Source organism: Schistocerca nitens, chromosome 6 (genome assembly GCF_023898315.1).
Source record: "Schistocerca nitens isolate TAMUIC-IGC-003100 chromosome 6, iqSchNite1.1, whole genome shotgun sequence".
Classification (NCBI taxonomy): domain Eukaryota; kingdom Metazoa; phylum Arthropoda; class Insecta; order Orthoptera; family Acrididae; genus Schistocerca; species Schistocerca nitens.
In genome coordinates, this window is record NC_064619.1 from 362,508,125 (window position 1) to 362,580,213 (window position 72,089).

Genomic DNA, 72,089 nt, shown 5'->3' on the forward strand with positions numbered 1-72,089 from the left:
ATTTGTGTTACTCTGCTAAGCCAGATTTATTTTTCTTGTTTGCTGCACATTGCCTTATATTAGTCGTAATATTGCAATTGCTTCGCTAATTTCTAAAATGCTGCTTCCTTTGCAAATCTGCACTTTTTTGTCATTGCTGTTTGCGTTAATTGTTTTATGTGCTGCTGCATTGCCTCGTCCCTTAGTTTAGCATCTGAGCATCTGAGCTCAGTAGAAGTTAGCTTAAGAGGGGGTAGACTATATAAGAAACTAGTTGTGATGAATGGAAAGAAATGCATTGAAGGTATATGAAAACGTTTTGGGCCAAAATGAGTATTGTACAATGAGCCATAATTATTTTGAAAGAAATATGGTTGGAATACAAAAAGGAGGTATAGATAGGACTTTTTGGGAATAATGATGAATGAAGGGAGATCTCCAAGAACAAAAAAGGTTTTGTTCGCAAAATACTGCAGTACCAAATGTTATATTGAAAACAAACCCTGTCCTTTCCCCCTGTGTTATTATGCTATGTGTTTGTGTACCCTTGTGTATTTCTTTTCTTCCTGTCTCTGTGTACTGTTTCATAGAAATTTTTTTCTGTTCTAGTACTAAGCTACATTCACTATGATGAGGAATACTGTTATCCTCAAATATAATTTGCATTAATAATATGTTATTTTCTTTGTAAAAATGTTTATAGACATTATTTATTCTGGTTTGTTGCTCACATGTGAAGGTGATGTTTCAAAAGTTCTTCTCATCTTTATGTGTTTACTTATGTCATAATTCCTGTAACACTGATGTATATGTTATTTTGATTCTTTTGTAAAGCCCATATTACTACAAATGTTATCTGTATTGTTATGTTCTTTAATGATGTATTTTGTACCTTTGTAATTGTATTCTTATGTTATAAAATTGTAATTGACACCAGTTCATCAAATTAAGTAACTTGTAAGTTACATTTCACTGCACACGTTTCTGTTGGTCATAGTATATGGACAATATGTGAGAAGTAGGGACTGTTAGTGTTTGCACGTGTGTTAATAATTCAGCAAGGGACTGGTTAACAGCATTGCTGGTTCTAAGGACAATTCCAAAAACTTTGTGAGTGCACAAGTGGTGGTTATGGACTTGCTATATTATCCGCAAGACTCTTCAATGGTGATTGTGCACCTGCACAGTCACAACAGATGGCTGCTGGCCATCTCTACAAGGACTGCAGTGGGTCTGCACCTCTGGTGGCCCACCAGTACCATTATCTCTACAAGGACTACAGTGGGTCTGCGTCTTTGCTGACTCACCAGTACCATTATCTCTACAAGGACTACAGTGGGTCTGCGTCTTTGCTGACTCACCAGTACCATTATTTCTACAAGGACTGCAGTGGGTCTGCACCTCTGGTGGCCCACCAATACCATAATCTCTACCAGGACTACAGTGGGTCTGCTCTGTGATGACCTACCCACCAATACTCTTCAAAACTTCGACTGACTCCGCTGTGGGTTTGCTATGTTGTGGCCCATTACCTGTCAGCATGTCAAGAGTCAGCACAGTCTTTCCGTTGGAAGGACAACACTACTTCTTCAAGACTGCATGGAAATCCACTACTTCCGTGTGCATTTTCTTTTACTGCTCAGACTTTGAGAAAAACACTGCAATGTGATGAATGATCAGGACTGTCTTTATGGACTGTGAGAAAATTTTAGCTTTTGACCAACATTGTATCAATAAGTGTGTGCATTTGATATCTTTGTTATTGTAATTATGAAAATTTTTTTCAAATCTGTATTGGCCACTGCCCAAACCAATTTGTAAAATTTTTTTGTGGGGAGCATGGGGGCTATGTAAGTAGGCTGTTTAGGTTTTTTTTTGGTAACGCCACCTCTGTATGAAAATCACTGGCTGTGCTGTGTGCAGTCTGTGGCTGCTTTGCATTGTTGTAATACTCGCCATTGTAGTGCTAGGCAGGTGGCTGTGAACAGCGCGTAGCGTTGCGCAGTTGGAGGTGAGCCGCCAGCAGTGGTGGATGTGGGGAGAGAGATGGCGGAGTTTTGTAATTTGTCATGAACTGATATATATATATATATATATATATATATATATATATATATATATATATATATATATATGACTATTAAGGTAAATACAGAGTTTGTTCTCTATTAATATCTTTCAATTGCTAACTATCCCTATCAGTAGTTAGTGCCTTCCGTAGTTTGAATCTTTTATTTAGCTGGCAGTAGTGGCGGTTGCTGTATTGCAGTAGTGGGAGTAACGAAGATTTTTGTGAGGTAAGTGATTTAGTGATTTGTGAAAGGTATAGTTTAATGTTAGTCAGGGCCATTCTTTTGAACGGATTTTTGAAAGTCAGATTGCGTTTCGCTAAAAAAATATTGTGTGTCAGTTTAAACACAGACGTGTATAAATTGTTTCAAGGGGACGTTACAACATCACGAACAGGGGGCTCAAGGATGCAACAGTTTTGTCTATATAAGTCATGGCTTTGTTAAGAAGGCGTCAGTCTTCGTGAATCCGCTCGAGCAACAGCATTGGACCGCTCACACAGAAGATGCCAGGGTGCAGGCGAGGCTTAGGTATTTGTGTCTTTCCGAAGTGGTGCGGTAATTGCGATAACGTGTACTATGGCTATGTTATTGTTAAGTGTGTCCAAATAGAACCAAAGTACTGATATTCTCTTTTTGGCTGCCAAAGGAGAGATATTTCTTGGCTGCCGAAGAAGGAATACCGGTAGATATCCGTCGGAGAGTGAAGAATGTGTATGAGGCAGCGTGTGTGTCGAAAAAACAATTCCGAGAAGGGGTGCAGCTGCTTCATTATAACGCACGTCTCCATAGCGCAAATTTCGTAACGCAGAAGTTGCGCCAAGTCAACTGGGAGACATTCGAGTATCTGCCTATATGCCTGATCTCTCCTCACGCGATTATCAAGCCTTCTGTCCTAAAAAAAAAGGCCTTCAGGAGTCGACTATTGCTGTCGGAGGAGGAGATGCAGCAGGCAGTTATCGTCTTCTGCATGCAGCAGATGATTAGGTGAATCCGTGCGAAAACTATATCACAGACACTGAATGCAGACTCGAATGATACTCCACTCTTAACTACTCTATCAACTTGTTCAGGTGACTTGCCGAAATGGTGCCAGAGAGTTTTGGAAAGTGTGTCTTTTCAAGACGTTACTTAGCTGCGACCCTTCGAAAAGCCGTGCGAACTCGGTAGTTGCTGTGGCAGCGCGATTCCTGTTGGCGCTGTCAGCGAGGGTGCCGCGACACCAGCACTAGCAAGAGACTGCGTGAGAGCCCGACTGCACACGTCGGGCAGAGCTGGGGGTGCGACGGAGAGTGTAAAATGGTTCTTTGACCCTAAGCACTATGGGACTTAATATCTGAGGTCATCAGTCACCTAGAACTTAGAACTACTTAAACCTAACTAACCTAAGGGCATCACACACATCCATGCCCGTGGTTCCGGACTAAAGCGCCTAGAACCGCTTGACCACCGCGGCCGGCACCGAGCGTGTACCATGAGAGGGAACTCTTGAGTACCACCGAGCAGCCGAGCAGGACGGATTTGACCGGACGCCTGGTCGGCTGGGGTCTAGTCAGCAATGGATAAGAAGAAAGTAGTCTGTTCCCGTTGCTTACTGTAAAACAAGAATTAGGTGAGCATCTTGAGTTGTGTAGGTGTGATCTCGAACAAAATTTTCTCCATTTTTTGTGGAAGATCTTGTCAGTTCGCACCGTTACATGACCAGTCTCGTACATATAGGAAAGAGTAGGAAACGTTAGTTATGTACACTGAGGTACTTAGTTTGCGTCAGAATAACTAAATATTACTGTGTGGCTGCTAAGAATTTTGGTGATAGGTTACTCTTGATTCCGAGTTCTTGGTTAGTATATTCCGAATTCTTGTTTAGTATATTTGGGGCCTGCTACCTGGTTTTGGATCTGAATTAATTCTAATGGTTCTTTCTTTTTTCCTTGATGGAGAGGCCTTAGCCTATTAATAAATACTTGTTGTTGTTGAACCGCTTGTTGCATGTTGAGGCATTGCTCTTTTAACTATTATTTTAAGACTGGTAGTAATATACCGGGTCGAAGTAATTAAACTTTCCCCATTTAACATGTTACAACAAGAAAAGTAATTACTGTACGGAATGGATGTGTGTGGTTTCCTTAGTTTAGTTAGGTTTCAGTAGTTCTACGTTCTAGGGGACTGATGACATCAGATGTTAAGTCCCATAGTGCTCAGAGCCATTTGAACCATTGAAGAAACAACGCAGAATCAATTCAACTAAAACACTTGTAATGTGCTGCTAAGGTACGTCATACGATTACATACCGGTAGCATTGCTGCTACAAAAGGGACTCGATACGGCGCCCATCTGTATCCAGAAGAGTCTAAGAGCACAGAATTGCATTCTGCACAGCAGAACGAATTATGCCAGTAGGTATGTTGGCTACCTGATATATCTTGTGCTTCAGATCAGCACATGTGTGAATGTTTCCCTCGTAAACCCTGTCCTTGATGTAACCCCACAAACAGAAATCACAGGGAGTGAGATCAGGAGATTGTGCCGGCCAATCATCTGGAAACGATCGGCTGATGAGTAGATCATTTACAAATGTGTTTAGGAGAAGCAGCTAAACTTCACGAGCGATGTGCGGTGGGGCCCCATCTTGTGTGGAAACTGTTGAGTTTAGTGCGTCTCCGTCCTGTACGGCGGGCATGACATACTGGCGAAGCATATCGCAATAACGCTGGCCAGTCACACTGCACGTCTTTGGTCTTTGAGCGTCAAACCGTTCAAAAACAATGGGCCAATGATGAACGTAGCTGTGAAGCCACACCATACGGTGACAAGTTCAACATACAGAGGCACTTCATGCGCAATGACTGGAAATGAAGATTCCCACACCGGCATTTCTGCGTGTTCACTTCACACGTTAGAGAAAAATGAGCTTTGTCTGTTAATAGGATGGTCCAGGGACATCCCTCGTCAATTCAATCCTTGAGATGCGTTGTCTGCCATAGCAACGGGGATTTAATCAAGTACCTGTAGTACAACCGGTAGTCGGCCTCTTCCTGGAGTGAAAACCAGTTCTCCAGTTCACTCGAACTTCTTCATCATGCTTCACACAGCAGGTGGAGAAAGATGACCCTTTCCAGCGGCGATACACTCAAAGTACAGCTGCAGCACTACTGTTGTTCTGATAACAGAGCTTCACCAATAACGCCCTGCTCCTTTTGTCCAAGCTCATGTTGACACGTCAACAAGTTCACTGCGACTGGTCAGGTGTGTGAGACTATAAAACACGATGACTGATCACGGCTAAGTACCGATAATATACCGTACTTACATCGACCACATCTTCACAATTATGCTGTACAGATGGAAGTGATATTTTAATTTTAACTACTGACGACGCGTTTGCCACGATTGTTTTATGTATCTCCATGCAGGATGTGATTATAGTGTATTTTTTGCTTCTGATGAAGTTATACTTAGATATACTGAAATCGTGGTCAAGGATTTCAATAAATCTTTATATTGCAATTGTTTGGCTGTTATCATTTACCGTGAAGGTACAGCTTATGTTGGAAAATCAAACTGAAATGTCAGCCAGATAAGTTGAAAGGAATAATGAAATGTCATATCAACATTAAGAAAGGCACAATAAAATGTCCAGTGAACACAAAGAAACGTCGTCCAAATATGGTGAAATGTCTAATGAAAAGTCAACTCAGTGAAATGAAATACACGCTAAATATAGTAAAATGTCTAGTAGATATACTGAAATGTTATTTAATCTGAATGGAATGTCGATTTGATACAATACATATAATCAGATGTCACCTAATATAAACCAAGTGTTAATTAAGCTAGATGACATGTTATCTAAACAAGAAACCGTGACCTCTAAGATGCCAGGTAGTCTTGATGAATAATTGGATTCAGAACTGACACATGTAGTGCGACAGTCTGATGTGTAAGTCTTAGCTCACAAAGACGTTTCGTGAGAAGTACTTAACACTGAGGCAAATGCTGCTGGAACGTTATTAGATAAAGATTTACTGGAGTGATGAGATAATGTTACATCACAAATTATTAGTGGTACAACATGAGCTGTCCCTTGTGTTGCAAACAGTAAATGACACACCACCCTTTGTTGTTAGTATCAGTAGTGAAAATATTAGCCATACACCACATAGTGAAATGTGTATAAAAACAATCGTGCACGTCTGTCACCTAAATACATGTGCAATATTGTGGCAGCACTTTACTTACTGGTAAGTTTTATTAGGTGAGTATGTTCATGGGAGCTAACAATTTCAGTTATTCACTAGCAGTAATAGCACTGGTGGCGCAACTCACTTTGCTCCACAGCACATGAAATTTAGAGTTGTGTCAGATGAAAAAAGTTTTAAATGAATCCTGTGACCGAGCTGACAACACCTCCAGACACAGTGCTTGGTATATCGAACACTGTCCTCCATATCTTGTTGAGAAAAGGACAGATAGTGAAACTTCATTATTTAAATGAGTGTATCCGTACTTAAATTGCAAAATGACTGGGAAGATGAAACTTCTACGGTATTTGATTCTGAAACAGCTGAGTAAAACTGAACGTACTGAGCCTACTTTCTATTTACTTTTGCTTATCATGTTAACACTGACCCAGAATATTCTAGCGCAACGCAATCTGACAGCTCAAAAACAATTACAACTTGATTTCAAATAATTAATTTAGAAGAATGGTCCTGACTAAAAAGAAATCTTAAGCACTTTCTCCACAAAAATCTTCATTACGCGAACTGCAGCAACACAGCAAGCGTCAATACTACCAGCTAAATAATAGGCATGTGGTTATCAAAGGAAAGGTTCTGCCAGTACAAAGGCATATAATCATGAATAATAGTCAATCTACAAGTCGAACACGTACAGGTCGTTAGCCTACGCTAACACTTCAGACCTCTATTATGCATCAGTGCTAACTTCTCACATCTAATGTCCATCAGTGCTGGCTGTTCACCTCCAACTGCCCAACAGTACTTCCATCACTGCTGACGACTAACTTCCAACTGACCAAGACTACTGGCTATTAGCTTCCAACAACGAGTCCAGCCAGCCACAGAGCCCCTTACAAAGAAAACTCCGTCAGAGATCCAAAGCAGCGTTGCCAACACAGAAGCAGCCCACGTACAATGGTAACACAAACCGGACTAGTTACTATTGTTTTAGAGTTGGACAGTACTAAGGACATGACAAATGCCGGAAATAAAACACATTTGCATAAAGATCAGGTAGGAAACTGTATGATGTAAACCAACTAGTAGACACAAATTTCTGCTATGAATGTTATGAGATGTCAGAAGAGTCTTGCCCCATAGCATTGAATAAAAAAATAAAAAATAAAAAAAGTCGACCTCAAACTGTTAATCATGGTGTGACATGGGGGCAATGTATGTGTCTCTACAAGTATATTACAATTCAACAATAACACAAATACTAGGGCAGTATTAACAACTGATTACTACAAATGCCGTAATCATAATCAAGAAACTGTTCAAGCTACTGTTCATGTTATTCTAGGGAAGGTGCAACAACAATAGTGCTGAAAATGGGTACTATGGTGAATGTTGTCAACCACTTTATTTAGTAAGATTCAAGAGGTCACAGAGTACCCACATTCCTGTACAAAAATATAAGTTTATTGGAGCTATCAGTGTTAGGTCTCCAAATGACTAAATGGAAACACAGCTGGAAGTTGTAATAGGAAATGCCCATTCCAAATGGCAAATGAGTTGACTAGAATACATTTTCGGCATTGATTTTCTAAGCGAGAAGGTTGCAGTGATTGACTTCTCCTTAGGCAAATGTTTTCCAAATATGGAGGGCCAAAATATTGTAACCGACTTAGGGAAACAAAGACGGAGCATAGTTAATACTGCTAAGGCTAAAATGTAAAGTTTTTTAAGATGAAGACAGCATGCACCTGTATTACACCTTAACAAAGTAGTCAAGTTGAAAATACTGAAATTAAAATAAATGATAAGGTTATAGATTCTACAACCATTGATTTCTTGAAGTAAACACAATCAAACAGTTTTAAAGTATTTACATTTATTTGAGGAAAAACCTGTTATTAACGAGTACCAATATTAAATGGATGTTAACCCTCATCAGGTATACTCCATCCACTAGACCAAGAAAGTTGCAATAAAAAATGAAATTCGGCAAATGTTTGACTACAGAATCGTACAGCCCCCGATGTCACCATACTCGTATTGCAGCCCTCTACTATCTGTGGCAAAGCCCTGTGGAAATATTCACCTGGTCTGCGATGCAAGAACCAGCAACAAAATTATCTGTCCTTCACAAACTAGTCCCAGAATTTGGGAAGAGCAGTTAGGTTTGTTTGAAAGAACATTACACAAGTTTTAGTTATAGTGAATGTACAGAAGTCCATATTTGTGCCAAACAAAATCAGTGCTACGAAGAAATTTTACTTACAACAAAAAAAAAGAAGAAAAGGTAAAGCAGCTTAACCCCAGAAACAACAACTTATTTTCGATAATGCATATTATCATGGGGCTACTTTAATGCCCACTCAAAAAATCAAAAAAACTTAATTTGTTAATTGTTGTTGAATTATATTTACAACACACTTTTAAAGAGGTCATGTGTCAGCAGGATCCAGAACCTGAAAATATCTTTCAACACACTCTGTGTAATGTTAACACACTTCCTAGATTTGAGTTGGAGGGACTTCCAAACCACCACAAAAAATTTAAAAATGCAAGTCTCTTTAATTGTTGTTGACTTTTACTCTCAACATACTTTTTAAACAGATACTGATGCATAAATAAGGCTCTGAATATTGACATATTGAATGAAACATTCAATGGGGAAACTGACAACTAATACTCAGCCTTAAATTTTTGAAAAATTTAAATATATATGGAATCTGTTAGAATTCATTACACAATGAATGTTTTTTTTATAATTTTAAAATACAAACTGACTTACTGTGTTACAACATGTTCAAAATGTGGGCATGAAATACCATCGACAAACCTTGTTGGTGTGAGGTTGAAGTCATTTTATGTATTATGCTTATTTTCAAGTATTTTGTGCCAAATAACTTTGAATAGGACAGTTTTATTGAAATTATAAATGAAAATGAGCTGTGGATATGGACAAGTGAGTGACAGTAAGATTTTGACTCACTAAAAGGAGCATTAGTTAACTCCAGTACCTTTACATCAAGATGTATTCAAAGATTTTTGTGTTGTGACTGATGCATCACTCGCTAGTTTGGAAGGATGTTTATTTCAAGTTAATGAAGAGGATGGAAGCAAATATTTTATATTATAAGTTTTACTAGCCACACTTTGTCAGAATGTGAGTGAGCCTATTCTGGTACCAGTTAGAAAACTTTGTCTGTAGTCGGGGCATTCAAGAAGTTCAATTACTGCACTTACGGAAACGACATCAAAGTCCTCTTTGACCATCAGTTATTAATACATATTAAATCATGTAAATGGCACAATGTACTTTGATGTGTTGATCACTATTATTACAGGAGTGCAGATTTGACATCACACACAATACAAGAGAATATAATGTAGTTGCAGACACTCTGTCTTGACTACCTCTAGATTTACATGAATACCCAAAAAATACAGAAAAAGACCACTGATTATCACATACTGTTAAGGAGGGACAGTAATTACACATAACTGTATTTAGATACACGTAAAAATATGATTGATTTACAAAATGATTCCCAGAGATGGGTTAAAGGTAAAAAACTACTTTCACAAAACCTAAAGAAAAGTTAGAACATTAAAAAAAGTACATAATGAATTTATATTCTGTATAAATGGTGTATGATTTGAGATACCAGTACATGCATGATGCATGGGGGCATCACAGATCAATTAAATCTGCATGAAAAATCAATTTGTATTGCTTTTTTCCTGACACTGGGAACCAAATACAACAGCTGCTTAAAACATGTCACACCTAAAAAACAAAACCAACAAACAAAACTCGTCATACAGAGTTACAGTCTATTGCACCAACAGAACATCAACAAATTGTTGAAGAAGTACAGCTAAAGATTTAATAGCTGTTTATAATATTTTCACAAATTACATGAAATTATGTGCTACAAAATCTACTGCAGCAGGTCTGCCCCATTGTCAGACAATGCTTCAAACTTCACTTGTCAAGCTTGGTAAATATCTCTACGTGAACAACAAATTAAACAAATAGTAATATCACGATTTCAGCCATAACAAAACCCCACAGTTAGAATTTTCTCAAAACTGAATAGGTTTCTACACACTTATGCACACAGACAGCAAACACAGTAGGTAGAATACACCATTTTTATAACAGATCGTAAACAGTTTGTCGCTGTACATAACACAGTTCATTACAACTGAACAAGTATGCAAGACAAAATATAAAAAAATTAATGGATAGAGATGCTTCCATATCTTCAGAGAAGAAAAAGTTCCAGAAAAAAAAAGGTAATCACAAATCTTAATCATACTCTCTGAACAAGCTTACGTGAGAAAAGTGTACTATGAAAAGTGACTAAGACAGGTGCATGATGTAAGTCTAAAGAAATTATTCTTCTGAAAACTCAGCTAAAATCTTCACTTCTACACAAAAGAAAATGTAAGTAGCAGCTATTATATGTGGTTCTTTATACAGCAGTATGGATTCCACATGAAGACAGCTATTTGGTGTTTATTCTAAAACCAAGAAAGTTAAGGGAGTGTTGCCCACCAAGGTCTTAAAAGGTATCTACATGAATAATTAATCTTATTTTTGTTATGAGTTGTGGGTACATAAATTAATTTATTGTGTTCTAGCTTCTGACGTAACCAGTGACGTTAGCAGGAATTTTTAGAGCCACATATGCGCAAAGCATTAATCGATTGATAAAAAGCTATGTTATTAGCACTATTTGCGCACAAACGTCTATTGTAGAGAGAATACTGTGACTACTAGTGTTTAGTTGTCCAAACTCTAGGTCACCAATTGTGTATGTATGAAATGATTACTAAGCCCCACATTGCCTGTGATAATCAAATAATAATTCAGTTGTAATTCTAAACAGTAGTTGTTAGAAATGTAAAACTAAACGATGCGTTTGTATGTATACTACATGGATAGGTGATATGTTGTATCATGTATTTACCATAAGTAATTATGTAAAATCAGACCAGAGTCATGAAAGAAAACTGTTCTATTGATTGCAAATTTGTTTCAGTTACGAAGTACGGATTAATTCCTACAGAAAGTTGTTTGTGATCAGATCTATAAACGTTTCTAAAGGAAACTGATACCTGTAGTGTGACTGAAAGCACATATTGTAAGTGATATGTACTGCTAAACAGTGACACAGTGATTTAACTGTCTAACACGAATATTGTGTTAGTGAGTACATGACAAAGATATGGGACAGTGATGAACTCACATCGTGACAAGTCACAGCATAGTCAAACTAGAACTATATTAGGATGTAAAATGCTGACAGAAACTCTGAACAATCTTTCTCTTATCTGAGATGAAATCAGCAACCAAAAAAAAAAAAAAATGCTTCAAATGGCTCTGAGCACTATCCGACTTAACTTCTGAGGTCATCAGTCGCCTAGAACTTAGAACTAATTAAACCTAACTAACCTAAGGACATCACATACATCCATGCCCGAGGCAGAATTCGAACCTGTGACCGTAGTGGTCACTCGGCTCCAACTGTAGCTGCTAGAACCGACAGCCACTCCTGCCGGCCTCAGCAACCAGCTGTCTAATACAGCGTAGTGCATGATGATGAAGGTTTGTTCATGAGAAGTGGGACGAATTTATGCACACTTTCACTCGCATTAAGAAACTTAGGAGCTCGATGCACAACGAGCACAAAGACCCAGTGGCCGATCTACGTGCTTCATTGTCGTGAATACGGGGCGTGCCTTTATTGTTGATTTGAGCTGTATACTTAAAACAACAATGCAGAGAGACTCACACAGTGCATGTTGTAGACGTTAATTATCAAAGAACCCGTTAATCGCCAACTTCGATATTCTAAATCACTGTATACTAGACATTGAACTAAGTTTCATGCATAATATAAACTGATTCTCCCACCCGATCCCCCACGCTAACCCTGATCCATTTAATGTGTTTAATTTATCCTTATTAATTTTTATTTGTCTAAAAGAATTATTTTTTTGTTAAGAAACGAGTTTCTTTCAGTATGGCAGTCGCATGTAACCTGGTGGCGATGGACTACCTGATGGAATGATAAGTACATCCGCAACTAAGAAGGCGAGACCTTCCTGTTGTCTAGTCATCAACACCAGTCCAAATGGTGACTAGCAGAATGGATCCCCATGATGACTAACAACGTCGCCTACACCATATCCTTGGGTCCATCGTGCCTTGTTATCGCGCACAAAACGGTGCAACCATCACCCATCAACACCTCCTCAGTTCTGACGTTCTTTGATAATAATGGCTCTGAGCACTATGGGACTTAACATCTATGGTCATCAGTTCCCTAGAACTTAGAACTACTTAAACCTAACTAACCTAAGGACATCACACAACACCCAGTCATCACGAGGCAGAGAAAATCCTTGACCCCGCCGGGAATCGAACCCGGGAACCCGGGCGTGGGAAGCGAGAACGCTACCGCAGTTCTTTGATAATAAAACATAAAATTGTGAATATTATATTGCTGCACTTGTCCTACCTATTGAATGTTATTCGTGCAATGCTGCCTGTGAGATACAAAGGAAAGAAAAATAACGATCATTACTTTGAATGAAAGTCTATATGTAAGTACATATTTGTCACATTTGTTGAAAGTTTTCGGACAAACTTAATCTAGGTAAACAAGAACTTTAAAATGCATATCAAACCATAAGTTTCTTGAACACTACCTTCCGAAAAATGGTTTTTCTAGATCCATACACAGCAAAATCTGATCAATAATCCATTTTGTACCTATCTTATTGTTAAATGATGCATTACATCTGTAACTACACTACTGGCCACTAAAATTGCTACACCACGAAGATGACGTGCTACAGACGCGAAATTTAACCGACAGGAAGAAGATGCTGTGATATGCAAATGATTAGCTTTTCAGAGCATTCACACAAGGCTGGCGCCGGTGCTGACATGAGGAATGTTTACAACCGAATTCTCATACACAAACAGCAGTTGACCCGCTTTGCCTGGTGAAAGGTTGTTGTGATGCCTCGTGTAAGGAGGAGGAATGCGTTCCATCCAGTTTCCGACTTTCATAAAGGTCGGATTGTAGCCTATCGCGATTGCGGTTTATCGTGTCGCGACATTGCTGCTCGCGTTGGTCGAGATCCAATGACTGTTAGCAGAATATGGAATCGGTGGGTTCAGGACGGTAATACAGAACGCCGTGCTGGATCCCAACGGCCTCGTATCACTAGCAGTCGAGATGACAGGCATCTTATCCGCATTGCTGTAACGGATCATGCAGCCACGTCTCGATACCTGAGTCAACAGATGGGGACGTTTGCAAGACAACAACCATCTGCACGAACAGTTCGACGACGTTTGCAGTAGCATGGACTATGAGCTCGGAGACCATGGTTGCGGTTACCCTTGACGGTGCACCACAGACAGGAGCGCCTGCGATGGTGTACTCAACGACTAACTTGGGTGCACGAATGGCAAAACGTCGCATCCGTGATTTGTGACATCGCGGTGAACGCACATTGGAAGAATGTATTCGTCATTGCCATACTGGCGTATCATCCGGCGTGATGGTATGGGGTGCCATTGGTTACACGTCTCGGTCACCTCTTGTTCGCATTGACGGCACTTTGAACAGTGGACGTTAGATTTCAGATGTGTTACGACCCGTGGCTCTACCCTTTATTCGATCCCTGCGAAACCCTACATTTTAGCAGGATAATGCACGACCGCATGCTGCAGGTCCTGTACTGGCCTTTCTGGATACAGAAAATGTTTGACTGCTGCCCTGGCCAGCACATTCTCCAGATCTCTCACCAACTGAAAACGTCTGGTCAATGGTGGCCGAGCAACTGGCTCGTCACAATACGCCAGTCGCTACTCTTGATGAATTGTGGTAGCGTGTTGAAGGTGCATGATCAGCTGTACCTGTACACGTCATCCAAGATCTGTTTGACTCAATGCCCAGGCGTATCAAGGCCGTTATTACGGCCAGAGGTGGTTGTTCTGGGTACTGATTTCTCAGGATCTATGCACCCAAATTGCGTGAAAATGTAGTCACATGTCAGTTCTAGTATAATATATTTGTTCAATGAATACCCGTTTATCATCTGCATTTCTTCTTAGTGTAGCAATTTTAATGGCCAGTAGTGTACATGAGGTCATCAAATCATATGTTTCCAACACTTCAACCAATTTCTTATGATCCAAAGGTTCACCTAAATGTCATGATAAACAAATCATTTCTTTCATGTTAGTCAACTGTAAGTAATTAATGTGAATCTTTCTTTATCTGAAACAAATTAAATATGTAGAAGAGCTGCTATATGTTTAATTAACTTCGAAATTAACTGCAACGATGTAATTTCTAATATAGTTACACTTTGTCAAACGTTGAGCTCCTAACTGCTGTGACACTGAATGGCACCTGCAAAAACTTTAACAGGTATTGCCTGCGCTACTCAAATGGTCGATATAAACAGTCAGTATATTTAACTATGTCCGAGATAGAGCCATAGGCTTGAATGAGAATTTAGCTCTATGTAAGTACTTAATACCTTTTGACAAACTGCCTATTGGCTTCTGTCTCGGGTTCTTCGGCCGACGTTCATCTAATGATTTTTCTGACGTTTCGCCAGCACGAGTGGCTGGCATTGTCAAAGCTTCACCCTTCATTGCCGATGGTGAACTGGAGCCGAGCTCGCGGCCGCAGACTATATGTACCTGGAGCGCCAACGTCCGAGGGCTTCTCCACGGTCATTTCCGGTGCGGTTCTCCTCTTGCTACCTGCGACGGTCGTTCGCTGCAGTACGGGAAGCCAGGATCCGTTTACCTTAAGGCTTTCCTCTTTCTTGTTCAAACTGTTCGCGTGTTTTTGTATTTCTACAGCTTCTCTGAACAAGCGCGTGTGATAGTGGTTCTCTACAGCCAGAACTTCCGTGTCGGCGACGGATCCTGGCTTCCCGTACTGCAGCAGGTAGCAAGAGGAGAACCGCACCGGAAATGACCGCGGAGAAGCCCTCGGACGTTGGCGCGCCAGGTACATATAGTCTGCGGCCGCGAGCTCGGCTCCAGTTCACCACCGGCAATGGAGGGTGAAGCTTTGACAATGCCAGCCACTCGTGCTGGCGAAACGTCAGAAAAATCATTAGATGAACGTCGGCCGAAGAACCTGAGACAGAAGCCAATAGGCAGTTTGTTAACAAGTGGCCACGAAAGCCTCAACAATTTTGTTAATACCTTTTGCTCGATTTAAGATCGTTCCTGTTTCTTGTTAAGAAAAAGGGAGTGTGAAAAGACATTCTTGTTATCTTTCTCTTATTCCGACCATCTAGTTGTAAGATCATGTATCGATTTCGTTTTGTACTCTTGCTTCAATAACTGAAATAAGTTGAAATAAAATTCCGTTTTTTCAAATTACTACAACAATCCTACTGTCTACTATTTCTACAATCAGAAGAATTCCAAGGGACGATCCGAAGCAGCGGTCGCCACGTGCATGGGGGCTTAATTATAATATTTAATGCAAATACTTTTAATTTTTTGCTTTAGTAGCTGTCTGTCCGATTACGAAGTCTCGTAAACGGTTGGCCCTGACTAGTATTATTACGCAATCTGACTGCATAGAACAACAACAAAGAATGAAATGGAAATTTTCATTAACACAATTAATTAATTAAGTCCCCAGCAACTATAAAACCTACGAAACCAAAGCACAAGTATAACTGTTCTGTATGTGGAAGTATGACTCAACGTACACATCTGGCACGGTTCTTCCTCAATAACACAAGAATTTTTAAATATCATTTATACTGAATTAATTAAAGAAAATAGAAATACCATAATTACTCAAGAAAACTAGAATTACACTCTAATCCAAGAACACAAGCCAGATGCTTTGTCGACTGAACCTGTAATGACGCATTATTTAAAACATGGAAATAATGAAAAAAAAAACACGGAATATTTTACCTTCATATATATTGACGAAAAGCACTCTGATCATTACAGTATTTCCATTCGAACCATGTGTTGTCTATCCCATCAAACAACTGCATAAAACATGGAACAACATCTCGACAAACACTGCCCACTAGCACAACTCAACACACACTGACTACTACGAGTCTTCGACAAGCACTGCCCACTACGACATCTCAATAATCACTGCCAGTGGAGGCGGCGGAACAATACTCTCTAGCGCGATCTCTGGCGCTGTGGCTCAGTGTAGCCACCTTTCAGCATGTTTATTTCTGCGATTCGATCCTGCAATCTAATGTCCTTTAGAATGTCCGATTATCACTCCTACTATCATGCACGTAATTTTGTTGCATTGAAACTAAATGTTAACACGGTCTTGCGTCAGCAACCTTATTCCCTCTTCAACAACGACTTAAGATGTAATGAGTCCTATCAGTGAATATGACAGGTGTTTATATATTCCTTTTAAAAGTAGACGCAGGAGAAAGAAGTCGTAGATCACTAATTCTAAAACTTAATTTTTCAGGGTTAGAATATTATTTTGCTGTCCTCAATGTGATGCACCGTTATTTCCCAAACACTTTCCTCTCAGTTCTAAGTATTTATAAACTCCACACAGGTCCTAATATAAAACAGCGGTAGGAGCAGGCCTAAAGTTAAAAAGGGTGCTTTGATTAAAATAAGCAGATGATTTATTGATCTTTCTGGAAATTATGTTACCGTGATGGCGGAAAAATCCACAGTTAAATGATATTCATACCACACCATTGAATCATCGACTACAAAATAATTTATTAATTTGAAATAATAGTTTGCTTGCAGTATGACGACTGACAAGTGGCGAGACGTAAATGAACACTGTAATATTGGCTCTGGCGTTTTCAGTGGTGAACTAGTGTTATAATGTGCTTACAGAATTTGATATGACTAAAAATAAAATGCGAGTGACCAGTATAATATTCGTTTAGGCATTCTCATCTAATGTCGCTGCTAGTATTAAATCATTAAACAGAGTGTACTTTTTTATTCTTTAAATATGTTGTACTGCTGGAATTTAATGTTGTCAGAACGCAAGACGAGAAGTGCCGTGGTGTAGTGGTTATGATACTAAGCTCGTGAGGCGAAGGTCCTGAGTTCAAAGCTCACCTGGGCTGTAAAATTTTAATTTCTACATTCCTTTTGAGTACATTCTAGAAGTACCGACAAATGTCAAGTATCATTGTACTGGAATCTTCTGTAGCTGTATATATACTGTATGGTTTGTGGCTGGAGGCAGTTCGCTCCACGCTCTTGTATGTACAAGTGCTGAATAAACCTCCGATAAGGGAAGCTAGTGTTCGTCATTCATCTAATTAATCCTTCTTCTACGTGACTTATTCTGGTGGACGCGCTGGATATTGGAACTTGTGATAGCGCATATTACCGACGACACAGTGGCTCCCATCAGGCCATGATAGAGGCCGCCGTTCACGTGGCGAGAAACCCGAGTTAGAGCCATATTCAACAGATCGCCATCTATCGGAGACAGAAGAAGAAGAGGACGTTACGATGACAGCAACTGTGTGCCACCACATGAGACATCCTTCCCGGTTCTCTGGTGACTATGACCAAGATCCAAACAAGTGGCTGAAGGTATATCACCGTATACCGAAATTTAACAAATCGGTTGGCACCCTGTGTTTGGCTAACGTATTTTTTTACTTGGAAGGCACTGCCAAGCAATGGTATCAGAACAACGAAGAGAAGTTCACAACCTGGGAAGTATTCTAGGAGGAACTGCGCAAGTATTTCGATGACACACAACGACAGAAGTGCAAAGTTGAAGATCAATTAAAGAGCAGGCCATAGCGTCCAGTAGAAACTACAGCATCCTATATTCAAGACGTCTTGCAGCTGTGTATAATAATGGATACCAGAATTAGGAGGATGACGAGGTTGCACAACTCATGAAGGGTGTTGCTGAGGACATGTATCAAGCCCTACTCCTGAAGGAAGTTTCGACAGCAGACGACTTCACAAAATGGTGCCAGTATATCGAGACAATGGATAAAACAAAATTACACGCAAGAAATTTGAACGGTTTCCAAACGTCGTATCGATGTCTGTGATGGAGGAAGCAACTGATTTCACAAGTGTTCTTCGTCAGATATTGAGAGATGAAGTTCAGTAGGCACTTGGATTGCACGGCGAGCTAAAAAAGGAGACGCTTCAAGAGGTCGTAAGGGAGGAAGTGGTACAGACATTGAACTCAATTTCTCGTCCCTCATTTCGCTTTAAAGCGATGAAAAAGTCGACACCCAGGCGAAGTTACGTTCCTACAATGCCGCATGAGGAACCTGTTTGGGCACCAAGGCAGACGGACGTCTGGAGGATCCACGATAACCAACCAGTGTGTTTCCACTGCGGACGACGGGGTATGTGGTGCGCTATTGTCAAGAAAGGCGGCGGATATTTGATGACGCCCGCGGTCAAAGACAGCAGACCGACCTTAGCCGACGCTAACTCCGGGATGAAAAAGATGCAGGTCGACGTAGGTCATCATCGCCGCACGCTAGCCGTTGGAGAGGACGCTCCTCAACACGCCGATCAAGGTCTCCATCGCCGTTTAGAAGCTCCAGCCGTTCACCTAGCCGCCGCATCCTGGAAAAATGAAGGGTGCGCCCTTCCTTGGAGATGAGACCCCCGAAAATAAAAACTCTCCGCCGTCGATCACTACAAAAATGATAGGAAAGTACGTCGATATCCTCATGGATGGCCGACCAGCCTAAGCTCTTGTGGACTCTGGAGCATCATATTCAGTAATTTCGGACGAGTACCGTCGCCAGTTTCAGAAAACCGTATTCTTCGACAGAAAAACATCTCAGCTGAAGGTGGATAATGGGAAATATGCACAACCTACAGGAAGATGTACCATTCGTGTGGGTATAAGTGAGCATACACAGCCCTTAGAATTCATCGACTTACAAGAGTGTAGTCATGACGTCATTCTCGGATGGGACATTTTGAAAGCTTCTCAGGCAATTGTAGACTGTGGTCACTCGACGATTATGCTAGACGAGATGAGATACTGTGGACAGAAAGATGCGCATCCGAGTGTGTGGAGACTACGCGTGGTGCATGAAGTGATCATTCCTGCAGTCGGCGCTAGAAAGGTAACTGCCACGTGTCATGCCATGTATCAACCCATGGATCTTGTAATGGAATGTAAAAGAAGCAAACCACTGAAGAATAACTTGGTCATCCCAGCCTCTGTGGTCTCGTTGAAGAACGGATTCGGTGAAATGTGGATAATTAACTGTCGCCGAGAACTGCAGATCCTTCCAAGATACATGTGCGTAGGAAACGCTGAGCCGTTAATTGAACAACAGCTGTCATAGAAACCTCCCATGCCGAGTCTGTGGGTGAAATCAGCGCTACCACTACGAGACAAGATCTTCTAGCTCGACTATCAACAGATCTCTCTAAGCAACAACAGAAGAAGCCACTTGTCATACTTCAAGCGTTTTGCGGCTGCTTCAATCCACATGTGAAGAGCAAATAAGACAAATCGACGGTGAGGCAACGGATTAGCACTGGAGACAGTCAACCAATAAGCCAGAAGACGTACCGTGTGTCAACAGCGTCAGGAAGAATGGTGGCAGTTGGCGCTTTTGTGGTGAATGCAGGAAACGTAATAAGATAACTAAAAAGGAGGTATCCTCTTCCACGAATTGACGATACACTAGATTGTCTGAAGGAGGTTGTTTTTTTCAACCATGGACATGTACTCGGGATACTGACCCTGAGGGTCGGTATGAGTTTAAGGTAATGCCGTTTGGTTTGTGTAATGCACCAGCAACTTCTGAAAGGATGATGGATAATCTTCTACGTCACCTGAAGTGCACGATGTGTCTTTGTTATTTAGATGACATTATAGTGTTCTCAGAGACATATGATGAACATATAAAAAGACTGAGGGCCGTTCTTAAGTGTCTCCAACAAGGCGGACTGAAACTTAATCCAAGAAAGTGTCTCTTTTTTAACAAAAGAAATGAAAATACTTGTACACTTTGTGTCAAACAAAAGTGTGCGGCCAGACCCAGTAAAGGTGAGATCTATAAGAGAATTTACTATTCCTAAAAGTATTAGAGATGTGAGAAGCTTCCTCTGATTACGTTACTTTTACTGTCGTTTTATCAGAGACTTGTATATCAAAGCCAGGCCACTCCAAGAGTTGTTAAAAGCTGATGCTAAATTTATCTGGCGTGGTGCTCACCAACATTCTTTCGATGTGCTGCGAAAAGCTCTGATGACTGGCCCTGTACTTGGTCTGTATGATGAGAGAGAGCATCTACGGAACAACACACAGATGTCAGTGGGTATGGGATCGGTGCTGTTGTGGTGCACATTTCGGATGGAACAGTCAAGCTTATAGCCTAGGACCCTCGAATCATGAAACGACGCAGTCATGTTTTCGATTCATGAGGGTCAGCAACTGATAAAAAAAATGGGGCCTTCCGGGGTCCCAAGGTCGCGATGGCGGCGTCACTGTCCCGCCGAGATAATTTGTCCTTTTAGGACAATTATCTGAGCAATCACCCACGCCAGCAAAAGTTTGCCCGACACGTGTTGATAACAGGATTTGTTTTAACCGGCTGTACCCGAATTTGGAGCACAGCACATCATGTCCTCTGAATCGATAACGTCGGCATCTACGAGCAGCAGCAGCAACACCACATTTGTAAGTACATTTCTGAATAATGGAGACGCTATATAATTTGGCCAAAGTAGCAGTATGTGGTCAACTCGAAAATGCATTAGATGCTTTAGAATTAGAATTGCCATCTACTGTTGAAGATGATGTACTGTTAACATATAGAGTATCAAAAATGACTTATATCCTTACCAATTATAGATTGCCTGAATGTTATATTTTTGCTAGTAGTATAAATGTTCCAATGACACCTGATATTGTAGCCGACGCTATTCAAGCAGCTGGTGAAATTAAAAATGGTGTACCAATTCCATGGTCTACATTATGCTTAATGACACTTGCCAACTTTGGTAAATGCAATGTCTGGCAATCAAGATTTAAAATTAAAGTGTGTTTTTATGAAGTAGAATACAAACACTTAATATTTCATATTTGTGAAAATTGTTTAACGTTAATGATGTCTAGATGGAGAACATCAAAACTGTCCGATATTATTGCAAACATGAAACTAGGACACTTACAAAAGCCGAGAGAAACTACTCAACTACAGAAAGAGAATGTCTTGCAGTGATCTGGGCCATGTGCAAATTTTGACAGTATCTCCATGGAAGGCCATTCACAGATGTTACAGACCATGATTCACCTTGTTGGCTGACAGGTCTTATGGATCCAATAGGACGACTAGCCAGGTGGGCACTACGTCTACAGGAGAATGACATTACCATAGTGTACACATGTGGAAGGAAACACCAAGATGCCGACTGTCTCTCAAGAAACCCTGTGCATTTCTCTGCTGAGCAGAAGAAAGACGCCAAGATATCTCAAATTTTGCTTGCCTCAAATCGGTCAGAGGATGTGAAAGGACCATTTAAGGTAGTTAATAGATTACTTCGCAAGAAAAACTTTGATCCGTTTGGAACGAGGTGCCTAAGAGTGATTCCTAAATACATGCGCTTAGATATTCTACAGAAAGTCCATGACACACCTGAAGTCGGACATTTAAGATTTATTAAGACATACGATAGAATCCGCAAGAAATTTTTCTGGCCAGGTTTATTTAGGAGTGTCCGTCACTATGTGTCATACTGTCGAGAGTGCCAGAGGAGAAAGGCAATCCCTCAAAAAACCACCTGGCCGACTCATACCAATTCCACCAGCCGAAACGCCTTTTCAGCGGGTTGGGATTGACCTCTTCGGACGATTTCCAACGTCTGCTCGTGGCAATAAATGGATTATTGTTTGCACTGATTATCTGACACGCTATGCCATTACAAAAGCTGTGAAAACAGCCGAAACATTCAAGTTACCCAAATTCATCATGGAAGACATTGTATTAAAACACGGTACCCCAAGGTCGTTAATTACGGATCGAGGGGAAGTTTTTCAATCTAATCTTGTGACAGTGAGAAACCGTCGGTGCAACATTACTCATCACATGACGACTGCCTACCATCCGCTAACGAACTGGCTTACTGAACGCCTTAATAAGACCTAGGCCGACATGCTATCAATGTTCGTCAGTGTTGAGCAGAGCACCTTTCGTGACGTTTGCCTACAACACCGCCAAACAAGACACCACGGGATTTACGCCCTTTTTCCTCGTGCATAGCCGTCAGGCGACTACGACGATGGACACTGTGTTTCCGTTATATCCTGAAGACGTGGACGGCGACTACTTCGGCCAGGTGTTAACGAGAGCTGAAGAGACTTGGCAGTTAGCTCGACTCCGCACGCTGCAGGGTCAAGAAAATGATCGCCGAAGGTATGACGCGGGTCACCTCCCTGTTGTTTACCAGCCTGGTGACCTCGTCTGGATCTTCACTCTTGTTCGGAAGATTGGTCTTTCTGAGAAGCTCCTCAGGCGCTACTTTGGACCGTATAAGGTTACAAGATGTTACTTATGAAGCTGAAGATTTCGACCCCGACACACGACCATGCAAGATCAGAGATACGGTCCACGTCCTTCGAATGAAGCCCAACAAGGATCGAGCAACTCAAGGTAAATTTGAAGCTCCAGCGTCAGGCAACAAGCGGAAATGTGACGAAGAGCGTAGCGTCAAAAGCAGTTCGAAGAATATCAGCACCAGGGCGAGTATCAGTCATCGGGAGTCGGAACAGGCAGGACCGATGACTCGTTCAAGCACTAGGACGACGTAACACCGAGACGCTGTTCTCTTAAGGAGGGAGCAATGTCGCAGAAGAAGCTAAGTATCACCGTGGTGTTGTGGTTATGATACTGAACTGTTGCATGGAGTGTCGTGAGTCCAAACCTCACCTGGACTGTACAGTTTTAATATCTATATTCGGTTCGAGTACATTCTAGAAGTATCCATAAATGGCAAGAATCATTGTACTGGAATGTTCTGTAGCTGTAAATATACTGTACGTGTTCTAGCCAGAGGGAGTTCGCTCCGCGCTCTTGTATGTACAAGTGCTGAGTAAACCTTCGTTAAGCGAAGTTGGTGTTCGTCATTCATCTAATTATATCTTCTTCTATGTGACAATATTATGCTTCAGTGTTTTATTTCGTTGACATTTCGGGTATTATTGTAAAATGGGTTGCTGTTGGCTCACGAGCTTACTAAGTCTGTACGCAGTGTACTGCAGATGTATTACTATTAATGACGTACGTCCAGTCTCATATGCTGTATATGAGTATGTGTATGTGTGTGTGTGTGTGTGTGTGTGTGTGTGTGTGTGCACGCACGTTTGTGTGTGAATATATGTGTGTATGTGTCACTGAAGAGAGGGTCCTAACTTACCCTTTCTCCATCGACGGCTTTTTTCTTTACCCTCTCAAAACCGATGTAGTTGGAGAACAAACATCGGGCCACGATCTTGATGCGTTTCGTGGAAATGAAAAGCAAACAAGGCTGCAGCTCACTGCTGGATGGTGGGACGTCACGGAAACACACGGAGGTTCCTCAGTGCTCTGTTAGCACCTGGCTTGTTGAGGTAGCAATTTCGCTTCTGCACTCTCGTTTGAGAAGACAGAATTATTTTCGAAGATAAACTAGTGAGAAATTGCATGAGCTGTATTTCACACAAAGATCATAAGGCTAGGGAGGAAACCTTTACGCATCACACATCTATCGTGTTAATCTGTTACTCGTTTACTGCTTGTTTACGGGCTCTGTTTCGCAGAACTATGGTCAGAGAAACTTTATGAAAAAGGTAGGGGTATCATCATACAATATACAACACACTCAATGTATGGACTAGCTAATACTGCTACTAAACATTACTTCCGGATTAGGTTTCACTCCAGAGTTTAACAAACAGGGATATGCGACTATTTTCTGCAGTTGTTAAGCTAATATGAAAATACAGACTTACATCAAAAGTCCTCTCTGTACAGGAAGATTGACGAACGTTACTTTACAAATTATTTACGAATCGGAAACATTTTGAGGTCTATGGTAGATCTAATTGTTCTATCGAATAAGTCCATAATTTTTTTTACTTATTTATTGTAACATTTAGTGTTCCAAAAACGTTTCTCTAGAAGAAATAAAGGTACGGAATATGAGGCTGTATCTTATATACTGGAATTGTACTGAGTGGTAGAAGATTGTGACTTTCTAGAATGTCTATTGTCTTCATCATCTTCACCACATCCATAACTATAGGCCTGAAAAACGCATTATCCGTTCTAGTATATGTGAACCATTTCCCGGATCTTATACCCTCGTTCTCACATATAGACTGATATCACCAGCCTTCGACCGGGTTCGACTCCCGGCCAAGTTGGGGTTTTTCTCTGCCTGTGCACTGGATGTTTGTGTTGTCCTCATAATTTCATCACCGCCATCATCATCATTCATGACAGTTGTTAGATTGGACTGTGTAAAAAATTTGACTGTGAAAAAATTGGTGACTTCGTAAGGGTGCTGATGACCGCACAGTTGAGCGCTCCACAAACCAAACATCATCATCATCATTATCATCATCACTAGCCTTCGGAAAACACGTCACTTTCAGGAACTACTTCGTCTCTGCATAAAATTCTCTAGGTTACTGCACTGTGTTGTAGCTCCCCAGGAACATCAGATTTGTATTTACAGTACTGTCCTCTTCTTATTAAAAAGATGTTTTTCTTTGTTTCCATATGAAGGAACTTACCATTGGTTTGATATACATGTTCTATACACAACCAATAGCAATCCCAATAAATTAAATTTCTCGATTAATATAAGTTTAATGTAGTCCAGTCGGGAGGAGACATAACGTCGAGGTCGGCTGAAAATAAACCCAGCTAGAGGTTGCATAAAAACTACTCCACATTTATTGGGCATGCACTGCCTAAATGCCACAGCTACAAGCCGCAACTCATCGTCCTCCACTTAGCAAACAAAGGCGACAACTTAATCTGTTGGAAACTTTGGAAAACAGCAAACATCTAGGGTACAGTCCTGATTTAATATTAAATGACCAAACCCAATTAAATATTTTCCCTCTCCTAAACTTCACTTTATCTTCACAGTGTTCCTATGATTTTCACACTATTTCTTCCATACTATTGCTCTGCTTTTCTTGTATTCGTTTCATTGATTCTTTTGACCTAAGCACTCTATGTTTTCTATTGTTTTATAATGTTGTGCCGTGAATCTGCAATTACAGCACAAATGAAGTACTGCCCCACTTTGCATTTGGTGACAGCATTGGTTATAAGATGCTCTGGCAGCAGAGCGAATGCAAAAGAGCAAAAGTGACAAGCGCGTCGGTGACTGACCATGAGTGGCAGTGGTGAGGAATCCGGTCTGGGACAAGGAAGCATCGTCAAATTGCCGCCAGGGCTGGGTGCTGTGGGTAGCAGTGGCAGGACAAGACTTTGCTTGTGACGCTGATCATCGGATGGCATGTCGGCCGGATTTGTTTGCATTCTGGAGTGGATGGATCAGGGAGCCACGAGCAGCAGTGCCCGGGAAAACGTTGGAGCTTCGTGTATGGCAGCCAGTGATAATCACATGGAGGACACGGCTTTTGGTGTACTAATGACGTCTGGAAGTTAAAGAAGTCTCAGAAGAGATGAGAGTACGCAGAGTGGCCGCGAGGAAACACAAATGAGCAGCGGGGAACGATAGCTGGACAAGACTGAGTGGCAAGTGGCCAGCACTGGAGGCAGTCTGGTCGAGTCTGAGCCTTACCTAGCAGGAACTTGCTACCAACTTGAGGTATCCGTTCCAGTTCTGAAAAAGGAACCAGTACCCGCTGTCTTAGCTTCCAGGAAGCTCATACTGACGACATTCAAGCAAATTTAAGCTGCGGTGTGAGCTCGTGGACGACAGTGCCGTGCAGTGCAATGCACAAGAAGAGTATTGTGCTGACTGTGCTTGGCAGAAAACTTGCTTGTTGCAGAAGACTGTGGCTGGCTGTGTTTTGGCTTAAACTGTGTTTGTTACTACATTGCCGTAACGACAGAGCTGCTGTAAGGCCTACTCTTGTTATGTGAATTAGGTTTCAGTAGGAGGATTTTCCATTTGAATTAATTCCTACAGTTACATCATTTATTATTGTCAGTTGTGCCTAACTCTTTTACTTTTCTGACCTTAAAAAGATTGTTGGTCTTTATTGAATTACAGTTACTAGTCTGATATATTTTGTCCTCTGGCCATCATTGTGTAGCCTGGTTCAGTGTGCATTCTTTATCTATCACTATATCTTGTTTATTGTTTGTATTTGAATTAGTTTAGGACCTTGGTTCGTTAGTTAAATTTTGAATATTGCTTCCTGAGCTATGTTAGTCTACTGTTTTAGGCCTTAATTGTTACTGTAATGATAATAGTGTCACGATGGACCATAACCCTTAAGACCAGAACAACAATTGGTATTAAGAAATAAAACTTTGGTTGCCGGCCGCGGTGGCCGAGCGCTTCTAGGCGCTTCAGTCCGGAACCACGCGGCTGCAGTGGTCGCAGGTTCGAATCCTGCCTCGGGCATGGATGTGTGTGACGTCCTTAGGTTAGTTAGGTTTAAGTAGTTCTGAGTCTAGGGGACTGATAACCTCAGATGTTAAGTCCCATAGTGCTTAGAGCCATTTGAACCATTTTTTAAACTTTTGTTAAAAATTACTTGGTCCTCCACGTTGGTGGATGAGGCTCTGGTCCTGCTCCGCATCACTCGGAGTACTTCAGTCATCAAAACGTCGAATAGTAAAGCTCGGAAGCAGACCGTAATTCAACGGAATTGAGTCAGAAAACGATAACGGTATATGAATTTTGGTGCTTGGTAATTCCAGGGCATCGCAACTAAGGAAACATAGGAATTCAGAGAAATCCGCCGGAACTATGTAGACGTAATAGCACGAAAAGAAACAAAGAAGGAAGGTAAAGGAGTAAAGGGAACAGATGATTATTTTAATATTTATAGTGGAGTAATCAAATTGTGTCCTGCCTCAGTTGCTGTACTTAAAACGTGGAAACACTACATCAGGAAATGGGATTGTGTGAACAAATGTCTGATGCATGTCGATATGAAACTAAACGAGTGCGACATAGCGATCATTGCAGCTTACGCACCCACCAATAATACTACTGACGCTGAGAAGAATGTTTAACAAACTTCCTAGATGGTATTAACACTTGGAAGGAGACTTGTCTTGTAGGAGATTTTAATGGTTGGTTCAAATGGCTCTGAGCACTATGGGACTTAACATCTGTGGTCATCACCTTAAACCTAACTAACCTAAGGACATGACACACATCCATGCCCGAGGCAGGATTCGAACCTGCGACCGTAGTGGTCACGCGGTTTCAGAATGAAGCGCCTAGAACCGCACGGCCACACCGGCCGGCTGAGATTTTAATGGACGAGTGAGTAAGGAGAATGCTAGCAAGCGTGTAGACAAATTTTGGGAGGATACTGTGATTGAGAATGGAGAGAGGCTGCCAGGAATGTGCGAAGAGGGCTTTCTTGAGATATGAAACACCCTGTTTTCAACACAAAGAGATCCATAGATATACCTGGACACAGCCTACAAGGATTTTACAAACTATAACTGATCATGCTACAGGGAAAGTAGGTTAATAGTACAAAGGCGAAGGACTGTAGAGTATACAGGGGAGCGAAATGGGGTTGTCATGATTTCCGGCTTCGGTGTGGACTTTGGTTCCCCTTTAAAAATAATTGTAATGAGAATGGACAGGAACTGGACCAACCACTCTGTAAGTTTATGGTAGGATCTTTCAAATGCCTTCTTATACAAGCTGAGATTGAATAGGAAGATACATCAGACTGATGATACAATAGTGGAAGTAGCGTATAAGACAATTGTGAGAGACATTCGTGAAGCTACCTTCGAACGTCTCGAAGAAGTTGAGACCAGGTCCGGCGAATGTAAAAGTGATTGGTGGGATGACAATGTTGCCGCAAAGGTGAAGGAGAAGAATGACCGCTACAACAGATGGCTTATGAACAATAAGACTGATGACAGAAGGAGGTATGTAAGACTGAGGGGAGAGGCAAAGGAAGCACTAATTAAAACAAAAAATGCAAAGTTGGACTTTAAATGTGAAGAAATTTCAAAGAAGAATCGAAGGGAATAAACCAGCTAAGAATGAATGACAGAAGTAGCATGACCTTACAGCTGACAAACCTAGATAGATGAAAGACATACTATGAAGAACTATTTATAGAAGATAGATCCGCATTTCAGGATATATGCTTCTCCGCAGGCAACGAGCATAACACAGCAACCCAAGAGATAAGAACAGTGGAAGTACAGGTTACAGTTAAGCAATTCACAAATGGATAAGCACCAGTACCTTGAGCTGTATGTATGGAGTTGTTGAAAGCCGGGAAAAACGTGTTATTTGAACACCTAGCAAGGCTATATAACTGCTGTGTTAGTGGAGGGTAAATACATGTCGAGTATAAAGAAAGGCTCATCACAAACATATTTAAAAAGGGAAGCAAGAAAGACTGCATCATTTAGCATGTCATCATTGTTCTGCGTTCTGTATGAATTTTTATTTAGCGTATGGCTAATACAGACATATCATGAAATTAAATTACATATACATACGAGTATGTACATATTAACACACAAGAAACTTAAGTTTGTCTTTACAACTGAATATCCAGTCCTTCAATCCAGCGCACAGCATCTGGAGTTGCTAGCAGAAAGTCCTCTTTGGCACCGTGATAGACTCGAATCCTGCATTCACTGACAATGTGGTGAACAGTCTGGTATGGAGCCCCGCAGTCACATGCCGGATCAGGCAGCTTCTTCCACTTAAAGAGAGCATCCCTGCATCGGCCATGGCCGGTACGGATTCTGCTGAGAGTAGTTAAAAAATTTAAAAAGGGAAATGGATAGGTTAAAGTTAGATATAGTGGGAATTAGTGAAGTTCGGTGGCAGGAGGAACAAGACTTTTGGTCAGGTGATTACAGGGCTATGAATACAAAATCAAATAGGGGTAATGCAGGTTTAATAATGAATAAAAAAATAGGAGAGCTGGTAAGCTACTACCAACAGCATAGTGAACGCATTATTGTGGCCAAGATAGACACGAAGCCCATGCCTACTACAGTAGTACAAGTTTATATGCCAACTAGCTCTGCAGATGATGAAGAAATTGATGAAATGTATGATGAGGTAAAAGAAATTATTCAGGTAGTGAAGGTAGACGAAAATTTAATAGTCATGGGTGACTGGAATTCGAGAGTACGAAAATGGAGAGAAGGAAACAGAGTGGGTGAATATGGATTGTGGAAGAGAAGCGAAAGAGGAAGCCGTCTGGTAGAATTTTGCACAGAGCATAACTTAATCATAGCTAACACTTGGCTCAAGAATCATAAAAGAAGGCTGTATACTTTGAAGAATCCTGGAGATACTAGAAGGTATCAGACAGATTATATAATGGTAAGACAGAGATTTAGGAACCAGGTTTTAAATTGTAAGACATTTCCAGGGGTAGATGTGGACTCTGACCAATCTATTGGTTATGAACTGTAGATTAAAACTGAAGAAACTGCAAAAAGGTGGGAATTTAAGGAGATGGGAGCTGGATAAATTGAAAGAACCAGAGGTTATACAGAGTTTCAGGGAGAGCATAAGGGAACAATTGACACGAATGGGGGAAAGAAATACAGTAGAAGAAGAATGGGTAGCTCTGAGGGATGAAGTAGTGAAGGCATCAGAGGATCAAGTAGGTAAAAAGACGAGGGCTAGTAGAAATCCTTGGGGAACAGAAGAAATATTGAATTTAATTGATGAAAGGAGAAAATATAAAAATGCAGTAAATGAAGCAGGCAAAAAGGAGTACAAACGTCTCAAAAATGAGATCGACAGGAAGTGCAAAATGGCTAAGCAGGGATGGCTAGAGGACAAATGTAAGGATGTAGAGGTTTATCTCACTAGGGGTAATATAGATACTGCCTACAGGAAAATTAAAGAGACCTTTGGAGAAAAGAGAGCCACTTGTATGAATATCAAGAGCTCACATGGAAACCCAGTTCTAAGCAAAGAAGGGAAAGCAGAAAGATGGGAGGAGTATATAGAGGGTCTATACAAGGGCGATGTACTTGAGGACAATATTATGTAAATGGAAGAGAATGTAGATGAAGATGCAATGGGAGATACGATACTGCGTGAAGAGTTTGACAGAGCACTGAAAGACCTGAGCCGAAACAAGGCCCCGGGGAAGACAACATTCCATTAGGACTACTGACGGCCTTGGGAGAGCCAGTCCTGACAAAACTCTACCATTTGATGAGCAAGATGTATGAGACAGGCTAAATACCCACAGACTTCAAGAAGAATATAATAATTCCAATCCCAAAGAAAGCAGGTGTTGACAGATGTGAAAATTACCGAACTATCAGTTTAATAAGTCACAGCTGCAAAATACTAACGCGAATTCTTTACAGACGAATGGAAAAACCAGTAGAAGCCGACCTCGGGGAAGATCAGTTTGGATTCCGTAGAAATATTGGAACACGTGAGGCAATACTGACTGTACGACTTATCTTAGAAAACAGATTAAGGAAAGACAAACCTACATTTCTAGCATTTGTAGTCTTAGAGAAAGCTTTTGACAATGATGACTGGAATACTCTCTTTCAAATTCTAAAGGTGGCGGGGGTAAAACACAGGGATCGAAAGGCTATTTACAATTTGTACAGAAGCCGGATGTCAGTTATCAGACCCGAAGAACATGGAAGGGAAGCAGTGGTTGGTAAGGGAGTGAAACAGGGAGAGGATATAAAATGTATACAGGCAATGGCAAGGAAAACGTTTCTGAAGAAGAGAAATTTGTTAACATCGAGTATAGATTTAAGTGTCAGGAAGTCATTTCTGAAAGTATTTGTATGGAGTATAGCCATGTATGGAAGTGAAACATGGAAGATAAATAGTTTGGACAAGAAGAGAATACAGGCTTTCGAATTTTGGTGCTACAGAAGAATGCTGAAGATTAGATGGATAGATCACATAACCAATGAGAAAGTATTGAATAGGATTGGAGAGAAGAGACGTTTGTGGCACAACTTGACTAGAAGAAGAGATCGGTTGGTAGGACATGTGTTGAGGCATCAAGGGATCACCAATTTAGCATTGGAGGGTAGCGTGGAGGGTAAAAATCGTGCAGGGAGACCAAGAGATGAATACACTAAGCAGATTCAGAAGGATGTAGGTTGCGGTAGGTACTGGGAGATGAAGAAGCTTGCACAGGATAGAGTAGCATGGAGAGCTGCATCAAACCAGTCTCAGGACTGAAGACAACAACAACAACGAACAACTGAAAAATTGGAAAAGGAAGAGCAAAACATGGGAATTAAAGGTGGTGATGACATCCTGTTCTCCCTGCACTTCGCCGACGATCAGGTCTTCTTCGCCGAGGATGATGAGGGTGGATCTTACGTGTTAAGAAAAATATGAGCAGTGAGGCACGAAAATTAACTTAGCAAAGACTGAATACTTGGTTGTCGGAGGTGTAGGAAGGGAAGTTGTTATGGATGAAGGATCTATAATAAAGTGTAGCCATTCTTATAAGTACTGACAGATAATACTTTCGAGTAAAGGTGGAACCAACGAGGAAATAAAGCACAGAATAGGAAAGGGAAAGGTGGCAATTAAGCTGTTACGTTCCATTCTTTTGATTAAAAAGACGTCAAAGAATTTCAAAAATGAGGATAGCCGAAACTATAGCTGAGAGTTTGCTGTACATGGCGCTAAACTGTGGCATGCCTCCAGGGTCAATGGGAAGAAATTGAAGGCAACGGAAATGATGTTTTGTAGACGAAGTTGTGAAGTAACAAGAAGAGGTAAAAAAGAAATGAGATGTAACGAGGACAGATGGGAGTTACAAAAGACATTGTAGGCATAATTGAAAGTAAACAGCTAACATGATATGGATAGCTTAGAAAGATGGCCCTCTAGAATATGGCACTGGAGACCTTCTCGCCAGAGAAGAAGAAAATTATCCCGGCTACATTGGACCAATTGAATGCGGCGTGCGATCGGCAGGATTGAAGGAGATGGAATGTTGGATGCGAGAGACACGGAATGGTGTAGAACACTCGCAGAAAGAAAATAAACTGGTTTGAAGGGCAAGAATTTAACTATTTGGTATATTACGCTAGATATCAATGCGCTTTTGTGGTTTATGCCCCTGTCATTTTCGTTGTGTTTCACTTTCTCTCATGTGCTCTGGCTTACTGAATTATTCTGCTAATAGTTGTGTTGAAAGCCTGTTAAGAATTTACGTCCACACAACATCATCCACATTCTACTCCCATCGTTTCTTGTACAACTATACCATAACTTAATTGTGTGTTGAGAGGTCATTTTTTACTGCATGAGGTAGCTGTGAAATTTTTGTGTCATTTTCTGTTGCTGTGCCAGGAATGGCGGTTTGGGACTTACCAGGTATGAACTGGCTGCGGAAGGACATGTTAGCCTATGATGTTGCTATTCGCAGACAACCCCCGCAGTACGATTCTGGAGTTGAGCCAATAGCTTTGCCACATCGTGGAGCCAGTGCAGTTTACACCAGGGGAGTGGCAGGACATAAATAGAGCAAATGTTGCAGAACAGCATTACTCGAAATTGATTCCCTTATTAAGTTCTTGGAAGTTCCATTGCCCTACTTGTACAGTTATGAAGGTTTCCCACGGACCAGACTATTGCGTTATGTAAATCGATTCCGTGACTTAGCGTTGCTGATTAAGGATGAGGTAATTACTGACTTGCTGGAGGAATTTCACGAGAGGGCTTTGGAGGTAGATTTGAGATTAAATATTTCGGTACGACGTAATAGAGCTGAATGGAAGATGGCAAGTTGAGTAGTTAGCAGGTCTAGTTGTATATAGGATACCGTGGAGCAAACGCTTTTCTAGCTCATGTTTTCAATGGTTTCTCTCCCTGGTACAGTGCAGTTTTTGTACTACATAGTATCACTCGATGAGCCGAAGGAAGTGTTTGGATAGGGGATGTTGAAATCCGGCAGATGTTTTATTCACACACACATTACAGAAAGTTTGATTTAGTATATGACTAGAGCATAACATTGCGAGAAACTGTAACGGGTTTCTGTCGATAGTTGTGCAAACAAGTGATCCGGTATAGGTCTATAAACTACCTACAAAACTACCTACAAGGTATTTCTCTACCGTTCCGCTCTCAGACAGAACGCGGGGATAACGAACGTTTCAATCTTTCTTTGCGAGCTCTAATTTATCTTATTGTGATGATCATTTCTATGGAGGTGGCCTATATTTTCGCACTAATGAGAATAAAGAGCTAGTTGTGTTTCACAGGAACGATATTTTCTGAATATGTGTTGGCTGCTTTCCAAAACGTTGTTTTCTTTGAGGTAATTCATAATGTTCGAACACAATATATCTTGCAAAATGAGATCGGCGTCAATGATATGGGTCTGTAAATCAACGGATTACTCCTAGTTCTTTTTTTGGGTACTAGTATGACTTGTTCAACTTCCCAGTCCCTAGATGCGGATCTTACGACGAGCGAACGGTTGTATATGACTGATAAGTATGGGTTATTGTGTCAGTATCTTCTGAGAGGAACCTGACTGGTATATAATCTGGACTGGAGGCCTTGCGTTTAGTAAATGATCTAAGCAGCTTTGCTGCACCGAGGATATCTACTTCTAAGCTGCTCATATTGGCAGATTTTTTTCGATTAATTGATCTCCTTTGGTGAAGAAATTTCGGAAAACCGTGTTTAGTAACACTGCGTTTTTGGCATTGTCATAAGTGACATAGCCATTGATATAGCAGAGTGAAGATATTGACTGCGTCTTGCTGCTGTGTACTTTACTTGCGATCAGAATCTCTTTGGGATTTCTACCACATTTCGATACAAAGTTTCCTTGCGAAAACTATTAAAAGCATCTCGCTTAGAAGTACTCTCTAAATTACGAGCATCCGTAAAACTTCACCAATCTTGGGTGTTTTGCTTCCTTATAAATTCGGCGTTCTTCTTTCGTTACTTCTGCAACTGCATTTTGACTTGTTTTGTGTACCATTGAAGATCAGTACGCTCTCTTATTAATTTATTCCTCTGCAACAAGTTTTGACTCGTTATGTGTACCATTGGAGATCAGTACCACCTCTTATTAATTTATTTGGTGGACATCTCTCAATTATCGTCAATACTACTGGGGATCTACGCTTGCATAGATTAGAAGAAGTGGAGTTTTCAGAGATAAAGCATGGTAATGGTATTATCTGTGTTGCTCAGGCGTACTTCAGGCGTGACTTCCCGAAGAAAAAGATGGGACACCGGCGTATCAGGTGGAGGTATCTAAAGCACGGGTCACGGTGGGATTAGCTCGATCGCGGCTCTAGACAGAGGCAAGGCTATGTTAACAACGAAACCTGACCCTGTTTATGTGTTACGAAATTACTAATAATCCGTTATATGTCCTTATAGATACTGACTGATCTGTGATTGTTTTACTTGATACATGGGTCCAGTTCCATCAAGCTGTGTGTATGGATGGTCCGAGTTGAATCAGGAGACATTTCATAAGTCACAGCGGATTCTACTTCATTGTGAATGTTATGCTGAGTAAAGGCCAATCTAAGTATTCATGATTTAACATGGGTAAATAAGTTACGGATGGCTCAAGCATTGCGCACTGAATTAATTCTGGTCTCTGATGTTATATAGTCGACGTGAGTAATCCCTAACTGGGGACAAGACTATTTTACTTCTAGATTCTGTAAAAATCGAACGTTCTTATTTTGTCCGCGTAATGAGTTACTAGTGGTTTCTGCTGCTCACCTGAAGGAAGACGTGGCCAGTTAGGTCGTTTATCACATGACCAGAAGGACCAATTGAATGAGTTGTGTAAAGAGTTTTCGGAGGTGTTGCTGATAGGTTGGGGCTAACGAATGTAGTTAAATACAGAACTAAGGTAACGGTTGAGATTCCTATCAGACGGTTACCAGAGCCTCCACCGTGGATGAAGAAATGAAAGAGGGTAATGGATCAACTGTTAGATCAGGCTGTCATTTGCCCCTCCAAATCTTCGTTTACCCAAACCACTGGGTAAATCTGCGTCAGTTGTTGAACAAAAAGGTGATCTTTCATTCCATATCAGTACCTACTTTACATAGTTCCTGTGGCTGACTCACTAAAGCCCAAATTCTCACGACATTGGACCTCAGTTATGTGTACCACCAAATTCCGTTAGACCAGGAGTGTAAATCTAATACAACATGCGCCACAGGTGGGAAACTTTTTGATTTTAACCGTGTTCCGTTTGGCTTCGCTACAGGTGCATACGTCCTTTCTCAGTTACTACACTGTTTTCGAACAACAAGTTTGTTTGTCTGCCATTAACTACATAAAGATTGTCGTAAGACATTGTTGACTGACAGATTCCGAAGGACAGCCCCAGCTCCATAACTGGAAATGTTTTTCCTATCCTTCTCGCACGCTGGCACCTATCCTTCGTGAAGTGTGGGAGTTGTATCTTTAAGTGTGTCTGGTATGTGCATATGTCTGTATTATCGTCTGTTTGTGTATGTGTAGTGTACTGTCACGTTTGGGTTGGATGATGAGCAGAGAAAGAAAAAGGTGAAATCAGGTTCTGGCAGCAGTAAACTTCCCTCGAATAGTACCCATGGGCGGCTGACTTAACATCCCCGTCCGATGGATGGATCGCCATCAACAGTAACACATGCCCTCAATGAGACAGTGTGGAGAGGTTTGGTACTTAATCCAGGACACTGGTGCAAAGACTGGTGATCAGAACCTTAAAGCCACCGTCCCTCCTCTCTTTTTGCTGCAAGAAAAAAGAGAGAGAGCAGTCAATAGCATCTAGCGAACGATGTCAGACCGTTCTTAGCTTTGGATGAACTGACGAGGACCAGTGTATTCAACAATACAAAGCCACTAGTATTTCCTACATGATTTATTCACTTTTAGTATGTTTTGGGAAGAACATAGTCGACATTTGACAAAATTTTCACTAATCTTAAAATGGTGGGTTTAACAGTTAAACGAAGTAAGCCAAAATTTCCTTTCCGAAAATGTCAGAAAGGGCGTATGGTGTCATCAGAAGAGGTCAGTACGTATCGAGGTTGCACTCACGGCCTCCTTGGAATCGCAAGGAAGTGGCGTATATTTACTGTCTGAAATAGCCAAACCGTAATATCAGATAATGTTACCTCGTTCGTGTCCAGGTTTTTTTTTTTGGGAATTTTGTTTTGGAGTAGTCGTACGGCTTTCTCCGACCAATCCCTAATATCCTAATCCTTCGTTTTCGGAGAGAGTTGATCACAATATTCATGTAGCCGTAATTGTCATCACTGCACTATTCACAGTGGGGTGCGACACTTGAGTTAACACTGCCAAGCACGAGACACGTAAGGATATTCCGACGGTGTTGATTTTAGCCTTTTTCCCTTCCTGGAATTACGGTCAGTGGATGATTTTTTAATAAATAATTTATTTCCTAAAGAGATTAGGGAGAGATAACAGAAGTCCTACAACATAGGGGGGTGTCCTAATAAGTTCAAGGAGGCAAACCAGGTGATTCAAGAAATTTTGTTCATATTGGAAAGTCGGACGCAAAAAACGATGGAGAAGCTTCAGTGGCCCTACCAAATTGTGAGTTTAGTAACAGTTGTCCCCACGGTGTTAAGCGATACACCAACACGAAAAGAATGCTGGCCGATACGTAACAACTAACGACTTCAGAGAATCCTAATGATATAATGCAGGTCGTCTCTTGTAAGAGTAGTCAGGCGTATTTTCTCTTACGTTTCAGTAGACATTTACCATTTCTTTTTGCACTGGGAAACTGGAGTCAGCCTAGACAAATACACTACTGGCCATTAAAATTGCTACAACGCAAAGATGACGTGCTACAGACGCGAAATTTAACCAACAGGAAGAAGACGCTGTGATATGCAAATTATTAACTTTTCAGAACATTCACACAAGGTTGGCGCCGGTGGCGACACCTACAACTTGCTGACATGAGGAAAGTTTCCAACCGATTTCTCATACACAAACAGCAGTTGACCGCCGTTGCCTGGTGGAACGTTGTTGTGATGCCTCGTGTAAGGAGGAGAAATGGGTACCATCACAAAACGGCTCCGAGCACTATGGGACTTAACATCTATGGTCATCAGTCCCCTAGAACTTAGAACTACTTAAACCTAACTAACCTAAGGACATCACACAACACCCAGTCATCACGAGGCAGAAAAAAGTACCATCACGTTTCCTACTTTGATAAAGGTCGGATTATAGCCTATCACGATTGCGATTTATCATATCGCGACATTGCTGCTCGCATTGGTCGAGATCCAATGATTGTTAGCGGAATATGGAATCGGTGGGTTCAGGAGGTCCCAACGGCCTCGTATCACTAGCAGTCGAGATGACAGGCATCTTATCCGCATGGCTGAAAAGGATCGTGCAGCTACGTCTCAATCCCTTAGTCAACAGATGGGGACGTTTGCAAGACAACAACCATCTGCACGAACAGTTCGACGACGTTTGCAGTAGCATGGACTACCAGCTCGGAGACCATGGCTGCGGTTACCCTTGACGCTGCATTACAGACAGGATCGCCTGCAATGGTGTACGCAACGACGGACCTGGGTGCAGAACCGCTCGGCCGGACCGGCCGGCCTGATGATGGCCTTAATATGAATTTCTCTGTAAGGTCTGTCTAAGAGCAGCTAAGTTTACGTAAGAATGCAAGTGTAATTCTGTAGTTAAGTACGTTTTTAAGGACTGTGAATCAATAACTTACGTATTTTGAAGCACGATCTTTTGCTTCAGCATGTCATTTTATTGTGTTAATGTGTCTTTGTGTTCTGCTTAACCGCTAGATGACATTAAGAGCATAAATCCGATAACTGAATTTTTTTCATGTATTGTTTATTTAATATTTCTTTCCTCCTCTTCCATCATCTTGTTAAACCTATGATTCTTGTAAATATAAACTATGAAAAACTTATGTTGTTGTTCTTTCGCATAATTTTTTCCGAGTATTCTTATTAATCTGACGTGGTAAAATAGCTTATTTTCCTCGTACATTTAGTTTGAAGCAAGCCCTGTCTTCTGGAAGAAGTTAGTCGAAGGGAACATTCATAATTGTTGTCTGTGTCCATGTGCACAAAGTCGCGAATGTAACAACAGGGAATGTTGTCTGTTTGTTAAAGGAACGTCATTCGGCGTGTAACGGTAGAAGCAGGGAAGGGAAACGGCTTTGAGCTGCGCTGTATATCATCGACTCTTATTAAACTTGAGGTGCACAACATTAACGTAGAGATCTTAAAGCCGAAATCATTCATTTAACTGAGGGAAACTTCTAACATATCAGCACCTAATTTATACGTTCAAAATTTCAGTTATTTTCTGTACAAGCAGTATTGCGCAGCATTTTCTTTGTAATGGAGTCCAGTTTTTAAAATTAATAGTTCACTGGAACCACTAATGAGAATACTAATTAGTTAAGCTTTGTAACAATCGTGTTATCCAATCATCTGGATGATTTTAGAGTCCCCTCTCAGGTGACAACTGGACCGATAAGGATCGAGTAGAGCGTCCATAGCTAGGGGCGTCTCAGTACTCAACTTTACTGACACTGCCATATAAAAAACCTATTGGTTGTTATTTTCTTTCAGTGATGCGTAGTGAACACTCTGAAAAACGGTTGCAGGAACGCGTAAACTGGTGCATGTGACTTTTTCAGGTTTTCCAGACGGTTCTGTTGCAAATACTCTTCTCGAGTTGGCCGTCGTATCATGTTATGCAAATCTCGCAGTATTTCGTCGATACAACCGCCGACGTCTTCAGGTGGTGGTAGCAGCTGTTGTCACTGTTACGTTACAAGGGGCGACCTATGATAGGCGCGCGGAGGCGTCATAATTTATCAATAATAAAGAAGGCCTCTTTATTTTACCTGCTGACTAGGGGAACGCAACTGTTCTTCTCTCACGGGCTGAATACAACAGCAAGGTAGAGGCGCTGCTCGATGATCCTGCTTATCGAAAGCAGGAAGAGAAGAAGAAGAGTTAGATACCGGCTGAAGTCATTCAGGCCCTTCACCAAGAGGTAGCAGTTACCAAAGACTGTATAGCCTACCGAAGATATATAAGACTAGGTTCCCTCTTCGCCCAGAAAGTGAGAAAGATTGGAGCCCATCTAAATTCGTCACTAAACATATTAGTTTGTTGTTGGGATCTCTCGTAGGCAAACATCACCATGACAGCAGGAATTCAGAGGACTTCATAAGGCACATGAGGACGCTTAAGCTACAGTCGCTGGATCTTTTGGTTAGCTTTGACTTTGCATTTTATTTCACGAAAGTACCTCTCCAGGACTATTACAGCTTATCAGCAGCAAGTTTGAGAAAGAGATTGTGGCATGGTTCAAGCATGTTTTTACTTCAACCTATTACTTATTTAGTAACCAGTCTCTTGAACGAGTGGACGGCGTCGCCATCCAGTCTCTTGAACCAATGGACGGTGTCGCCATGAGAAGTCCTCTGTCTCCCTTGGTGGCCTATTATTTTATGGAAGACTTTGAGGAAAAAGCATTGCAGTATGCTAGTCTACATCCGTTCTCCTCCTGGGAGTATGAGAACGATACATTTGTGGTCTGGCCCCACGGAATAGACACATTATCCATACTTATCCAGCATTTGATCTCGCTCCATCCGAACATACAGTCCACCATTTTATAGTGGAAAAAGACGGCATTCCTGGATGCCGTAGCTAGAAGAAAGGCCGACGGTACACTGGGACCAGTGTCTACCTCAAACCAACTGACACATATTTGCCGACAACACGCGGTTATGTCTTATGCTCTGCCAAGTAAGTTACTACATCTAAGAACGATGCTCAAACGCAACGAATATTCTGATAGACAGATAAGCAGTGTATTCCGTTCCAAGCAAGTTCAAAGCAGGAACGTAAATGAAGATGCGGAGACAAGCATTGCAACGACGTTCTTTCAGTGGTTGGCTTCATGTCTTCAACAATAGAAAGAATCCTCAAGAGACACGACCTCAGGTGTGTTTTCCGGCCAACAACAACATTGAGGAAGTTATTGCACTAGATCACAGGCGGTCATGGCCTTTTGAAACTTAACGTATATACGATCGGAAGCCAATGTGGCAAATCTTACATTGGGCAGACATTCCAAACCGTTCAAGAACGTTGTATCGAACAGCATCGTCATGCACCCCTGGAATAACATGATAAATCGGCGGTAGTGGAGTGTTGGTTGGACACGAGACATCGAATGTTTTACGAGAAGACCGAAGTTTTATCCTGAGCATCATCTTTCTTGGACTATGTTTTTAAGGAGATCATACATACCCATAATGCGGACAATCGTATCAGTAGGGACGCAGGTTTTCAATTACGCGCGGCCTGGAATAGAGCACTGGCTGCCAATCGAAACAGAAGAAAAAAGTACTTCTCACTCCTGACTCGACGCAGCGCAGTGCTGAGATTTAATTCAACTTTTAACCACAGGAGCGTCAGCAGCACAGTTATTGTGCTCAACGCACATGCGAAAGGCCTCTCTACGACTCCTGGTATAGGTCACCACGAGCGCCGCTTTCTTCCAACAGCGGGCGTGTCCTGTGCAAAGATATTGTCTGCTGCTCGCCTGATAAATTTTGAGGTCGTCGCTCGCTCATCATCACTAGCGCCTTGTAGCAGTGACAACGACAGCTCCAGGTACAACCACCTGAAGATGTCGGACAGCTGCATGGACGAAATATTGCGGGATCTGCATATAATGATCCGACGGTAGATCCGAGAAAATTTTGTATGAACTGGTGCATTTCAACTCGTGCGGCTTTCTAGTGTATGTACCTTATGATATTAAAATCGGCCGAGACACAATGCTGGCGTGTACCCTATTTGTTCATATTACATTTCACCGAGTGTTGAACATTCTATCACATAAGTGCTAACAAAACATTACCGATCAGGTCATAGCTTACACAATTTCTCCATATAACGTAACATAACTCATAACATATCTCTGGCGCAGAAAGAAATATTTATTCTGGATCTACATTAATGTTTGCTCGCAACAGCTGTATAAAATTTTCATAAGATTCTACGAATGTAATCTATCCGTGCATTATGTTTCACGATTTTTGAATGAAGTAGATTTCAGTCTCTTAGAACTGTCCATTTGCGCAAACATTAGAGCATCAGAAACTTAACATAAGCGGCACAGACGCTTTAATAGTCGTGCAGACAAATCTGTTACACATCTGATACACCTAAACTTCCAAGAAAGTCAACGGCGTACCACCTCCAAATTGACAACAATGCGAGGCAATGCGAGATTTGCCACATTGTCACCATACCTATTGACGAGTACATGTATTCTGTCAGTCAGTTATTTTATTGTAATATTACAAGGAGGAAGACCTTTGTCCATAGTCACACAACGAGAAATACAGCATCAGGAATAAATCCATTAATAAACTTAAAGCATTGGAAAATGTTCACAGGATGCTGACACGGCTTTGCTCTAGCCACACAACAATTGTAATCTGATTGACGGTCATAAATGACCGTAAATCTGTTACAGGAAAGAGTAAAACGCACTTCGAACTCGGTCTTCTTGTGTACGAAGAATCTGTTAATCATGATAAATGACTATATTTCGTTGCAATTGCTAAAAAGCTAGCTCCACCTCAGTTTCATTTCCTGTGCTCTAGCCACACAACATTTGTAAGCTGATTGACGATCATAAATGACCGTAAATCTGTTACAAGAAAGATTAAAACGCGCTTCGAACTCGGTCTTCTTGTCTACGAAAAATCTGTTAATCGTGAAAAATGACTATATTTCGTTGCAATTGCTTAAAAGCTAGTTCCACCTCAGTTTCATTTCCTGTGCAGCAGGGGTGACCTCACTTTCTTCTCTTCGGGAATCTCAAAAGAAGCAGGGCAAAGCACTCATATTTCATCAGATCGTTGCTGTCTTTTCAAGACAGAGGGTAATCTGTCAAGATGAAACAGCCTTTCCCCAGTTACAGAGAAAAAGAAACAGGTACAGAAGGAGCAGAAGTGAGCACCGGATGAAATAAGGGGGAGGCTCAGGCGTGAAACAAGGCTTGTTGTTTAGCTGGCAGCTCTCTGTGCTGTTTAAGATCAACAGATTGGATTATTATCTCAAAATAAACCACGTCTTTACTGAGAAAAGAAAGTAATTTATTGAGTAGGATGTAAATAACGCCCGCAAAGAAGTTGGCAATTCGTTGATAAGCAACAAAGTTACTCTGAACATAAAGAAACCAAATGCCACGAATTTCAATTTGAAGAGGGAAAATGACAAAGTTAAATTAAACGTAGATGATGCCTCCTTAGATTGCGTAACAAATGCAAAATTTCTAGGAATGAGTATTGATTGTAATGGTACGAACACAGAAAGATACTTGCCACCAGGATGTCATCAGAATGTTATGCCATTAGAGTCCTGTCATCGCTGTGTAACAGCCAGTATCTCGTACATATGTACTATTAATATATACACTCAGTTACTTAGCTCTCACTTACGGCATTCTTTTCTCGGGTACAAATACACAAAATATGAATACAGTTTTCAAACTGCAGAAAAGGTCATAAGAATAATAACCAGAAAGATTAATTCAGTTCATTGGAAAGATCTGTTCAAAACGCTTGGGATTTTAACGGCACCGTGTGAGTAAATCGATCAATCAGTTGTATACATCTAAAGTAACACTGATATTACTACACAAACAGGTCTGTTCATGTCCGTGGAACAAGATCTAGAGTGAACGTACATATACGAAGAAGGAATAAACATACAAATCAAAACAGCATTTTCTACCAAGGAATAAAACTGGGCAATGAGTTATCAGGGGATATTAACATAATTGCTAATAAATGTTATTTAAAAATGCAGTTAAAAGCATGTGTTAAGCAATGCATTTTATGCACTGAAGGCTTACTTAGACAACGCAGGCTAAAAATTTGGTAAAAAATGCGTCACAAAATAATAATAATAACGATAATAAAACACCTAACATTCCACATAACACTTTACCACTATAAAATTTCCTCTTTTCTTTTCCTGGATACACTTACTCCCAGAGCTATGCAATGTACAGGGTGACAGTTATTGAACTATATGGGAAAAACATAAAGTTGTCACAAACTAAGGCGTGCACACACTTTATTCAACATTTAAACGTCACTGCAGATATTTGGATCTTGGTTGTGGCATCTTCGATATGCCTGCCAGCATTGGCGATGATGTGGCACAGACGAATGACGAAATTCTGCATGACCCGCTGAAGTGTCGGGACATCGATGCTGTCGATGACCTTCTGAATGGCTGATTTCAGCTCAGCAGTGGTTTTGGGTTTATTGCTGTACACCTTGTCTTTAATATAACTCCACAAAAAGGAATCGCATGTGTTCAGATCCGGAGAATATGACGGCCAATCGATGCCCATGCCAGTGGCCTCTGGGTACCCTACAGCCAGAATACGGTCCCCAAAGTGCTCCTCCAGGACATCACACATCCTCCTACTTCGATGGGTTCGAGCTCCGTCTTGCATGGACCACATATTAACTTATTCAGGGTCACTTTGGATAACTAGGATGAAATCATCTCCAAAATCATCTTCCCCTACCGTTAAGCGGACCCGTGCCATCAAGGAATATCGCACCGATTACTTCGTGACTAGCCGACCGCAGTGGCCGTGCTGTTCTAGGAGCTACAAAAATGGTTCAAATGGCTCTGAGCACTATGGGACTCAACTGCTGAGGTCATTAGTCCCCTAGAACTTAGAACTAGTTAAACCTAACTAACCTAAGGACATCACAAACATCCATGCCCGAGGCAGGATTCAAACCTGCGACCGTAGCGGTCTTGCGGTTCCAGACTGCAGCGCCTTTAACCGCACGGCCACTTCGGCCGGCTAGGAGCTACAGTCTGGAACCGAGCGACCGCTACGGTCGCAGGTTCGAACCCTGCCTCGGGCATGGATATTTGTGATGTCCTTAGGTTAGTTAGGTTTAATTAGTTCTAAGTTCTAGGAGACTGATGACCTCAGAAGTTAAGTCACATAGTGCTCAGAGCCATTTTTTACTTTGTGACTGGACATTGCTCACCGTACAGTCACCCTTTGAGGATGAAGGGACTTCGCGATCGCGATATGCGCACTCTCAGTCCCCAAATGCACCATCTTTGATTATTGACGAACCCATTTGGGCTTCATTGCTAAACCAAAATATGCAGGCGGATACTAATTCCCATCACGCTCCGCTGCCAATCGTGCAGTTTGTCATCCTGTATGATACTAACACCTGATCCTTTTTCTGAGCTCAACACCTCACTCGTTATAAAAACGGAATGAGATGGCATTGTTTTAAACGGAGCGGCCTTGTATTCTAGAGGGTGAAGGCTCCAGTCTTCAACCAGACAACCTGAATCAGATTTTCCGTGGTTTCTCTAAATTACTTCAGGCAAATTCTGGAATGGTTCCTACAATAAAGCCACTGCCGACTACCTGTTCCTTCCTTGTCTAACTAGGCCTGTAAGTCTTTAATTATATGTAAATGTCACTTATTTTATTCGTTTTTGTTCTTGTGATACGAAGATATGTGTTACATCCTTGTAAAAGAGACGTACACATGAGTAAAACAGCTACTACTATTGCTGCTACTACTTCTTATTCTGCAATTTACCCTTCATACCTAGTTACAAAAATTAGCCCCAACAACCACATTAAGATCCTCACCGTACGGTGGAATGCAGGTGAGGGTCATTTGGAAACGAAAAACATTCGAGATACACTACAAATGGAGAGGAAACGATCACAGTCCCGTGTAAGAATTGTTTCAAGATAATGCTTGACACGTTCTCAGGCGCAGTGTTGGGGTCTATCGTGGCAACTGCACATTATTTCAACGAGGCAGCTGCTCATGATCTTCAGGTGTGATTGGAAAGACGACTAGCTGTTACAGTGAAATATTGTGCAACTCCCTTTACAACATCCTAGCTCGGAACAAGAATCGTTCAAGCAGATATTACGTCAAGAAAGTCCTTAGAGTCACAATCCAAGATATTTCCATCAGATGTCAAGCAGGGTTTCAAATGGAGTAACTACTGTCTTTTCCATGTATTTCAACTTCGAGAACTCCCTGCTCAGACAGAGACGAATGCATAATGAGATATTTTATGTTTACTTTGGAGTCAAGGGATAATGATACGGAGACGACTGTATACTCAACTTCAAAAACTAGTATTTATTGCTGCTTGCTATGTGACGTAAGTTCAATGATTCAAAGTTTCAGGCTTATAAGGATCTACAGAAATTCAAATGTCCTTGTGGAAGTTATCGTAAATTAATGAATGAATGCGAATTGTTTACATGTTGGTACAGGTCGTATAGCGAAATTCGCAGTGAACATACTCGTAATCTATTTAAGTCCAGCTGTGTTATTACAATCTGTATGCAATAGTTCTAATCTTGGAAACAGTATCTTTGCTGCGGTGCCATAGTAAAGCTACGATCCCAGACTGTGGCCACACTCTAAAATTCTTTCGCAATCATTTGAACTTTTTCTTACACAAATCATCGTTGTCGGTTTCAATCGAAACTAGGAAAAACAACAACAATGAATTTCACATTTATGACATCTAAGATAAATAATTATTACCAGGCAATCGCAGTTACACAGGTAAGTTCGCAGTCATGTACAGTGATCTGTCACTACATAAAACATCCATCCAGTTATTAAGTGGAAGGGTGTAATTCTAAGTACTTGTAGCAATGCCCTTAATCGTCACAACTATTTGTTCTGTGCGTCATGCAGTGCATTTAAATATCTGGACGTAATGTTGCAAAGCGATATGGAACGGAACTAGCATGCGAGATCAGTGGTAGTAGTCCTGTAACGGGTTACTTTTTGCTTGCAAGAAACAAGGTATAAGATTTTACTTTTGGTCCTGTGTATATAGTTGGGAGTATGCTGAATCCAAGTTTTCTACCTCTATAACCGTCGGGACAGCTTTTTGTGGCCAAGAAACCAAGAAATCATGACCCTTTTTTCAGGTTTTCGCCTATTAGTCGGAAAACGTATATTCTATAGAAAATGGTACCCTTATCGTAATGAAAGAGCATTAAATTTTGCGTCGAATGACTCACTTAAACGTCAAAATCGGTGCAGCCGTTTGGCCGTAATCAGTTGTCAAATTTCGTTCATTTTTACCAACTTCGCTAAAAAGTCGGCTCCAACGCTTGAAACTCAGAAACGGCTGCTCCAAATGAATAATGTCAAGCTATCAAAGTTGTAGAGCATGAAATTTCACGTTACAAAATCGTCTAGGTTTTCAGTTTTAGGCACTATTTAGCGTTCATACACCGGATAGCCAAAGTAATTCAATTTCGTTGTTTTTCTTTTAAGTCAAATTTATTCAATGACGTGAAATTTCCAGTGGATGTGTATTTTTATTTGTTTTCATTCACCCCTTATTTGGCGAGAGTGTGTTACTAAAATGAAAACCAAGTACATACTAATATCCATTATGTATTTACATATGAATAATATAAAAATGTGTTCAAATGAAGAAATAAATGGGCATCACAACATTTAAAAAAACAATTTAAACATGCAAGTTTAACATATTTCAAATTTCAATTCCATCGAGCTCGTTTGGGAGACTGTAGAAGGTCCCGATCCAGCATCCGACCTTCAGCATCCTTTGTGGCACCATCACCAATATCCTCGTCCTAAAACATATCTTCTATCTCTCCCTCATCCTGGGGCGTTCTCGCAAGATAAACCACAACAGTGTTTGCACATCTAGGAACAGTCGGGATTCGCGACATCCACATACTGCTGTGCATCCTGTTTTGCCTGTGCAGGAAACCATCTTCAGTAGCGTGTGTGGTGCACCTTTCGACAATGTCACTGCAAACAAGCGTGATACGTTTTTCTTCCAGCCCCACTGACATAAATCAGTTTTCCTTCTCAGCCAAAATAGCACTTCTTGGTACGATCGTAATGAGTGCCACGTCGCTGACCGATGTTGGCGGTAGCCTTTCATGTTCGAAAGATCTTCTCTGGGGGCCGGCCGGTGTGGCCGTGCGGTTCTAGGCGCTTCAGTCTGGAACCACGTGACCGCTATGGTTGCAGGTTCGAATCCTGCCTCAGGCATGGATGTGTCTGATGTCCTTGGGTTCGTTAGGTTTAAGTAGTTTTAAGTTCTAGTGGACTGATGACCACAGATGTTAAATCCCATAGTGCTCAGAGCCATTTGAACCATTTTTTTCTTCTCGGGACAGACTTTACAAAAAGGTCGTAACTGATCTCTTCCAAGTTTGGGCAGTTGGAATTCCCATACATTGCTAACATCACCTGCTTTCCTGCCTGTGCTATTAAGTCCTGAGAGACTGAGGCTTTAACAAATTTGACAGCTTGCACTCTGAAGTGTGGCTGTTGCTCAATAACGTTTGGTAATTTCCATTTCGCTTGGTCAATAAAAGCGGATGTGGTATCACGTACTGTAAAAGCATGACTGAAAAGGGCAAATGCAGGACCAAAATTGAAAAATTACTTGAGTACTACACTCCTGCTGATTTCCGTCTTCTCACTTTATGGAAATACAAGTTGTTGTAGTTGTTTCCTCGCCCCCTTAGGAGAACAAGCATTCTACTCGCTTACCATTGCCACACTCTTAGACTCAGCAACTATGGAAATATCTGCTTCCAAAATTAATTAAAACGCATCGTCTTATGCCTCAATCCTCAGATTTCCTCATGAGAAACTCTTATTTGCGAGAATCTTCTCCTGTGCATCTGCTGCATTTACATCGTCATCGAAAATGATATCTGATGAATAACCTGATATCCTTAAACTATTAGATCTTTCAGAAGACTTTGTTCCCCTTTGCAAACCATCGCTTGGGAAGAAAAATATTCAGAATTTGATTGACTTCTTTCCAGATCAATGTTCTTGTGAGAATGCATAGTTGTGCAGGGAGAGACTCCCGTGTTTCCTCCCGTGGAATGTTAAGTATTCAACCCGTCAATCATGCAGATCCTACAGTCTGCGTTATCAAACATGAGCTGGATGAATCCTTCATTGGTTATGTGAGGATGCTTATGTCGTGCAACGGAGAAATAGGAAAGCTTCCATATAGGGATCTACGAATCCAAATGCACAAAGAGCGTCGACAAAAAGTCTTGCTCAGAATATTTTGATCACAATTTACGCTGCCCAATTAATAGTGAAGATAGAAATGACCATGGCCTTCGTGCAGAAATCATTGCACGTGACGTAGCAACATACTTTTTTCCATTTATCTAGAGTTCATCGTCTGTTTTCCAAAATCAACGACTCAAAGATATATTGGCAATGATTCAGGAGTCCCTGATTGGACATCTGGCAATAAATTATCAGGTGGGGAGCATCGTGAGGGCCGGCCGGTGTGACCGTGCGGTTCTAGGCGCTTCAGTCTGGAAGCGCGTGATCGCTACGGTCGCAGGTACGAATCCTGCTTCGGGCATGGATGTGTGTGATGTCCTTAGGTTAGTTAGGTTTAAGTAGTTCTAAGTTCTAGGGGACTGATGACCACAGATGATAAGTCCCATAGTGATCAGAGCCATTTGAACCATTTTTGGGAGTATTGCGATGTATCATAGACCTGTTTACGGATGTCCTCTCGAAATATGTCCACAGCAGCGCGTCCAATTCTCAGAAGCTCTTCTCGTGGATCTGATGTGCTGTGACATAAACTCTCAGAAAGTATCTTATAGCCTACACTTTCGAAACACACTACTGTTCTACTTTCATATATGTCAACAATCATTATTTCTTCACCATACTTCCGCAAGAACCATTCGTGATTTGGTCATGTGTCTCTTGCAAAGTATGGCACTTTTGTGATTGTTCGATGTAGGAAAAAACCTTTTCCATTGCTTCATCTACCTGTGTGGATCCAGGACGTCTTTGTTTTCCTCCAACCCTGACTGGCCCAAAAAAATCCCCCCTTTTACAAAACGTACGATACTAAGCATTTTTAGCACAAATGTCTTCATCACGGATACATTCCAAAACTTTGCGAGCAACCCTAGTAGCAGTATCTGCTAATTCAAGTTTCATCACTTTACGAATATTATTTTGTTTTGCAGAGAGGCGTTTGCTAAGTTTCTCCCAATTAGCATCAATTTCCTAGCCACAATAAAAGCAGTGTTTATTAAAATCAAATACTTTCTTGTATGATCGAAGATTCGACGTTGACGGTGCAGAGCATTTTTCCAAAGATTATGTAATCTGTTTTGGGTTACGGTGCTTCTTCTGACAAGGACTGTATACTTCAACTTCAGCAAGGCCAGTTAATAACTTACGCTGTGCTACGATTGTGCTGTATTTACTGCATTGTAGTAACGTTTGCATCCTTCTGTTTCACTTGAACCACATTACCATCTGGCAAATAGGCTATGTTCCAATATTAAACATATGGTTCGGATTGTTGTTATTCGGAGTGAATATAAATTTCAAATCACATTTGCGTTCAATATTCTCGCAAAATATCTCTTATTTTTATCTAATTAAAGCACAAAAATCATTAAATAGGAAGATTTGGTCACTTGATCGAAAACGCTCTGTTATTGGTTGACGCTCTGGTGACATGACAGACTAGGAGTAAGACGAAGCCATACGTGTGTTCCAGGAGTGTTAGCCGTAGTTACTAGGTTTTTGCGTATTTTTTCTGCAAATAATTTAGCTGCGTAGTGATGGGAAACGCATTTACAACTTTCAATTGACGATCTAAAGGAGTTCTGTGAACGCTAGTCCGCAGCTCGTGGTCTTGCGGTAGTGTTCTCGCTTCCCGTGCGCGGGGTCCCAGGTTCAATTTCCTGCGGAGTGAAGAATTTTTCCAGCCTCGAGATAACTGGGTGTTGTGTCATCTTCATCATCATCATCATTAATCCCCATTACGATCGGAGGAAGGCAATGGTAAACCAACTCCACTAGGACCTTGCCTAGTACGGCGGTGCGGCTCTCCCGCATCGTCCCCTACGCTGCTCGAAGTATGGGACCTCATCACCATGTGTGAACGCTGATAGTGGAAACCCTGTGAAAACTGATATGTTTATGCCGCACTCATTTAAAGCGGCGATATGTGCAAGGACAGACATTGTTTTCCCTGCTCCCTGCAACAGCATTAATCCCGCTCAAAACAGAGGAATTGAGGAACTTTTGCAAATGGGTCCATGTCTTATATCTAGATAATGAACTGTCAGTCATGAAATATGACCCAAAGGACAATAAAATTATTCGTGGAGAAACTTAGTGCTGATTTCTACAAAGTAACCAGCAGTGGCGCCTGGCGAGCCACAGGTGCTGTGGTGCAACGGACAGCGCATGTAACGACGGGTAAGAAGAGCGCAGGTTCACATCTTGGAATGGACATGAATTTTTAAACGTTTTACATGAAACACGAAATTAGCGTTAGCAAGAAGTCGTTGCAGCAATAGTTTCAATGGTAGAATGTACTGTGTTTAGCTTCACATTAATCCTAGTCTGAGAAAAGTACAACTCAGGATAAATGCATCTACTTTGCTTACAGACAATTACCTTTTTCGGAAAGCGCTGCTGATATTGAAGATACCACCATACTCCCGCAGTACAACGAGGTGTAAGACAAGAGGCGTTGTACGCGGAGTGATATAAAAGAAGTACAACATGCAGGGATTACAATCGTAAGGCTGTGCTGTTTGTGACTCTAAACTAGCTCCAGTGTCTAAAGCAGACTTAACTTCATCTTATAATGAAACTTCAGAATCTTAAATAATTAGGATCCTAGATGGACAATACGAAGGTAAAAAAAAACAAATTTTCTAATTACGTAAGAAGTGTGTGGTCACATTAACTACAGAATATCTTTTTGAAAATGACGTGTGAAAACATCTATTGCAAATGTAAGCACATGTAAGCACCAAAGAAAACATAATAATTTTCAGTTTCTGATCGGAGTGGTGAAGTTTTGCAATTGTGATTTGGTTTTATGTAACAGGACTTCAAAAATGGCTCTGAGCACTATGGGACTTAACATCTAAGGTAATTAGTCCCCTAGAACTTAGAACTACTTAAACCTAACTAACGTAAGGACATCACACACATCCATGCCCGATGCAGGGTTCGAACCTGCGACCGTAGCGGTCGCGTGGTTCCAGACTGAAGCGCCAAGAACCGCTCGGCCACTCCGGCCGGCGTAAGAGGACTGTTGAATAGTTTTACAAATAAGTTAAAATATTCTTTCAGCTTGGGGAACCAGCAATCTATTACGGACATCGTCATCTAAAATTCGACGGTCTACCAGTTTAACAACTGAGCAGCCGAAGAATTTATTTATAGCTTGGTAAAACGACAATGTTCACTAAGACTTTAATTTCACTGAACGCCTCTATTCTTCTTTGTAACAGTGGGAGAGAATATCTAGGAGGTAAGTTAATGTTAACTTCACAGTGCAACACATTTTCAATTAAGTTAGTGAACTTGTGCGTCGACGTGGTGGCAGTTTGCCGGTACAGTGCTACCATATTTCACGCATGTCTCATTCTCTGGAACACTCCAAAAAAAAAAAAACTTTTCTTGAGTTTTATTTTTGATGTGTTTGTACCGTATGGCTCTATACACAATTTGTAACCCATTTTCCGAAACGCAAATTCCAAAACAAGGCATCACTGTGGATCAGTAGCAGCAGCGGGCTTGCTAGTGACATCACAGGCATCATGTGACTCGAATGGAGGGTTCTAGTAGGCTGTCACTTTATACATAAGTTCATTTCCGTTTTTATAGAAGAATATTAAAATTCAAGAAGAAAACAAGCATGTTAGAAGCACAAAATCACATAATTAATCATTTAAGACAGTTTCCAGAAAAAGTAAAATAACCTATTGCCATCGTATATGAATTGTACCTCCATACGATCTCACCCCACAAGGAAAGTAGGCTCAAACGAGGAATGAGATTTTTTTCAAGGCACAAGAAGTTTGGATCGCGTGCATCACACTACATACTCATAGAAAGACTGGGCGCAGCCAACAGTGGAAACAGTAGCAAAGGAACCGAGGGGATGGCAGCCTCGGCTGTTTACATGTCAATCGCGGGGGATATGTATGTACCAAAGGTGGGCCAGATTTATTTCATCGAATAAACTGAACTTTTAGAAAAAGAACTACTTTCACTTTGAAATATATGAAATGTTAATGGTGCCTAAAACTGAATAAGTAGATGATTTTATAACATGACATTTCATACCCTATATCTTTGATAACTTGACATTTTTCATATGGAGTAGCCGTTTTTGAGTAGCAGGCATTGGAGCCTACTTTTTAGCTAAGCTGGTAAAATTAATGCACTGTGACAACTGATTACAGCCAAATGGTTGCACCGATTTTGACGTTTAAGTAGGTCACTCGACGAAAAATTTAGTGCTGTTTCATTTCGGCAAGGGTAACATTTTCAGTAGGATGTACAGCTACCAAATAATGGGCGAAAACTTGAAGAAAGTGCAAAATTTCGTCGTTTTTTGGCCACAAAAGTTGTTCCGTCTGGAGGTCGAAAATTTGGATCCAACACACTCTGAACCGTACACACAAGATAAAAAATTAAATCTTCTACCTCACTTTTGGCAACCAAAGGGCCTCTTTTGTGGCGCCGCAACTGGACTAGGGAAGGCGAATGGTGGTCTTCAGATTATTGGGAGAGTTTTGGAAAGAGTAGTCTACGTGCAAAAGAGATCCCATATACGACGCTGATGCGACCTATCCTTGGGTTCTGCTGCAGTGTTTGGGATCCGAAACAAGTCGAATCAAAGGAATACTATTCAGTGGCGGGCTGCTAGAACTGTTATCGGCTGGTTCGAACGGCACATAAGTGTTGCGGATATGCTTTGGGAACTCAAATGAGAATTCCTGGAGGGAAGGCGACAATCTTTTCGAGAACCACTATTGAGAAAATTTAAAGAATCTGCGTCTGAAGCTGACTTTTGAACGATTCTACTACCGACAACATTCATGACGCGAGAGGACGACGAAGATAAGATAGTAGAAATAAGGGCTCACACGGAGGGATATAGAAAGTAATCTTCCCTGGATCTGTTTTAGAATGGAACTGGAAAGGAAATGACTAGTAGTGATACAGGGTACACTCCGACACGTACCGTACGGTGGCTTGCGGAGTAGCTATGTAGATGTAGATCTGTTACTCATGGCAAATCCTTCTTTCTTCGTACATCAGCGTCGGAATTCTTTGTTGTGAATGTATTTCACTTTGCAACTAAGATTACAGATCTGTTTCCATGAGAACGTCAACACACTGTAATCGGTTTTTCATGGGCTGGTTACTGTCTTGCTAAAATCATTATAAGCCCCCTAACTGCCACCAAACTAATGTGGAATCCATTCATATACACAGCCCAGGCAAGAGAGCTATGCAGTTCCGAGTGCTCTGAGGGATCGGGCTAACAGTCACGTGAATCATTAGACTAGCTTCTGGCAGGAGGGCACAGCGATCAAGAAAACTCAACAGAGGCGCGCAATCTTTGTTTAAGCGGTACATCGCTCCATAAATTTCTCAGTCTGGAAGTAACAGATACTTCTTTGAAACTTGGACTGTTTAGAGCCATCAAAATATTTCTCCATAAAGAAAATAAGAAAAAAAGTTCGACAATGTAAAACGGAGCAAGATGTTCGAAATTCTGAGAAAAATATGTGAAGTTACAGAGAATTCCGGGTAATACACAGTATGTACAGGAAACAAGAGGGAACAATAACACTGGATGAGAAAGGATGAAATGTAGCGATGCAATCTTCGTCCCTACACTTCAGTCTATACATCGAAGAAGCAATGACGGAATTTAAAAAACATTCAACAGTGTGATTGAAGTTTAGGGTGGAAGAACGTAAATGATAAGATCTTCGATGAAATTGCTAACATCAGAGTATGTGAAGAAGAATTACAGGATCCGTTGGATGTAATGATAATGAACAGCCTAATGAGTACAGAATATGGAATGAAACTACTATAGAAAAATGAGATGTAGTAGAAATGAGAAATGAGAATGGCGAGAAACTTAACATCGAAAATGGGGGTTACGAAGTAGCAGAAGTTAAAGAATTATGCTACCTTGGAAGCAAAATAAACCGCTACGGATGAGACAAGGAGGACTTAACAATCAGCCTAGCAGAGCCAAAGACTACATTTCTGGCCAAGAGAAGGTTAGGGTGTCAAACATATACCTTAATTTGAGGAAGAAGTTCCAGAAAATGGACTTTTATAGCAGAGCTTTCTACGGTAGGGAAGAATAGATGATGGGAAGACCGGAACAGAAGAGAACAGAAGGGAAAAAATGCGTTTGAAAAAATGGTTCAAATGGCTCTGAGCACTATGGGACTCAACATCTTAGGTCATAAGTCCCCTAGAACTTAGAACTACTTAAACCTAACTAACCTAAGGACATCACACACACCCATGCCCGAAGCAGGATTCGAACCTGCGACCGCAGCAGTCCTGCGGTTCCGGACTGCAGCGCCAGAACCGCTAGACCACCGCGGCCGGCAAATGCGTTTGAGATGCAATGCTTGTGACCGTACAAGTTTGGCGGCAGCTTAGTGCGGCGGTTTCCCGCCATTTATATGCCAGAGAAAAATTGATAAAAACAGAACTAAGAGTGACACAGAGTTGCGAGTTGGCACTCTTGGACATAAAAATATGTAAAGGTAAATTATCTACACGCTGCACAAAAATATGCAATATTTTAAAAGTTATTGTTTCCTAAAAAATTGTAAATTTAATAAATTTCAAAAGCTAATGTCTCGGTAATGCTCTGGCTGATTAGCATAAACAAAGTGTCTATGGATGCGGCTAGTAAAAAATGGTTCAAACGGCTCTGAGCACTATGGGACTTAACATCTGTGGTCATCAGTTCCCTAGAACTTAGAACTACTGAAACCTAACTAACCTAAAGACATCACACACATCCATGCCCGAGGCAGGATTCGAACCTGCGACTGTAGCAGTCGCGCGGTGATGCGGCTAGTAGGGCTGCATCGAGCGATCGCAGCCGATTTAGTATAATCTGTACCATTTTTGAACGAGAGGTCGGAAGATGGGATTCGACAGAGAGAAACTGTATTGTTGGTAATAAATAAATTTACAGACACGAAACTAGCGGCAGCGTTCTAAATTTTAAGGAAGTAGATGAGTAATTAAGTATGTATTTTTATTTGTTTATTTATGTTATGTATACAAAAACCGGGAAAAGCAGTATCGCGCCACAAGTACATTATTTGTGATAAAACGGTGGCAGATACAGAAAACTGGATCTTAAATTGCCCGGAAATTTTCCATATTTTTCAATGTAACATGAATGTTTTTGTGTTTAGCTTTAGAATATTCGTAATTCTTTTTATCCTTTTGAGCTAGGCAGTCGCTTCGAGGGTGCATAGGACGGCCATCTTTGACGACTGGACAGTGGGTTTTGAGTGACACTAAGATCCAGATGTCGGTTGGTAGCCACGTTCGAAAGCGATCAAGAGGAGCGCCACACAGTTGTTTAGGCCAGCAAACAAGAGTTTATTTTGTGAATTGTGAACAGACTGTCGAGTGCCGTGATCGCGATATATGAATTGTACAGTGAAGTGTTGTAGCATCAGTTGCTAAAGGCCGCCCTTACCCTAAAAGTCCCCCAGATTGCATTTTAAGTGTTTAGTGAATACATTGAAAAATAGAAGTAAACTACTTGTTCAAAGTATAAATGAACGTGAGTTTCTCAATATTTTAAATTTCGCTTCAATACCTGCCTGAATTGTTTTTTTATATATTTTATTTCAGCTTAAAAATTGAGTTTACGACAGGTGTGAGCTGGCAGCCTATGACGAAAAACGTAGCTGAACATTGAGACCAGCCACATCCCTGGGCCGCTAAATTAAGGTGAGTGTAAAAAATTATATATTTTCGTGCCATAGAAAAAGGGGGCTCCAGCCAAACTACTCAAACTTCAATGTGTAGTGTCCAGTACAGTCATATGCTACGGAAGAATGTTGAAAATCGAGTGGGCTGAGAAGACACAGAATGAGTACGTCTCCGAAGCATCGGAGAGGAAAGGAATATATAGATAACACTGACAAGAAGAAGGCACCAGATGATAGGACGTTTGTTAAGAAACCAGGGAAGAGGTGCTAAGGTACAAGAGAGAGCTCTAGAGTGCAAACCGTGTAGGGGAAGACAGAGATTGGAGTGCATACAGCAGGTAGCTGAGGAGGTAGGTACAGGAGAGGAATTCGTCGTGGACCTCATCCAACCAATCAGAAGATTGATTACCCATAAGAATAGTTATCAATGCTTTGTAGCCATATACCGATATCAAGATCTAGACGCCTGCTGGAACTTGTGAATAAGTTGTGGATAGCTGGGAGACTAACTTTAAAAATCTGAAAAATTTTCTCACTCTTTTTCTTCGAATCAGTTTGATGCCTAGAATAATCTTTTAGCAAGAAAGACCTTTTTCTGGCCTTGCAAAAATTTTTTGATATTAATAAACATTAGGTAAAAATAATTGTATTTCTCTAGATGACCCTGAAAGTACTTATGTCAAAGGCCATCACCCATTTCTTTGTCAGATGTGTTTCTGGAATATGATGTTCATTGGGTGGAATGGCATCTGATACTGGGTTAACAGCATCCTCGGCACGTAAACTAAGACTAGAGAACACATCAAGACCCAAAATGATCAACGTCATAGGAAATGTCATAGTGAAGGAGAGTCAATGTCGCACTCAGAGTTTCAGATATGCTTGACACTTTGATTTTTCAAAAGCGCATACTGTTCAGAAATTCCACTTACATACTTTTAGGACTTGTAGAGTGGAGGACTCCACCTCCGGAAACGTCGTCGAACGGTGTTGGTACAGAGCGTCAAAGCCATACGCGTCGGTGCCTGTAAATGTATGAGTTTATAGGTGGATTGCGTGATGATTTTAGAAACTTTCAAGGATGACGGAGAAGGGAAAATGTATCAATTTAAGGTAAGGGCCCTCTAGCGGACATACACGAGTCGAAAGTTACATACGAAAACCGTTTTGACATCTCTGACAGTGGAACACATATACAGGTAGTGTAGTTGCTAAGACTGTAGGATAGACAACTTTCAGAGCTGATAGTATGGATCAAAGCAAGGAAAAAATATCGAGTAAACGTAGGCTCTAAAATGTTTACCTTAAAAGCAATGAGCACTTTTTGAATAGAGGAGATAGGTTTCACAGTAGCGAAGATATACAAGTACTCATATCTCCTTTGTTACACATTTTAGAGCCCTTCTTTACAGGACCTTTTTTTCTTGTTTTGGTGTAAACTACCACCTCTGAAAGTTGCTTACCATACAGTCTCAGCAACAACAGTACCGATACGTGTATTAAACTGTCAGAAGTATCAGAACTGTTTTTGCATATAACTTTCGACTCTTTCGTTTCCGCTACACGGACCAGTACTTGAAATAGATTCATTTATCCTTCTCCATCGTCGTTGAAGGTCTGTAACATTATCACGGAATCAACCTGTAAATGCATTTACAGACACCTGCACCTATAGCTCTGACGCTCTGTACAAGTCCTAGAAGTCTGTAACAGGAATTTCCGAACACCCTATATATCTTTTTGGTTATATAGAAATAGGTGTCTGCAAGGCCGATGGTAATCATGCCCCTATAACTGTTGATAAAACGTTAATCACAAATCATATCAAGATGTTAATAAACAAAATATTGGTGTCTTGAAGTTCACGTCATCAAAGACATATTTATTTATTGGCTGCAAGGCACGGTGCTCAGAAAACCTTTGAAAATATGGTACATTATGTGTTGAAATGTAGCCACTATGTTAAAGGAACATAAAGTGCACATCTATACATTACATCAACGTACATTGAGGGGTATGCACACTCAAATCGCTTCCTGTGCTTGCGGAACCTCTTGATTCCGTTTCTAGCTACGGATAGTTTGGCATCTCGTGATACTTTGCTGCGCATGTAGCAGGGTTTCAACGAGCGCACAGCTCATCCTCGGGATGGTTTTGCTGCTGCATTTTATTTGGTGTTCTTCCCGTAACCTGTCCTTGGTTATTCTGCTGGTCGCTATTTGGTCGATGCGTTTGGCATGGATCAAAATCTCGGAAACAAGAACGTGTCGAAATCAAATAATGAGTCTATTATTAGAACTATTCGTGAGGGATTTGTTTTGTGTGCACAGTGGGAGCGTGCATTTTCCGAAGTGGGATATTTTTAAATTTCGTCATTGACGGTATACTTTAATATGCTAAGATGTGTCTTTACCTGCACTGTTAGTGCATGTTTTTTTTCTCATTGTCCATAAGCACTGATCCCAATGTACCTGATTTCATCCGCATTAATTGTGCATACACGTTCTTGGTTTAGACACCATTAAAATTTATTATTGTCATTTCACTTTTATTTAGAAAATTTAGCTCTATGGCACTACCGTTGCGCAATTTTTCTATGTTCAAGTGTCTTTGCGTTTATAATGTCAGTCAAGGTCAAATGGTCACGATACTTGTTCTAGTTTTTAGTTATGTAAATTCTACTCTATAAAAGTACTTCTGTGTCGGAAGGTTCTCTGCCCTCAGTTCCTCTGTCATCCTTGAGTCCATGTGCTATTTGCCACTTATGTGTTAGGTAAATTTAACGTATTTTTCTGCGTGAGTGTTGTAGAACCTGTAGTGAAATGAGCAATAGTTCAGGGCATGGAAATGAGCTCAAGGCGGTTACCGTATGTAGGCTCTTACACACGTTTCGCTCGCATTATTTTGGTTTTATTCTTACTTGCTCTTGTGAATAATTATACTTGTTGATATACTAATGCTCACCTCTTTATTTTAAAGTCGACATAGGAGTATCTATTACATTGTATATCCTGTCGTTTTGTAGATTTCTTTTATAATTAAAGTGTATACGTTTTTTGGTCTTTATAACACTGATATTTGAGTAAAAAAATACTATTGAGTTCCAGTAAGTGACTCTGAGGAGATTTTATAATTCAACGAGGTTTGATTAATATTTATAATACTCTGTAACATTACAGAAATTGTAATTTTAATCTTGGACTCTGGAAACTAAATATATTTAAAGATTATTTTCTCACTGCTCAGACCCTTACACAACTTCCATATCCTAGCTCCCTATCATTTCATGCACTGTGTACTCATGCATTGCAGACCGTATGCTATAGTGACAGGAGGAAACTGTTAGGAAAAATCCTTGCGGCGGACGTTGTGTCGGTATTAGAAGAACTAGTATAATTTATGTAGTGCAGATCGCATATGAGGTCCACATGGTGACTGACAGTACTGCTTAGTGTTTTCTTTTTTTCACTAGTTTCATAAAGGTATGTAGCTGTACTGAAACAATCTCATTAATTCACAAAATAATAAATGAAATGTCGGATAGAGTTTTTATCAACACAGGCGTAGTGCAGTGTTGTTGTAAGGGTTTCACTCAAAATTTAACGATCGATGGGTACGAAAATGTAGCTCAACAATTAATACCTCCCTTGCAGGAATGTGGCTAATTTTAACATTTCTATTAATGAAACCAAGGTGTCCATGAATATGTAGCTCGAAAGAACGCCTGTGTATCTTTTACCGCATTTGGAGATGAAAAACTGAACGAGAGAAGGAAATCTCTGCGCTCTCTAAAAGCTGTGTTAATCCCTATATACATTTCTTTATAATTAGTGCAATCATTTGACCTGCAACTGCTGCTTTATGATACTAAACATTTGTTTCTTCACAGCTGAATAGAATGTTACCATAAAGAACTTATCATATTTTTCTTCAGAGAGGTATCTCGTTTACTTTTTTACATTCGCAGTGAAGAAGAGGTTACCGTTGTGGAGAAGATAAAAATGTAAAAATGGAAATGCCGTGTGGCTATGGTCTCGCGTCGGGAACACCGTTCGCCTGGTGCAAGTCTTTCGAGTTGACGCCACTTCGGCAACTTGCATGTCGATGGGGATGAAATGTTGATGATAAGGACACACAACACCCAGTCCCTGAACGGAGAAAATCTCTGACGCAGCCGGGAATCGAACCCGGGCCGGTATGCATGACAGTCAGTCGCGCTAACCAGTCAGCTACCTATGGCGGACCGTGGAGAAGATACTGACCAGCTAATTATAATGATGTTTTTTACTGCTCGGTGAGGATTACCGTCTTATTTATATCCCTAGGAAATGTACATGGCCGACGATGCTCCAATCAGTCCGCTGTTCTCTTATCAAGCAACGTACACTATATACCCATGCTTCAGCATCTGGTTATCCGTTCAGTCCAATAGAAGGTTCCGGCGGAAGGATGCCACATCCCTAGAAAAACTGAAATTGTTTTCAGGGGTGCGGGAAGTACACAGAATTAGGTGAACATGCGTGTCAACGTCCGATATAGTAAATCTGTTTTGATACTGGCGGTACCTGTGATATTACTTCACTGCTCGAGATCTTCGCTTTCAATATAGGAAACAATTAGAACCTTTCGCCATCTATCTGCTGTGTGACGCTATACGGTGTAAGGTGGCCTTCCTCATAAGGAAGTTACTACCGGTGTCCCACATTTCTCTAGTGAGGTACACAGAAGGCAGTTGTCATTTGTGGACGTTGCATTCAGTCAAGCATATGCAATGCGGTATCTAAATACAGCGACAGTTCCAAAGGCCGTCTGTTTGATCCAAAAAGAATAGACTTTGAGTCAGGTTACTGCAGAATGCAATGCTTCTCCATGTGTCATCCACGCTACAGGAAGACATCTCAGTACACAAGGCTAATACGACAGGGTCACCGACACTACACGATCCCACGTGAAGACCGATATCTGGCCATCTCTGCGTTGCGGCGTCGTGCGCATACCGCTAGAATATTGCAAGACGATCCCGGAAGGGCCACTAGAGATGCTATGTCATGTCAGACTAATTAACAGGTAGCGAGGAAGGACCATACGACCCAGACGTCCTGTTCGAGCATCCTGTTCGAGCACTCTGCTTGACACGAGAACATCTTGCTGCTCACCTTCAGTTCTGCCTTCCCCTTGTCAACTGCCAACTTTGTCAACGGCGAAACTTGTTATTCACAAATGAGTCCAGATATCCGCTGACGCAAAGAGTGAGGAGACCTGTGGTGAGTGGTACGTAGAAAATGTTGCCAGGAAATTGACAGATTTCCAAGGTTATATGATGTTATGGAGATGCTTCAGTGTTGACAGCCACACATAACTTGTTGATGTCCATGGACGCCTCGCCGCCAACCACTACATCGAACAAATCCTGTTGGACCATGTGGTTGATGCTACTTACAGGTGTCGTTCTCAATTCATTCGAATGCCGGGGCCTGTATGGCGGTCATTAGCAGGGACGTCTTGCGAAGCCTGAACATTGTAGTAATGGAATCGCCGGCGGTAGGTCTCGAAATAAACTCGATCGTGCATATTCGGAAGAAGCATGGCAGATGTGTTCGTAGTCATCCTGTACCACGACAGACTCTGCAAGAACTCTCATCAGCTCTCACTGATGAATGGGAACGGATGCTAGTGGGTGTCGTCCTTAGACTTTTACGCAGCATACCAAGTTTGTGTTAGGCAGTGATAAAAGGTCACAATGGACATCAACGATGATGGGATGAATTACTTTTCCAACTTAGTTCTCCACACCGTCGAACATTTTATTCTTTTTGTGTAAACGATCGAGGATGAAATGATGTTTTGTTGTGTAGGCCTACTTGATTTTTCAAAGATAAAGTTATAATTTGGTAATGTAGCCTGTCCTCAATTAGCGGTCAATGGAGTATGTAATATGCGAAAAATCGTGCTCCCCTAATTCTTCTGCGCAGTGTACTTCTAAGATACCGGTACGGAAATTTCGTTTCCGTCCAACTCACCGTTTATCCTCAAGACTATGTGATAGACAGTGATTGTTGGATAAAAGGCAGTGGGCAGAGGTAATTAAGCCCTTTAAAAATATCATGTAACTGACATACATAGACAGTGCATGAAGGCTCAAATTATTTCAGCTATTCGAAAATTGTGGTACGTATTTTGATCACATTAGTGTAAGTACAAGCTTCTACGTGAGGCTATTGAGAGATAAACACTATGTAAAATGGATTATTTCTCTTTTTAGGACTCTCTTCATTGGAGCTGTAGCAGCAAGGGCTGACGTATGCATGTCCGTCCTCCAAGATCACTTCGACTCTATCCCAGCCGGCTTAGAACTGTTGTTCTACCAGAGGTGATAGCATTGTGTACTAAATTTGACACCACGTGTTTCTAATATTACTTACTATTTAGTCATGTATTGTTCCTTCTGTGTGTGCAAGCAGAATACTTAAAATACCATTATTCTCTAAGCATGCTGGGGCTGCAGTATTAGTAGGAGACTTTCTATAAAGTACAGGGTGCGCACGAAAAACCGGCGCCGAGTAAAGTGTATTCGATAATTAGGCACGAATTTTTGCCTGACACAAGATGATGCATCAACATATACATAGATATGTAATAATTAGATAGCAAAAAACTAACTAATACGCTGATGCAAAGGTCTATGTTTAGTGAATGGATCTTGTTTTTCACAGTGTGTTACATTAGGTGCTGAAAAGACCTCCTTGAGTACAATGCACTTCTGCGCGCGCCGTATGATGTTAATACACGATTTGCACAACTCTGCCGCATGAATTCTTAAAATTTCATTACGAATATTGTCCTTCAAGTTTTGTAACGTCATTGTGTTGTTTGTGTACACTTTTTCCTTTAGACTGCAGCACAGATAAAAGTCACGAGTGGTTAGGTCTGGTGAATGCGGCGTCCATAGTTCTTTGCCGACATTACTTTCTTATGGGAATCTTTCATGAAGTCGTGAGACTGACTCACTTGATGTGTGGACAGATCGCCCCATCCTGTTGAAAGAGAGCGTTTTACTTACAAGTGGGTCAAATGTGCGTGAAGTTCCTCAAAGATTCGCATGTACACAGGGGTGTTAACTGTTCTTCCAAAAAATGTGGGACCCACAGTCCGACTTGCTGACACAGCAAGCCACATTCAGATTTCTTCACCTTGAAGAGGTTCCCCGTTAACGAATAAGGATTATTTGTTGAGCAGTATCTGGTGTTTCGGAAGTTCACATGTTGTGTCAGATGGAACGACGGTTCATGACCCACGAAATATAGCAGCGGAAGCAATATTAAAATATTCCATTGTCAAATGTTTTACTTTACCACGTACAGTAATTCACACGTTCTGACTTATCATCCTCCTTCAGTTCCTGGACACATGTCATTTTGTAGAGCTTCATCCCTATACGGTGCAAAATATGTTGAGAAGGTCTACGCGAAATGTTCCACTGGTGCGACAATTTAAGTGTTGACGTCTTTGGACTCTGGATCATTCGTTCTCGAATATTCGTGATCACAGCAGGTGTAAGAATGGACGAGACTCGATTTTGTTTTGCTTTTGCAACTGACCCTGTAGTACGCCACATTGTCACCAAATCTTTTCTGGTATACAAACGCGAGGAAACTTCTTTGCAAAAATGCGCGGCATTTCCGTAAATGAACCGTTAGAACATATACCTCCAGTATTGCGATTCTTTCTTGAAGAGGATACACCTCGCGGAGATATTTACTTCATACGTCTTAACCAAGTGGCAACGGCTATCTTACTGACAATACAAAACGTAGTCGTAACTGCTTCGAAACGACAAATGAGGACTGGCAGCCGACAATGAGGAGCCGGTTTTTCGAGGGCATACAGCGCAATTTTTATAACCTCAGAGCGTTGCAATATTTAATATCACGAAGGGAAGTGGATCCAGCCGCCAGCTGCGCTGGGCCTCCCGGGTGGTCCCCTGTATCGGAGCTTCGACATGCGAGAGTAGCGGCAAGTCGGCCGGAACCGCACGGTTAATTGCGGCTGCGGGCAGCGACCGCATAAATCAAGGCTCGGCGGTCCAGCGGCGGCTGTGGTGGTGGTGGTGGTGGTGGTTGTGGTGGGGGTCTGCCGAACGGCGTGAGGAGCGGCCAGCAAGGCCCATGGAGGCCGCCGCTGATCAGCCAGTGGGGGCAAAAACTGCTGAAGGGGGCTGCACGGGTTATCTAAGCCACTTTAACAATTAACGTTCCATTAGTAGAGGCGTCGTAGTCTGTATGGCAAGCATTCTGTGTGACTGAAAGAAGCGGACCAGTCGCCTTACATGGAAAGATAGCGCGAGTGGAAACTGTTGGTGGAAACGGCCCAAAAGATGGAATTTATTTTGTTTGCTTCGAGGTTAGAGTGTGTCTTTATATAAAACAATGCAGTTTACAGCAGTTTAATCCTGTCAGGTTTAAAGAAAGTACTTAAGAATTAGGATGACAAACTTCACAGGCACTACAAGCATCTACAAAACGGGCATTGATGGGCCCAGTTTAGAATAAGCAGTTGGTCTCCGTCATCGACAGTCTTGATGTGCCTACCGCCTGTTAAGATGATGCAATTTCACAAATATTCCAGGGCGTTAAAATATACGAACTTGGCAACAAAAACGTTTGAAGAACTATCTTACAACATGGAAACAGTTAAAACATGCACAATAAAAAAATAACAAGTTTAAAGCAGATTAGCCGTATTTGCAAGAAAATTTTTTACAGATCTGAATAAATATTAATAAAACCGTAAACCCTGTCAATATTAAAAGAATTATTAACTTTATAGATATCCAACGGGAAAAACTAATCAGAAAAGGGACTAACTTTAGATTAAGTACGACAGCCAGGCACTTACAGTAATTAATGGTTCAAATGGCTCTGAGCACTGTGGGACTTAACATCTGTAGTCATCAGTCCCCTAGAACTTAGAACTACTTAAACCTAACTAACCTAAGGACATCACACACATCCATGCCCGAGGCAGGATTCGAACCTCCGACCGGAGCGGTCGCGCGGTTCCAGACTGTAGCGCCTAGAACCGCTCGGCCACACCAGCCGGCTTTTACCCAACAGTTTCGTGAATTTTTAAAACATAAAAAATATAGTTACCCCATTGTAATCGTCAAACCTTCTGATTACGAAAGAACCGTGCTTGTAAGGATTAAGTTTGGCTAGAATTGTCAACATAATAAGTTTTAGTGTAACGTTTACAAAGATACTTTTTCTTTCATTACGCGTTCATTACATGTTCAAATTACTATTGTTAAAGGAGTAGCCGACTATGATGGTGGCATCATAGCCCAATAATACAAACCAGAAAGGGTCAAATAGCGAGAATAGTTCATGTAACTGGAAATTTGTCTGTTGTGGTAGAACGAAATACCGTGACCAAAATAACATAAATCCTCACTGGAGAGGCGTGACTTTGGGTGGAGGGGGTGGAGATGCGGTTGAAGGTCACCTTTTTGTAATAACTCGTAAACTACATTAAATTTCACTTCCTTAAATTTCCTACAAAACGTTCTGTCCATTTTACCTGCAGGACTAATTGTTTGCAAGTAGCGAGTGAGAGAGCAGGAAAATCTCGCGCTTAGATCCTGAAGGCCAGATATGACATTGCGGGTTGGATGAAGCTACTTCGTTAGAGGCAGCTGTACAAATACTCCTTAAGCCCAATGTTAGTAAACAATGACAGAATCCTGGTTCTAATGATATGTAAATGTAATGCCTGCAAAACTAGTCATAATGTAATGTAAACAATGTTTTAACATTCTGACAAGAGACCTATAAACATTATATCAGAAAACACCAGAGCCAGATTGCACTACAACGACAGTCAATGAGCAAATGGAACTTTGTATGTTAAATAAATAAAGAAGAGTCGCTGAGTTCAATTTTGCAGCAACCTCCCACTGACACACACACTGTGAACTTCACTGTGGTAGACCGAAAGCTGAAGCAGATTTTTTTTTTCTTCAAAGAAAGATTAAATTTTCTTCGGTGCTTCTCTTTCGGTACAGTAAACGCACTACACAACTAATAACATTTCACGTCCATCTGCCACCAATGTGCCACTAGGACGACCCTTCATACTACAGCGTGTTCAGGCTGACTTCACCTCAAATACAGTACACTGAATGCGTCTACTTCAGCGGGGTGGAAGGTGAAAGCATGAAACCCGTATATCTCAAGCTGACAGTGTTCAGATACGAATATCAGGCTTCATATACTGCAAAAGGAAAAATATTGGCCAGGTGCGAGTAGAACTCCTGCAGTGAGCATTCTGTGCAAACTTAATTATGTACATACAGTTTCAGAACAAAAAATCGCAACACTAAAAACTAATTAATGTAGAGCAACGAAATTTTGGGAATACATTTGTCTAAGTAAGGTGACCAACATTCCAAGATCACAGATTAATGTAGGAGCGGGGTAAGCCGCCGCATATGTGAACTGCTCGTACACAGATAACGGGTGTAACCGCCAGAATGTTAGATGCAATCATGCAAACGTGCATGCATTTTGTTGTACAGGTGCCGGATGTCGGTTTATAGGATGGATTTCAATGCCTGTTGTAGTTGTTCTGTCAATACCGTTAAGATTGTTTGTGGATGACGCTGGAGTTGTCTTCCACTGGTGTCCCACGCGTACTGAATTGGATTCTTTTGGTGTTCGAGCAGATCAAGGCAACTTGTCGACACCCTGCAGAGCATGTTGGCTTACAATAGCAGTAAGTGGGAGGGTGATATCCTGTTGAAGCACAGCCCTGGAATGCTGTTCATGAATGCCAGCACAACTGGTCAAAACCACCAGACTGACATGTAGATATGCAGTTAGAGTGCGTGGCATAACCACGAGAGTCTTACTGCTGTCATACGAAATCACATCCTCGACCATAACTACAGTTGTAGGTGTAGTACGTCTAGCAAGAAGGTTGGTTGCAGGCCCTCGACTGTCCTCCTTCCTATCAACCTACGACCATAACTGCCACCTTGGAAGAACCAGCCTTAAACTGCACAACAGAAAACACAAAAGAATTGCACCCTGCCGTCCAATGAACTCTCGCTTGACACCAGTCAATTCGCAAAAGTCGGTGGTTTTGGATCAGTGGAATACCCGCTACAGGGCGTTTATTTCGGAGCTGTCTTTGAAGCAACCGATTTTAACAGTTGACTGTGTCACTATGGTGCCAACTGCTGCTGCAGATGCAGTATGGTACGAGAGAGCCATATGCCGATCACGATGGACTTTCCTCTCGGTAGCGCCAAGTGGCCGCCCGAAGCCCGTACCTCCCCCGACCGTGTCCTTCTTGTGAACACGGCTACCAATCTAGTAGTTGGCTGTATTTGTGGCAAGTCTCTCTACAGTATCGCAGGAGGAGCATCCAGTTTCTCGTAGCCCTATTGCACACGTTCATTCAAACTGAGTGAGGTGTTGGTTACGGCGCCTTTGTTGTCTTAAAGACGACACCAACTCAATACGTCCACTCTGAAAGGTAACTGAAGCTCACGACCGTAACAGAGCATATTTAAAGTAAATCTGATCTGCATCTTCATAGTGACGCTGCTAGCGTCACTCTGACGCGACTGGAGCGAAACCTGAAAAGACATCATTTTTCAGATGTACAAACGCGCCTATCATATTTCATTTATGTTGCACAACTCTTTCTTGGTGTTGCGATTTTTTTTCAGTGTATATACAATGTTCTCAAAAAAGTGTCGAAAACTTTGTGAGGTGGTAGTACTCATCTAAAAAAGTAAAAATAAGTCAGATAAACATGGGTCCAGAAATGCATACTTTCTGAGATAAGTCCCATAAACACGTGTCCGGAAATGCATACTTTCTGCGATAAACACATGTTTACAGGAGATGTTCAACATGGCGACCATTCACGACAATGCATCCCTCTACCATCCGGCGCAAGGAATGGCGCACCCTGCTGGCATGCAATGAAGACCTCACCTTGTACTGTCCACACATCGTTGATCGACGTGGTGAAGACCTATTCCTGCAAGTGTCCCCATAATTAAAAGTCTATGTGTCTGAGGTCTGGCGAACGAGCACGCAAGGTGTGGGAAACCCCCGCGCCCTCCTCGATCAAAGCGGCACTCCTGAAAAGTCAGCGTCAGATGCTCGTGCGCCTTGTGACGAAAGTATGCTGGTGCGCCACCACGCATGAATCACATTTGTGTTCGTCGCTGCAATGGCACAGCCTCCATTACCGTAGGCAATACATTAATGAGAAAGTCTAGATAATTAGCTCCAATTCACTTTTGTGGTAGCACGTATGGCCCTATTACTCTATCGACAAGTATGCCTGCCCGTACGTTGATTAAGAATCGGTGTTGACGCCCTCTTTGCTGAATTCCTTGTATTCACGTGTGCCCATACATGCTGGTTGCGGCAATTCGCTACACCATCTCTTGTCAACCCTGTCTCATTGGTAAATAAAATCTTGGATGTGAACAGTGGATTTGCGGCACACTTTTGCAACAGCCACGGAAAGAACCCTCTTCTGGCATGATGAACCTGAGGCCTTAGAGCATGTACGCACTGTAGATGAGATGGATACAGCAACTGTTCACAAAGTAGTACCCCCCCCCCCCCCCTCTGCCACATAAGGGAGTGCGACACGGCTTCTGCAGCCGCTAGTTGTCGCACACTGCTCCCAGTGGTTTCTTCCACCGAACGTGCTCCTCCATGACAGGCATGTGGACTGTGCGGTGTCTTCCACTGTCAGTCTTCAGAGGTGAAAGGGTACCTGCGTCCCACAGAAAAAAATGGTTCAAATGGCTCTGAGCACTATGAGACTCAACTTCTCAGGTCATTAGTCCCCTAGAACTTAGAACGAGTTAAACCTAACTAACCTAAGGACACCACAAACATCCACGCCCGATGCAGGATTCGAACCTGCGACCGTAGCGGTCTCGCGGTTCCAGACTGCAGCGCCTAGAACCGCACGGCCACTTCGGCCGGCTCGTCCCACAGACACTGGAAAGTGTGCCTAACAGCCTATCAGAGGGCACTCTGCGCTGTGGATGTTTTACAGTGCAGAGGAGACACGAGCTCACAGGCTACACCATTCGCTAAACCGTGGCAGAATGTCATATCCGCAGTTTCACTTGTCGGTATCAAGTGGTGGAAGACAGGAAACGTAAATGTACTGCACCATTTGTACGTGAAAACAGTGCAATAACGGTAAACACGTAAGTGAAACCGCGTTTGCACGAAGGTACCCAGGGTAGACAAGACCGTATAATAAGGCACACAATCACGACGAAAACCAACATAGCTAACAAAAAAATGGTTCAAATGGCTCTGAGCACTATGGGACTCAACGGCTGAGGTCATTAGTCCCCTAGAAATTAGAACTAGTTAAACCTAACTAACCTAAGGACATCACAAACATCCATGCCCGAGGCAGGATTCGAACCTGCGACCGTAGCGGTCTAGCGGTTCCAGACTGCAGCGCCTTTAACCGCACGGCCACTTCGGCCGGCCATAGCTAACAACACGACTCGAATCACACAACTGATTGCAGACCACCTGAAGGTAGGTAGAGTACTGTAAATAAGACAGCATAATATGATGTCGGACCATCCGACCGCCGTGTCATCCTCAGATACGGATGCGTATAGGAGGGGCGTGTGGTCAGCACACCGCTCTCCCGGTCGTTATGATGGTTTTCTTTGACCGGAGCCGCTACTATTCGGTCGAGTAGCTCCTCAATTGGCATAACGAGGCTTAGTGCACCCCGAAAAATGGCAACAGCGCATGGCGGTCCAGATGGTCACCCCTTCCAAGTGCCGGCCACGCCCGACAGCGCTTAACTTCGGTGATCTGACGGGAACCGGTGTATCCACTGCGGCAACACTTCCTATTAACATGTGTTTATCTCGGAAAGTAAGCGTTTCCGCATCCATGTTTATTGGATTTATTTTTCTTGTTTCGGTGAGTACTACCACCTTTCAAAGTATTCGACACTATTTTTGAATACCCTATATAGTTGTTCCATCAAAAATGGTTCAAATGGCTCTGAGCACTATGGGACTTAACATCAATGGTCATCAGTCCCCTAGAACTTAGAACTACTTAAACCTAACAAACCTAACGACATCACACAACACCCAGTCATCACGAGGCAGAGAAAATCCCTGACCCCGCCGGGAATCGAACCCTGGAACCAGTTGTTCAATCCTCCGAATCAAAAATCGCAACTATATTTTGCGTTTTTGACATAAATTCTGGCTAGATATCGGTCCCGCGAATTCGAAGACCGTGGGAAAATCTCCACAGTAATTACTCTGACTAGCCCGGACATACAAACAGAAGCGTGTTGGGGACTTCCGTTTATATATGTGATAGAGAAGATTTAATAAAATATTTTTATTTATCTACAGAAACATGACTGCAACGTACACTTTTTATTTACATGCAGTAACGTTCATCTATTATGCTTTTGACGGTTGACGATAGCAATGTATGTTGTATTGGAAAACAGATATTTCCATGCGGTATAATAATAGTTGAACAATTTTCTGATTGTTTGCTTTACTTGTACTGCGAAGCGTTGCTTCTCGCCAAATGTCATGATTATAGGTCGACGGGAAGCTTCCTATAAGTTTGGACGAGTAAATTTTCGAGTATTAAAGTATGTGACGTAAATGGCCGTATCTTCTGACTGAATTGATTTAGGAGCTTAAAATTTTACTCTTCCAAAGCAAAGGACCATAGACTTTAGTACGCGACGTATGTGAACTAAATGTGAACTTGATACGTCTACCCATTCCTTATAGCAAGGGTTATTGAATGTCGGACAAACAGACAGTTAGACGGATGGACGATAAAGTGATCCTACTAGGGCTCCAGTCGTACAGATTGAGGGACAGAACTGTAAAAATTGGTATATCTTCACCGGTTCGCAGCTCGTTGTCTCGCGATAGCGTTATCGCTTCCCTAGCACGGGGTCCCGAGTTCGAATCCCAGCGGGGTCAGGGATTTTCACCTGCCCCGAGATGACTGGGTGTTGTGTCGTCTTCATCATCATCAATCATCCCCATTACGGTCAGAAGAAGGCAACGGCAAACCACCTCCATTAGGACCTTGTCTAGCACGGCGGTGCGGGTCTCCAGCATCGTTCCCCTACGCTCTGTCAAGCAGCATGGGACTTCATTTCCCCGTCTTCACCGAAGGACTTGAAACATGGTTTCCAACACTTTTGCGCCTCGTTAGAATTAAAGCCACTAGGGGAGGAACACGCACTGGTCGTGAGATTGCACACGCAGCGCTCTTAAACTGGGCAGGCGGGGCGTGGCGCACGCACTGGCGTGGCGCAGCAGCACTCGCTGCTAGGTCACAACGTGCGAAGACACAGCAAAACGGAAGCTTTTATATGCTGCGCAGTGTCCATACGGCAGGCATTCTATATGACGAGAATACTAATTAAAACTAAAAGGAGCAGACTAGGCGAAATACATTCCTCCCAGATATTGCTAAACTGGCATGACAACAACTCGAAAACACGTTCGTACAACTACCGCATCTTTGGTTTCACTTTCTAGTATCGTTGATGCTGTAGAAACCTTTATCAGAAGTACAGTTTCCAGATACCGCGTGATTACGATTAGAAGAAAAGCTGACGGACCCCTGGGACGCAGCGTCTACCGCAAGTAGACTCCCACGAAGTTATATTTG